The sequence below is a fragment of the Zootoca vivipara genome, chromosome 6 (genome assembly GCF_963506605.1).
Source record: "Zootoca vivipara chromosome 6, rZooViv1.1, whole genome shotgun sequence".
Taxonomy (NCBI): domain Eukaryota; kingdom Metazoa; phylum Chordata; class Lepidosauria; order Squamata; family Lacertidae; genus Zootoca; species Zootoca vivipara.
Window position 1 is genome coordinate 39226683 of NC_083281.1, and position 72089 is coordinate 39298771.

General features: G+C 43.9%; 3 protein-coding genes across 4 annotated transcripts; all 3 read right to left on the minus strand.

Annotated features, from left to right (window-relative positions):
* Positions 1-7506: 7506 nt before the first annotated feature.
* On the minus strand, positions 7507-8973 carry LOC118086763 (gap junction beta-4 protein-like). The gene is made up of 2 exons (XM_035118755.2): positions 8350-8973; positions 7507-7614 (listed from the first exon to the last, which is right to left on the minus strand). The coding sequence occupies exons 1-2, from the start codon at positions 8971-8973 to the stop codon at positions 7507-7509; spliced, it is 732 nt and encodes a 243-aa protein (XP_034974646.2).
* Positions 8974-21975: 13002 nt separating this feature from the next.
* Positions 21976-37418, minus strand: LOC118087623 (gap junction beta-5 protein). 2 transcript variants are annotated; one of them, XM_035120451.2, is made up of 3 exons: positions 37087-37418; positions 26827-26897; positions 21976-23590 (listed from the first exon to the last, which is right to left on the minus strand). In XM_035120451.2, exon 3 carries the CDS (start codon positions 23563-23565, stop codon positions 22729-22731), a length of 837 nt encoding a protein of 278 aa, XP_034976342.2. In that variant the 5' UTR covers positions 23566-23590; positions 26827-26897; positions 37087-37418; the 3' UTR covers positions 21976-22728. The 2 variants fall into 2 exon arrangements, with proteins under 2 accessions (XP_034976342.2, XP_034976343.2); XM_035120452.2 differs by lacking the exon at positions 26827-26897 and having other exon boundaries at positions 37087-37417.
* A 3891-nt stretch (positions 37419-41309) lies between these two features.
* Positions 41310-49640, minus strand: LOC118087569 (gap junction beta-5 protein). The gene is made up of 2 exons (XM_035120337.2): positions 49535-49640; positions 41310-42646 (listed from the first exon to the last, which is right to left on the minus strand). Exon 2 carries the CDS (start codon positions 42619-42621, stop codon positions 41770-41772), a length of 852 nt encoding a protein of 283 aa, XP_034976228.1. The 5' UTR covers positions 42622-42646; positions 49535-49640; the 3' UTR covers positions 41310-41769.
* Positions 49641-72089: the final 22449 nt, after the last annotated feature.

Consider the following 72089-nt stretch of genomic DNA (forward strand, 5'->3'; position numbering starts at 1 on the left):
AGGATAGCTGCATTGTTTTGGGAAGAGTGAATTAGGTAGATTTACATTAAGATGTCAAGCAAACCAAATTTCTCCCCCATCCCTTGGTCAGGCAGAAGAGAAGAGGCAGTGGGGGGGGGGCGGGGAGGTGGATGGAGGGTTGCATCTGAAGATGCTTAAGGTGTTGAATCTTTGTGATTTTTTTTGTATACAACAAGCTAATTTGCACCTGATTTGCAACCAGGTTCTGTCTAGTATACCAGACACGGTCTAGCTAAATTTTATGTTTCTGCAAATGTGTGACACAGCTCTTGTCAGTTTAGATGTAGGCTTGCCATACATCAGGAAAATTCCTGACATGTCCTGGTTTTGGGTGTAAAAATGGCATGGGGGGATTTTTGCTGAACTGGCAAAATGTCAGGGAAAACCTGGCTGTATGGTGGAAATAGCTCCAAAAGCTAAAAATCACTATTTGTGTGGGAAGTCTGAACAATTTAGGTTTGTTCCCAAAAAAAGCTTGACAATTTTGGGATCCTCCTAAAAAAAGCTCAAGAACTTTGCGGGTGTCAGGAAATGTATCAAAATGGACATGCAAATATATAGTTAGGGATGAGGGATAAATTCAGCTCAGTCGTCACTTATAGGCAAACATTATAATTTACATTTTCCAAAACAACGAGAACCGAAACGAGAACCAGAACCTTTTGTGAATTTTGCAATGCACTTTCCCAGCCAACTAAAGTGTCCATAAGATTTATTTAGTTATTTAGTTATATAGTTCACAACCTTGTTCATAAAGATATTTGTAAACCAATGTTTCATTTTTTTAAAAAAAAATCAAAGCAGTTTACACCTGCTTGATGGTAATGAAACTGGAAAGTGGTTTAAAAATGCATAGATTGTATTTGTGAAAATGACATACATAATATGCATTACATTCAGTAAAATGTGTATATTAGGAAAAATTGCATATGCACATCCAAATATGTGTAAATTGGGAGAAATTTGATTAAAATGCTGATGCATTTTCATGAGGACTTAAAAAAATTGCAAGCTGGTGTGGAAAAATGGAGAACTGAACATAAAATGGAAAAAAATGAGAAATCAAGAGAAATCCAATTACTGTACCAGTTTCACCCATCCCTGCACTTTAAGCATTTATATGGGGAGTATTTGTTTGAATTCTCAGATTAGTGTGGAAATGGAACAGAATGGAGTTATGGGAGATGCATGAAAGGGACAGATTTCCCCATCTCTGCTCCAGTCACTTTTGAGTCTCATCACCTCTTTGCTTGAGGTTTGTCTGCTGACTCAGAGCAAAGTGAGACAGGGAAAAGGACATCCAATTGTTTAACAGAAATGAGTTGTTACTCACTGACCCACCTTGCATGCAGGGAAAGTTCAGCATGCAATATTTGCTGTGGCAACTTTTTTTTGTCAAATGATGCAACAAAAGGAAAGTGTGAAAACTTCATTTAACTTCATGCAGCCCTTAGAACACCTGCACTCAAATTAACCGGTGATCTGAAAATCAGTTTATCTGCTGGGATTCCTCAGAACAGTTTCCTTTTCTTACATCCATTTATAAAACACTCTGGTTTACTATCTTCGTTGCTGTGCATTCACACAGATAGACGGTCTATTGTGGCTATTGGGCCAAGAGATAACGGTCCCCTTCAACCAGGCCTTTGGCTGATTAATATTCTACAGCCTTTGTGTTTGTGGGAGGGGGCTTATTGTTTTGTTCTTTTCATTTTAACTATGGTGGACCCTCCTTCATTGGAGGTTTTTAAATAGCAGTTGGATGGCCATCTGTTAGAGATTATTTAGCTGTGACCCCTTTTTTACTGTCTGGATGCTTTCCATTAGGTTATCTTCTTCTTCTTCTTCTTCTTCTTCTTCTTCTTCTTCTTCTTCTTCTTCTTCTTCTTCTTCTTCTTCTTCTTCTTCTTCTTCTTCTTCTTCTTCTTCTCCTCCTCCTCCTCCTCCTCCTCCTCCTCCTCCTCCTCCTCCTCCTCCTCCTCCTCCTCCTTCATTTTTTAAAATTTAGACAAAGTAATAATAATAAATAAATAAATAAGAATACCCCCCGCCGGAGACCATTCCATTGTAACTATCCAACCTCCCAAAATTTCAACACCTCTTGCGGTTTGATCCCTTTCCGTTTTAACATTACAAATTCTACAAATACCTTCCATATCGCCTCAAAATCATTTCCCCTGCATATTCCCCGTCTTACTTTAATGGCACATGTTAATTTATCATTAATAGCTATACCCCCCACCTCTTTATACCATTCTTCCATTTTATATTCACCTTGCCCCTTCCACTTCCTAGCTATAATAACTCGTGCAGCTGTCAATGAATTTGTGAGCAAGTCCTTCATAGCCTGTGAACCTTCCACCCCACCGTAATTGATAATAATGCTACCTCTGGACTTTTTAGCTGCACTGCCAGGGACTGGGCTAGATGACCCTAGCGGTCCTTTCCAACTCTACAGCTCTATGATTCTGACAACAGGGCCTCTGCTCTGTTCCGCAAGGGCTCTTGTTATGTTCTTTTGTTTCTAAACTGTATCCTGGTTGCATTGTTGGAGTTTCCTGATTTCAGGATCTACTGTGTGTAGTTTTTGTTTTTCTGCTGTCTTTAAAGATGATCCTCGAAATAATCCCTGAGTGCATCCCCCTTTACATGCATGCCATTCTGCCAGAGATTTTTTTTCCAGGTGTTTGCCAGCCACTTACTCATGATGAATGTATTAGACATGTACTCCACCCCATTGTAAAGTTGTAAGCTGGCACACGCACCGTGTCCCTCGGTCTGCTCTAGGCTGATGTACGTGCATTTCGATCCTTCCCCTCCCTTCTGAAGGCAAAATGCTGAACATATTTTTCCCATCGCAAGGAAATACATTTGGCAGGTTTTGTAATGTAATCATTTTGGGGGGCTGGGGGAAGAGAACGTCTCTAATAACCCTTCTTCCAATTTTCTGCATTGCAGTCTCTCAAAGGTGGGAATTGGCTGAAACTCTGCATTTAATCCTCAGAACAGGTTTGTCCAGGGCAGCTGGGAAAGAGCAAATGCAGCCAATTAGCTCTTTATGTAACCTGAGCACGTTTCAGTAATTCAGCCTGTCTTAACATGACTTAAATACACCAAAGCAATGAGCAGGCATTTCATTAAGAATACACTGGGCCATGGTGGTTTTCATAAGCCCAATCCATCTTGCTCTTGTCACGTCCAATCAGTTCATTAACTAAGAGATGAAATACATTCAGGGGGAGGACGGCCACCAACACTTTAAGGAGCTGCCATCCTGATCCATAAAGTATTGGATTTCTGTTTGGCCAGGGGTGGCCTGGTCAATTCTTTGGACAAGGTGGACGTGGGTCTAATACAGCAGGCTTGTACCATTCACTACCAACCATACTGGCCCAGCCTTTCAGGGGAGAAGGGAAAACAGGGTGGCCTCCCTCTCTTTCAGGCACAGGAAGGAGGACTGCAAATTCTAATGAGCGCCCACTCTGCAAAGATGGCACGCAACTGCATGATGTGAAAGAAGGGCAAATGCTGCCAGGCCCATTTCCACCTGGCCTAGGGGGCAGAGCCCAGACTCACCTTGAACATCCAGAAGAGGCTCTTGGGAGGCCAGAGGGACATTGCTGGAACAACTTTTGGGTTGAGGCAACTGGCTAAAATGTTTTAAAATGTTTTAAATGGTTCTAATTTTGGCGGGTTGGTGTTTGTTAAATGTTTAGTTGGGGTTGGTGGTTATTTTAATTTGGGTATAATTGTAAACTGTTTCTTCTTCTTCTTCTTCTTCTTCTTCTTCTTCTTCTTCTTCTTCTTCTTCTTCTTCTTCGTTTCTATTGTTTCATTGGCTTATTTGTTGTCTGTGTTTGTAAACTTATGTAGAGAAGTTTGCATTAGGCAGGAGAGGTTTGACCCATCACTGTCAACCCGAGTGATCTCTCACAACGGGATGATGAAACCTAAGAACTCAGCATTTAAGTCAGTCAAGAGAACCACCACCACCAGCAGCAGTGGTTCAGCTCAGCATTGTGGAGCAAGCAAGTTGCTTAGGATCTCTCTCTGGGACCAGCGACAGGAAAGTTTATTGAACTGTATTAAGGACTAAAGACAAGACTGGATTGCATTGCTTGCTGTTAAAGAACAATGTGCTAGTTTGTATTTTGTAATGTTTATTTGCAAACTATTTTAGGACTGTTCTGCCATTAAGCTTTGCAGCTCTTTCCCCCCTCTTTTTTTGTAGTGGGGAGTGTTCATTTCTTCTCTGCACAAGGTCCGGATCAGCGATTCTTCTTGCAGCAACTCTTAACAGAAAGAGGTGTAGCTTTCCCCTTCTTTACACCCCCTTCTGCCCCCCCCCACCAAATGGGGCAAAAGATAATTCAGAAGCACAATTTGCCTCTCCTTCTCTCTCATCACAGTTAGTGGAGTTGCTCCCAACTCTTCAGACCTTCTTTCCAAGGGATTTCCCCCTCCCCCAATTTTTTTTTGCTTGTAATCAACTTTCCACACTTCAACTCAGACGATGCCCTCCACTGCTGGAGGCAGAAATTGCTCCTGAGTACCAGTTGCTGGAAATCGCAGGAGGGGAGGTTGTCATGTTCTTGGGTTTTCCACAGGCATCTGGTTGGCCAGTGTGGGAACAGGATAAAGGACCAGCAGAGCCACTGGTTGCCTCTTATGCCAAGGAACCTGTAGTCGACCACCCAGTTCTGTCTAAACATGGGGATCTGCAAGGAAAGCATCCAGACCAGCAAGGAATATTCTCAAGTGAAATGGCCTAGAGCAGATAAGGTGATAGTCCCTGACCCCCAGCCCAGTTAGACCCACATACAAGCCTGCCTCCCGTCTGACTTGAGTCCTGTGGTTGCAAGCCAATATGTGTATATACTTATTAAATTTTCCAGAACAAATTTAAATTGAAGCACTAAACATCAACATCAATCCTTCGACTCCCCTCCGCCCTTCCATGGTTACCATTATCAATCCCCCCAACTGCTTCACTTATTTTCTCCATTTTTTAAATAGTCCATTTACCACAGCTTTTTGTACATTACAAGCATTACTCAAATCCTGCCAATGTTTTTAGTTGTTTACAGTGTTCTCTTAAATACATTATAAATTTTCCCCATTCCTTCTTGAAATTCTTCTCTTCCTGGTTTCTGATTTTCCTGGTCAATTTTGCCATTTCGGTGTAGTCCATCATCTTCATCAGCCATTTGTCTCTGATCGGGATTTTATCTTGTAGTATCTGTGCTGCTATTGTCGCATACATAAATAGTTGTTTCTGCTCCTTCGAATGGAAGCCAATATTTTATGCTTGCCTTTTTTACCAGTTCATCTGAGCTTGGAGCATTGTCTTTGGGTGGACAGGCGGAGTCCCCCCAACCCCAGGAGACCCCCGAGCAGAATAATGACTCAAGAGAACATGCTATAGGATTAAAATTGGCCACAACTTTATTATGTTTCAGATGTAGGGAGACCTTGGCTCAGGCATTGGGCGTTTAGCCTTCCCAGTCCCCAGCTGGGGATCTGGGAGACATCAGGGTTATCCAGAATGTGTGGGGATTGGGCTGGCTCTGGAGAACATATGTTCAAGCAGAGAGCCCACCCCCCGTTTTGCCGCCATTGGAGGGGAGAGCAATGACAGCCTCTCGGCGTATGGCCAATGCCTCCCCTTAAGACCCCTTTAACGGGGAACCCTGAGATCACTGCCGCAAGGGGGCATGGGTCACGCTTCACGCCCCCCACCATTTAGGAAGATAGACTGAAGGATTCCGCTCAAGGCCTGAAACCGCCAAAGTTGTGACGTTTTGCTGTGGGAAAGGCAAAACCTGCCAATGCAGGAAAATTCCTTTCTGGCCCTTCAACAGCGACCCTAACATAGCAGTGCCTGCGTACCTGTGGAGAAGAGGTTAACCTGCAAAAGAAGACTTAACTGAGGGAGGGCAGGGTGGGAGAAGCTCTGGAGCCAACTGATGCTTTGCAGGTAAGATTCACCTTTTGTTGTGTGGGCAGGGCGGTCCCTCCCATTACCTGGCCGATCCCCTGGCAACGCCTCCCCAGGTGGGATTGGGCGAGTGGCTGAGTAGGCGGAGACCTCCAGGTATCCGGCCTGGGGAGGATGAAGCCGGCCCGAACTACCAGGAACCACACTGAGATCCAGGGGGCTGCGCATGATCATGCAAAAGGCGCCCCCATTTGATGTGGGGAGCGATCATTATAAATTTAAATCTGGGGTTGGGGGGCCCTTTTCAGCCTAAAGGTCATATTCCCTTCTGAGCCACCTTCCAAGGGCCACGTGACAATGGTGGGCAGAGCCAGAAGCAAAAAGAGGTGGAGTGGTGAATGAAAAGTTTGCTTTTGTACATAAAGCCAGCTTCTACCTAGGGTTGCCATATTTCAAGCAGTGAAAATCTGGACAGAAAAGTTGTTGAGCGTTTTTTTGGCTTCACTACACACTCTTCCCCCCATATTTCAGTTCTCTTTTGATTACTTATCCCCATCTAAACCAGGGGTGTCATACTACACCCTTGTGCAAATTAATTGAAACAAAGCATGTTTTCTATCTTACTTGTAATCCTGTACTCAACAAAAAGTCAGTTGATCATTATGGTGTCGGAAGCCTGCAGTCAATAGAAGGAATGATACGCTCGCCACAATATATTGAGGTTCTACAAAAGAGAGTTATTTCAGAGCTGGAAAAGAGGTATCCTGACAGTACTGGGATATTGCAGCAGGACCCAGCCCCCTGTCACACATCAAAAGTGGTGAAGAAATTCATGACAGAGCAGCAAATACAGGTACTTGATTGGCCAGGGAATTCCCCGGACGTAAATCCCATTGAGAATTTGTGGGCTATATGCAAAAGTCGCCTCCGTGCTGTAGACTGTACGGCCATGGAGAAGCTCACTCATGCGTTGATTCAAGTATGGTACAGGGATCCAAAAAAATCAACAGTGACTGTTCGAAACTAGTAGACCCCAGGCCAAACCATGTTCAAATGCTGCTTAAAAATAGCGGAGGTCATATCTGTTACTAATGTACGCATATGTGAGTTTTGTACAATAAACTACATTGTTTGTTTCAATTAATTTGCACAAGGGTGTATGTGCTGTACACTCTCTTAGTTGTCTGATGGCAGCAATTTGTTTCCTCAACAGTCCAGTTACTTTATACATTTTTCTCTCTTCTTCAAGACGCTGATGGGTAGCCCTTAAAAATATTTGGGCAATGATCATGTTTCGAAATATATTCCCAATACTTCCTTTGGGGCACATGCAGAGGCACATGCAAGAACTAATGTTTGTATTCATGATGACCACGTGGAGTGAAATTTTACCGCACTCTCACCGCACAAGCCAAGCTCTCCAAGGAAAAAAAGATGGTTTTGAAAATATGTGCAGACATCTGTCAATCATTAGCAACCACTTACACACTTTGAGGAATGATTTCAAAAGAATTGAAAACATCAAAATGTATCTTGCCTGGTGTCGACTACAAAGAAGCCCAGTCCCACAGGAGAACTAGGAAAGAAAGAAGCAGTTGATGGCAGCACACCAAGCATTGCATCTTAGAGACAGATTTCACTATCTGCTTACTCTGCTATAATTGATACATTTGAGGCTAATATGAAGAGGAGAGGTGAAGTGCACTAAAAAGCATAAGCCTGATTTTCTTTTCTACATGATATCTGACGAGAAAAATTCACAAGGCTCCCAAAAGCTAGTTGACTCCCTGTTGACATGAACAGGAATCTCTGTGGAGAACTAAGGCAGTTCCACTGTTCTATGTGTGCAAAGTTTAATGAAACAAGAAAAATGAAATTCAGTCACATTGAGCTTCATAAAAGATAGAGTACAATGTATATTTCCAAATGTAGATATCACACGATGCATTTTTCCAACTTTGATTATTGCCAACTGCTTGGCAAATTGCTCTTTTTCTCAGCTGAGAAGAATAAAAAAACCTCTCCCACAACAACATATGTGTCAGTACAGACATGATTCACTTTCCCTGCTGTGTACGGACATACTTTGTGGAGTCAGCGCCTGTAAAATTTTCCAGAATTTTTGCAGTTAGAAAATCTAGAAAGAAGCAGTCTTAGTTTTGTGCCATTTTGAAAAATAAGACTTTATTTTGAAGTACGAGGGGGGGACCCCTGCACACCACAATATTTTCAGTGCTTAGAGCCTCTAAATGACTTAATCCAGCCCTGAGAATTCCCAATTGGTCTCACTGACTTGTTAATGGGAGTGGTTTTCCTGTGTTATTGAAATGAAAGGTGAGCTTCTGTCTCAGGTTTGCTGATGCTGCAGGCTTCTTGCAACTCTTGCTTACAAGGTAGGCCATCTCACAGAGGTTGAGAATGACACATAGTATGGCAGTGGCTACCATGAAATAAGTGAAGAGCTTCTTCTCTGTAGGCCGAGCAATGAAGCAGTCAACCACGTTGGGACAGGGAACCACAGCACACTTCACCACCCTTGGAAGATCAAAGTTGGGATATAGGCAGTGGAAGATGTAGAGGAAGGTGAGATCCACAGTTGCCTTGGCAAGGAGGCTGAGTAGGTAGGTCCACCACAGGCCTCCACACTTCTTCCTGGGGTTGGGGTACTGTGGATGGAAGTGTTCTCTTGCCCTTTCCAGGCACTTCTGCTCCTTGGTTTTCCAATAGGCCACATGCATGAGGACGAAAAGAGAAGGGCATGTCACCAGGATAAGCTGGAAGGCCCAGAAACGTATGTGAGAGATGGGAAAGGACTGGTTATAGCAGACATTGGTGCAGCCAGGCTGACGTGTGTTGCACATGAAGTCTTGCTGGTCATCGGACCAGACATGCTCAGCTGCCACTGTGTAGACAAGGAAACGGAAGATGAAGACCACCGTGAGCCACACACGCCCCAGACCTGTGGAATACTTGTTCACACCACTCACAAGTTCTTGGAATGAGTCCCAGTTCATTTTCTCAACTTGAGGCTAGGGCAACAAGAGCTGGAAAAGGAAATAAATGAAACAGGAATGAGTGGGGTGGCCTTGATTGACGTCGCACCATGTATGTGTTGGAAGTGCAACAGCAGAGATCACTCTGTTTGTAACTTAAGGGTTAATTCTGTAACCAGTAAGCCAACTAACCAAGATGGGGTACTGCTTGCAACACTGTCTCCAGAAGGTGGTGCTTGTGGGGGGGGGGGGAATGCTACTCTTCTCCCTCCAATGTGAGGTGCCAAAGGGGTCAGTTTTATTCCCATGCTGTTTAACAGCAACATGCTGAGTGGGGTCATGTGGGGATTTGGAGTTAATTGTCATCAATATGCAGATGGCATGCAACCCCATTTCTTCTTTACACTAGCAGGTGTGGCAGTAGATGTGATAGACAGGTGACTGGCCTTGGGGATGGACTAGATGGCTACTTTGGGGGACACTCTTATAATAGTAGAGACCAATGGTTCTGACTTGTATCGAGGCAGCTTCTACATATAATAGTGGACGGCTCAATCCCTGGCATCTCCAGGTGCGGGTGGGAAAAAGGCTTGCCTGGAACTCTGGAGAGCTACTGCCAGTCAGTGCAGAAAATATTGAGCTGGATAAACCAATGGTTCTGACCTATATCGAGGCAGCTTCTTGGGTTCATGTGCTCATGCCAGGGTGATGGGGCACCTGGGTGCTGCTGCTGCCCCTTGGCCTTCATCTAGGCTAGGTGTGGTAACTGGATAGTCCTTATCTTCCACACACCAGCCAATCACCTGATAGCAACACAGAATCAGGCAACCTGTTTTTGCCTATGGCGTTTGAAACCAACCTGTGTTGCCAAAGGCATTGTGCTTTGCCAGCTCCAGTGATCTTGCAAAGCCCCACGCACGTGCTTTGCAGGCCTTGTGCAGCTGTTCCTCAGGAACTGCAGGTGCAAGACCGCTTTGGGCTCAGCCACATCTTCATGTGTCCCCCTCTTGCCCCATATATCTTGCATCAGGCATAAGTCAGGTGGGTGTGCCTGGGTCAAAATAGTCTGGTGGGTCAAAATGGGGTCCATGGGTTGGAGGTTCACTGCTACTTTTCTAGGTCCAAATACCTGGTGGACCAGATTTGGCCTTTGCAAAACAACAGGCAGTGGTCACTAAAGCAAACAGTGTTTTTATCCATCTTTAAAAGGGTCAGTTCCTCCTAAGCGAGCTGCTGCTTGTCCCAGTTTGTTTAGCTCTTTTAGTCCCTCCAGGTCTTTGCACAACCTGCAAATCCATGTGTTTAACAAATTGGGTGTATCTTCCTGGGAAAATAAGAACATGACTCACCTGGAGTGTTGCCTCCAGGCGCAGTAGAAAGATGCACCCAGGCAATTTGATCTAGCATGACAGTCACAGTTTGGGTGCGAAAAAGAATCTCGTAAGGAAAACAGAAGGAAACACCTTCCTTTCCCCTTTGTACATAGACAGGTGGATAGTAGGGTTGGTTATACTGACCCACCAGCTGCATTACCCTGAGGGGGCGGAACAAGGCAACTGGAACAAAGTGGGGTCGGAAGTTACTATTTTGCCCTAATCGCCTCTGCTGTGGAAAACTGAGAGCAACTGGACCTCTGATCTGCTGGGATCAATCTGGGATCAATCTGATCTTTGGTATCAATATAATGATCTTTATATGGAACAGGGAACTACAAAACAAGAAGGAAGAACTTCCGGGGCTGAGAAGAGTTTGGTTGTTAGATTATTATTATTTAGTGTGTTTCTATCCTGTTTTTCTCCGAAGCTGGGATTCGAGATGGCTTACAACATTATAAAATGCAAAGTGATAAAAACTACCAGTTAAAAACAAGAATTAAAATACATCAAAAGATGTTTAGAACCAACAATTAAAATAGAGCTTGCCCAAAGGGAACCCATCTAGTCCTGCATTCTGTTCTCACAGTGGCCACCTAGATGCCCCAATGGAAAGCCCACAAGCGCTGGTCCTTATGTAGCCAAAGGAAGCTCATTTCACACCTAAGGGAGGAGGTGGGAGGAGGCCCAGGGAACCCCTAAAGTTAAAAAGGGGAGAAAAACACACTCTTGATGGGGAGGTGGGACTAAAACAGCAAAATTAGGACTGGGCATGCTGATTGACAGTTGTGTGGTGTGTGTGTGTGGGGGGGCAGTATGGAGAACTGAGTGGGAGGAGAATGATATGGAGCTGCTGCAATCTAGAGCAGGGAGCACTCCCCACTGCAACAGGATATACTTATTTATTGCAAAAAAAATCCCCGTTTTAAAATGCACGTCCCCGCTGATCTGCAAAATTAATCGTTCCATAGGCATTCTTAGGTTACCCTGCAGCAAAATTCAAAAAGTGCTTAGCACAGAGAAGAAAGATCCCTAGAAGAAACCCGACTCTTACCTGAAGGCAGAGCATTTTGCTGACTCTGGATCACTTTCCCTATGAACGTGGCTGTCCCCAAGTCTCCTCTGACTTTGATGACGGGGCGGCAGGGCGTCTTGACACTGGGTGTGCCTCTGCCTCCTGCCAGTGGCTCAATGACCCATTGAAATGCTCATGGTTCACAAACCAGAGAAACTAAATTAAACGGACAAGTTATTTCTTTTGGGGGGATGGCCCAGGTGAGGAAATTCTGGTCCCCTTCTTTGATTGCTGGCTTCGGAGAAAGAAAGGTGGTGGCCCTGAACCAGAGACTTACTTTCAGTGCACATGGGGACGGTGCATGATGCAGTCGTCTTGCTGCATCAAAGCCCACCTAGGTCTTGCCTGTACCTGCAGGAGAGACTACCTGGGGACCTCACCTATGAGTTCCATCACAGAGCAAAGGTGGGATTGAAATGCAATGCATTCATAAAATATCCCGTGGGACTTGTTATTTGCATTTTATCAAACATTTTCTTTTGTTCTGTCTTTATAAACCTCCCCCCGCTTTGACTCCCTTGTGCTCTAGCTTATGCCACCTTGTTGTGTGATCAGCATTCAGAAACCACAGGTGTACTGCAGCATGGATGGGGAACCTCAGACTTGTGGGTCAAATGCAACTCTCCAAGCCCCACCCCTCTGTGGCCTTGCTTCAGGTGTTTTTTGCCTGGCTGGAATATGTCCTCGATGCCTCTTTCATGTCTGGATGGAGGACAGAGATTGGTATGTGAGCCTGTACGTAGAAACTAGCCTACTGTACAACGGTAACATTTCTTTACATTTAGGACACCATTGCATATGTATATTATTCTATATTATTAAAAAAAATCTTTGAATAATTCCATTTCTCGGTTTCTGCCCACTTTTGTCTCTGGCCCCACCCACCTTTGGGATGTGGCCCTTGGAAAGTGACCAAGATGGGTATCTGGTCCCCAGACTGGAAAAGGCTCTCCACCCTTTTATTACAAAGTACAGCATCAGGAGATCAGATGTGACATGGGGGGCATGCAGGGAGAAACCAGCATTTCACTCCCAACCAGCATTTATAGAAATCACGCAATAACGAAAGGACAAATCAATGTGAAGCAAAATAAAAAATAAGGAAAGAAAGGAAAGAATGCAATGACTTAAAATTAAACTGATTTTTATTTTGAATTCTCACTCATATTTGGATATGGATACCTGTGTCTAAAAATCCAAAATTTTGAACACCAGCAATTTTTTTTTAAGATTAGAGTTCTATTTTCCAGTTTGGAATATATACTTGCTTTTCCTCTGTTTTCCATCTCTCACACTGATGATGCATTTTCCAGATTCCAAAGCCATTTGTTCCATTTGTGTTTAAATTGTCAAGGACTGATATTATTCAAAGAAGGGCTTGGGCTCAATAATCTTTTGAAGCGCTCACAGACCTTTCACAGATTTGATAATAGATAATTTTAATAACTCTTGCTTATAGCACAGAATATTATAACTTGTGTTTATAAAATATAATTAGCCGCGTAGATTGAAATTTGGCATGTTCAGTCTTCCTTTCTTTTGCTCCTCACACGTAATGCTTATTTGATTCTTGGATTTCTGCTGCTCCGTATGAATCTCGAAGCAAGTTGCTGCCACTTAATAATTTGCTGAGCTGGTAATTTTAATTGCATCTGTTGGATTAAAAACATAAGTGGCTTGCCCAGTGCAGGAAGGCGGGGGATTGAAATGCCAGTGTCTCAGCAGTCTGAGGGGAAGATTCATAGCTTCTTTCTGACCAGAGACCTGAGCATGGTACATATACACCACTTGCTGACTCACCCTTCTCCAGGTAAGAAGCAGTAAACCTGCTTCAGGGAAACTCATGTTTGACTCTACTGGGTGAACCACTTCTAATTTATGTTTGCAAACTTATTTTACCTGACGTCATTTTTTTTAAAAAAACATTCACAGTTGGGTTTAAGATTTCTTTTTTGATCTGATGGTTTTTCTCAAAGTGCCCCTTTTCTAGAGAGAAGCACATTATTTTCTCTTACGTTTACTCCTGTGGACTTGAAGGTACAGTCAAACCTCGGTTTGCGACCGTCTCCGTTTGCGACCGCTTCAGTTTCCAACCACTGTGGACCCGGAAGTGTTTACATCCGGGTTCCGCAGCGCTTGGATGTGCAGAAGTGATCAGTCCAGTATACCTGAAGGAGCGTCTCCACCCCCATTGTTCTTCCCAGACACTGAGGTCCAGCGCCTAGGGCCTTCTGGCGGTTCCCTCACTGCGAGAAACAAAGCTACAGGGAACCAGGCAGAGGGCCTTCTCGGTAGTGGCACCCGCCCTGTGGAACACCCTCCCATCAGAGGTCAGATAAACAACTACCTGACATTTAGAAAATACCTAAAGGCAGCCTTGTTTAGGGAAGTTTTTAATCTATGATATTTGGTGTATTTTAATGTTTGTTGGAAGCTGCCCAGAGTGGCAGGGGAAGCCCAGCCAGATGGGCGGGGTATAAATAATAAATTATAATAATAATAATAATAATAATAATAATAATAATAATAATAATAATAATAATTATCATCTGCGCAGTGTGTGCGTGCGCAGAAATGCTCTATTGGCGCTTTGCACACACGCAGAAGCGTGCCTTCAGCGAGCGACCGATTTGGGGAGCGACCGGCTCCACGGAATGGATTGTGGTCGCAAACCGAGGTACCACTGTACATTGAAGGCACATCTTCCTAGCAATAGCACCATATCTGGAATCCTTCCTCCAAGGAACTCAAGGCAGCATACACAGCCTCCCCCTACATTTCATCAGTTCAACAACCCAGTGAGGTTGGTTAGGCTTTGTGTGTGTGTGTGTGTGTGTGTGTGTGTGCGTGTGTGTGTGTGCGTGTGTGTATGCATGCGAGAGAGAGAGAGAGAGAGCGCACAAGAGAAGGTTCCAAGGCTCCTCAATAAGCTTAACAGTCATGGAATAAGATGACAGGTACATTTATGGACCAGTAACTGATTGTCATGCCTAATCCAGACTCAAGCCAGGATTACTCCTCTTTACCTAAATACCCTCAAATCCCAATTCCAGTGCTACCCCAGACACCTCCAGCATCTCAGAAGGAGCCATGCCAGGCCCATATGCAGCAGAAGATGTGAAGGACACGTGGACCAGGGTTCCTGCCGCACTTGGGCAGCCGACTCACCTGCGGAATAATGGGGTGTGGGTGGGTCAAATTACCTCCTAGTCCCTGGGAACGCAGGCACTAGAAGGTGACGGTGCAGTTGGACAGCCATTCTTGGAGGGGAAACATACCTCATGGCACAGAAGAGCCAGGGTTTTTTGGTAGGGGTCACATGGTGGGAAGCAGGATAACAAAGGGTTTGGTAGCCGTTCATCCCAAGTGAGGGGTGTGTGACCTAACTAAGCTTGGCAGGGCAGCTTACTTTATGGTCATAATCCCTTAATGCGTTAATTAAACCTGTTGGTTATATGAGGCTGGGTATATCCCTCCAGATACTGTGTACAGTTCAGGTTGCTGTATCTCAACCAAGATACTGTAGAGCTGGAGAAGGTTCAGGAAATGATCAAGAGGTTGGAGCAACTCCCCCTTGAGGAATGGTGAAACTTCTTACTCTAGAAAAAGAAGGTAAGTGGGGACATGATAGGGGCATATAAAATTCTGCAGTGTGGAGAAAGTGGATAGTCATCTCTCGTAATAATGGCTCCTGGAGTGAACAAAAGTTGAACGATGGAATTTGCTCCCACAAGGGCTAGGATGACTTTAAAAGCTTAGACAAGTCAATGGAGGAGGGAAAGGCTATCAAAGTCTATTAGACCTGATGGTTAAGTTCTCCTGCCACTATTGGAGGCAGCATGCCTCTGAATTCTACTTGGCTGGGATGCACAAGTGGGGAAGAGTACTACAGCACACAGTTCCTACTTGTGGGCTTCGCACAGGAATCAGGTTGAGCACTGTGAGAGCAGGATGTTGGACTTGGTGGGACTTTGGCCTGATCCAGCAGTACTCTTCTTATCAGGGGTGCAGGAAGGGAGGTGCGGTGGGGGTGGACCGCCCTGGGTGTCTTCACTGAGAGGGGTGGGTCGCTCCATGCACCCAAGCAGCTATCCAAAGAGTCTCCTTCTGTGGAAGTCTTTAAGTGGAGGCTTGACAGCCATCTTTCAAGAATGCTTTGATGATGTTTCCTGCTTGGCCGGGGGGTTGGACTGGATGGCCCTTGTGGTCTCTCCCAACTCTATGATTCTATCCCACGCCTGGGAGGGCACCCTCCGTGCCCTGTGCCCCTCAGGAGCACGCCTGCCCTGGGCAGCAGGCACATGCTCCACTGCTGCTTCTTATGTTCCTAGGGTTACACAATGAACTTCATGGCTCAGCTGAGATTTCCCTTTCCAGGGAGATCACAAGACTACAAAACTTTGGGCGGTATCCAACTAAATCATACTCTGTGTTAAACCCATTAAAATCAATAGACTTAAGTCCATTGATTTTAACAGGTCTTAATTCAGAGTATGACGGATGTACCTACTGAGGTAAGGGTGTTTTAGTGGGTCTGGAATTTATGTGGCTAGTAAGCGAGGGAAATCCTATTTTACGAGTTTTGATTTATCTGTTTTATTGTCAAATCACTTCAGGATGTTTCATGGGTAATAATCTACAAATGAAATAACAAAGCAAATTAGAGGAAGGGTCGTAGCTCAGTGATAGAACATCTGCTTTACATGCAGATTCAATCCACAGCACCTCCAGGTATGGGGGGAAGTGCCATGGAGAGCTCCTGCCAGTCAGTATAGACAATTCTGAGCTAGATAGACCAATTGTCCGACTCACTTTGTTGTTGTTGTCTAGTCGTTTGGTCGTGTCCGACTCTTCGTGACCCCATGGACCATAGCACGCCAGGCACTCCTGTCTTGCACTGCCTCCCGCAGTTTGGTCAAACTCATGTTCGTAGCTTCGAGAACACTGTCCAACCATCTCGTCCTCTGTCGTCCCCTTCTCCTAGTGCCCTCCATCTTTCCCAACATCAAGGTCTTTTCCAAGGATTCTTCTCTTCTCATGAGGTGGCCAAAGTATTGGAGCCTCAGCTTCACGATCTGTCCTTCCAGTGAGCACTCAGGGCTAATTTCCTTAAGAATGGATAGGTTTGATCTTCTTGCAGTCCATGGGACTCTCAAGAGTCTCCTCCAGCACCATAATTCAAAAGCATCAATTCTTCGGCGATCAGCCTTCTTTATGGTCCAGCTCTCACTTCCATACATCACTACTGGGAAAACCATAGCTTTAACTATACGGACCTTTGTCGGCAAGGTGATGTCTCTGCTTTTTAAGATGCTGTCTAGGTTTGTCATTGTTTTTCTCCCAAGAAGCAGGCGTCTTTTAATATCGTGAGTGCTGTTACCATCTGCAGTGATTAAGGAGCCCAAGAAAGTAAAATCTCTCACTGCCTCCATTTCTTCCCCTTCTATTTGCCAGGAGGTGATGGGACCAGTGGCCATGATCTTGGTTTTTTTGATGTTGAACTTCAGACCATATTTTGCGCTCTCCTCTTTCACCCTCATTAAAAGGTTCTTTAATTCTTCCTCACTTGCCATCAAGGTTGTGTCATCTGCATATCTAAGGTTGTTGATATTTCTTCCGGCAATCTTAATTCCAGCTTGGGATTCATCTAGTCCAGCCTTTCGCATGATGAATTCTGCATATAAGTTAAATAAGCAGGGAGACAATATACAACCTTGTCGTACTCACTAGAATATACCGTTTTCAAAATATACTATTTGTTAATTGCTTTTCGTTTGGGATTGTTCATGATGGAAAGTGGTACAGACTGTAAATGCTTTGAATAAAGACAGGGAAACTTCCTGCCTAGCAAGTGGGTCAAGGCTCACAGTGTAATCCTTGTGATTATGATGCAACTCTGTGTAGTGCACTTTGGCACACAGAAGATCCCAGGTTCAGTTCCCAGCATCTCCATGCACGGCTAGAAATGAATGACTCCTTTCTGAGGGCATGGAGAACCACTGCCATTCACTTTGCCATACACAGTGTGGTGTAGTGGTTAAGAGCTATAGACTCATAATCTGGTGAACCGGGTTCGTGTCCCCGCTCCTCCACATGCAGCTGCTGGGTGACCTTGGGCTAGTCACACTTCTTTGAAGTCTCTCAGCCCCACTCACCTCACAGAGTGTTTGTTGTGGGGGAGGAAGGGAAAGGAGAATGGTAGCCGCTTTGAGACTCCTTCAGGTAGTGATAAAGCGGGATATCAAATCCAAACTACTCTTCTTCTTCTTCTTCTTCTTCTTCTTCTTCTTCTTCTTCTTCTTCTTCTTCTTCTTCTTCTTCTTCTTCTTCTTCTTCTTCAACAGTTCTGGGCTACATGGCCCAGCAGACCATTATCAGACAACTTCCTGTAACATAGGAAGCTGCCTTATACCAAGTCAGACCCTTGGTCTATTTAGCACAGGGTTGTACATAGCAGAAGGCTCTCCAGGGTTTCAGACTTGGGGACATTCCCAACTCTACCTGGAGACACCAAGGATTGAACTTGGGGTGTATTTCATGCTATGCATGTGCAGAACCACTGAGCTATGGCCCCTTTAATAGGATACATAGGGAGCTGCCTTATACTGAGTCAAACCCACTGGTCCATCTAGCTCAGTACTGTCTATGCTGACTGGCAGCAGCTTTCCAGGGTTTCCGTCCCGGAGTCCTTTGCAGCATGCCAAGGAGAGAACCTGGAACTTTCTGCATGCAAGGCAGATGCTCTGCCACTGAGCTATGGCCCTTCTGCTATTAACCTATTGTGATGCGGTGCCTTGTGGAAATATAGGATGGCATTTGAAAACAAACAAACAAACAAACAAACAAACAAACAAACAAGGCAGGCTTGGTACAGTAGATAGGCACCCATTTCCACTTTGGGAAAGCTTCTTTCACAGGTAGCAACTGAGAAAGGGAGAACTGAGGTCAGTTTCTCAAGATGCCAAATATGCCACAGGCTCACAAAAAGCAGGTGACAGGGGATCTGTGCCACCTACTTAATGGCAATTGCCCCATCAATAGCAGTTAATTAGCCACAGGGGAGTGGTGGATTTTGCCACTGCTTGCAGAGTTCCAATCAAATTTGGAAGAAGGACTAAGTTGTGGCTCAACAAGAAGAACAAGACTCAAATGAGAAATGGCCAGGTGGAACTTAAGCATAAATGTTGTGCAAGAACTGGGCTGATCCTTATAATGCCCTGTCGCAAACTTGGTTCTTCTCCTGAACCAAGAGGGAAGCAAGGGATGTCTCCAATGCTGGTTCTATTCAGAGTAGATATTTAAATGAATGAACATGATTCAGCTAGGTCCATTCATTTCAATGAGATTGATATCTCAGTTGGTAGAGAATGTGACTCTTAATCTCAATGTTGTGGGTTTGAACCCTCCATTGTGTGAAACAGTCCTGTATTGCAGGAGGTTGGACTAGGTGATCCTCATGGTCCCTTCCAACTCTACAAAACTGAATAGGTAAAGGTAAAGGTAAAGGGACCCCTGACCATTAGGTCCAGTCGTGACCGACTCTGGGGTTGCGCGCTCATCTCGCATTATTGGCCGAGGGAGCCGCCGTATAGCTTCCAGGTCATGTGGCCAGCATGACAAAGCCGCTTCTGGCAAACCAGAGCAGCACATGGAAACGCCGTTTACCTTCCCGCTGTAGCGGTTCCTATTTATCTACTTGCATTTTGACGTGCTTTTGAACTGCTAGGTTGGCAGGAGCTGGGACCAAGCAACGGGAGCTCACCCCTGTCACAGGGATTCGAACCGCTGACCTTCTGATCAGCAAGCCCTAGGCTCAGTGGTTTAACCCACAGTGCCATCTGGGTCCCTGAATAAGATAGACCAAACATCTTACTTAGTCTGAGGCCGCTTTCTATGCTCCTACATTTGAAATATGCATATTATGCTGGAACTGCTGGAAATATCGGTTCATGGTGATTTCAGCCATTCATTATTTTATTGCAGATAACCAGAAGCACCACAACAAATTGGGGTGTTAGAGGAGCGAGTACTACCTCTGGTGGGGGACAAATTGTGCTCCTTCTGGGATAGATCATCCACCATTTGTCCCCACCCTGCACTCAGCTCTCACCTGTGGCTCCTAGTAGCTGTCAGCATGCGACAGTGGCCACACCCTGGGAAATGGCTTCGACTGGCTAGCTAAACCAGGTGAGGGTAAGCAATGGGTCTCAAACCCTCAGTGAGTTAGGGACTTCCCCTGCATGCAAAGACGGGCTCTGGAGGATTGAGAGGCTGAGACCAATAGTGGGTCCAACAGTTAAGAAGGCATTCTGCATGTGCTGCAGAGGGGAAGTGCGGAGCAGATGGGGCTCATCAACCTGGGAAGGGAGTCCATATTGGAAAAGGAAAACACTGATCCTAAACCTCCACTGCCTTCTGGGATATTTCCAGAAGAAGAAAAGGCTAAGGAGTAAACCCTACACAAATCAGGAGTGGAGTACCTAAGATGGTTGGATGGAGCCTTGTACACTTCCTTCTGGCAATTCCAGCAGCCAAGCTGGTGTCAAACATATGGCTTTCCTTTCTTTTGGACCATATCAGTGAGGCTGAGAGTGGGTCTTGTTGTCTGGGCAGCCCTGGACCTTCATACACATTGCCCAAGCTTGCATCCTTTGGTTTGACTTCACATCCAGAGGTGCACTCCTTTGTCTCTCGAGACAGATGGATACCAACAACCACAACAGATTCAGAGATTCTCTATATGTTAACTCAGCAAGATTTTTTTATTCAATTGAAAGTGTAGACAATAGACGTACCTTTCCCTCACCATCTGTTTGTTTTGTAACACAAAAAAACCTTAATTAAAATCTTTTTATAAAAAAAAAAAGCCAGGGGAGGTAAATCACAAACCCAGGAAGGAAGATTTACAGTGCAATGTTATCTGTGTCTACTCAGAAATAATCTGTATTGGATTCAATGATGCTTACTCCCAGGTAAGCGAGGTTAGGGTTGCAGCATTAGTTGGGAGTTTTGAGTACAGCTGGGGTCAGGGCAGTCTTAAGCCTATCCAGCGCCATGGTTCAGTGATCCCTCTGGCGCCCTGCCCCCCCTTCCCAGCCGGAAAGCCAGAGCAATGCCCTGCTCTGGGGACGTGTGTGTGTGTGCGCGCATGCACTTCATTTGAGCGACTGCGCCTCGTGCGACACTGCACGAGATGCCAGACCTGTTGCCTCACTTTCCTGCACTTTTGCAGAGTGGCGGGTGAATGCAGGGCTGGCTCTGGTCAGGGCCACCTTAAGCCTCCTCCAGCGCCCCACCCCCTCCCTTTCCCAGCTTTGCTGCCGGCAGCTTTGCAGGGCTGGAGGAGGTGGGCAGTGGCTGGAGGGCAGCTCCTCCAGCGGGGAAGAGTTGGAGGCTCCGGGCATGGTGCTGCTTCAGTGCAGCGGATGAGGGCGCCGCGCCCACCCTCTGCCTCTTGCCTGGCGCCCGTGCCTCGGTGGCCATGGCAGGCGGAGGCTCCAGGCGCGGAACTGCTTTGGCGCGGCGGGCGAGGGCAGTGAGCCGATGCCAGGAGGCACCACGTCCAGCCTCCGCTTCTTCCCAGGCGCCCTCCAGAACTAGGCGTGAACTTGGCGCCCTGGTTCCCCACGCCACTTGCCTCTATGGGCAAGACGCCCCTGGCTGGGGTTCATTAAACTGAAAATAATGCTAAGAGTTAATGACATGAAATAATTGGAATGTTGTAGTGGAATATGTGAAAACAGAGTTGGAAATAACTGGGGCAGGGATTGATTCAGTTCTCTCTCACACACCCACACCCACCTACATATATGATATTTTTAAAAAATATTCTACATTTTATGTTCAGCAGTTAGATTTAGTAGGCAACATTCAGTGATGTCTGCCTCCTTGAGTAATGGAAAGCTCCTTGTGCAAGGGGACTGCTGTGGAGAGTCTGCCCAACAATTTGGAATTGGGGTCACACGGTGACCTATAGTGGGGATGAGAGGAAGGAGAAACCCCGCTTTCTGCACAGAGCTGTCTGCTTGTGCTACATTGGCTCTCACCCAAAGTTTTGTATACATTCATATGTATGTATACATTTATTGTGTAAAGCTAAAGCTAAAGGACCCCTGGACAGTTAGGTCCAGTCAAAAGCGACTATGGGGTTGTGGCACTCATCTCACTTTCAGGCCGAGGGAGTCGGTGTTTGTCCACAGACAGCTTTCTGGGTCATGTGGCGAGCATGACTAAACCGCTTCTGGTGCACTGGAACACCGTTTACCTTCCTGCCACAGCAGTACCTATTTATCTATTTGCACTGGTGTGCTTTCGAACTGCTAGGTTGGCAGGAGCTGGGACAGAGCAACGGAAGGTCACCCTGTCACAGGGATTCTAACCGCTGACCTTCTGATTGGCAAGGCCAAGAGGTTCAGTGGTTTAGACCACAGTGCCACCCGCATCCCATTTATTGTGTATGTTATACAGTATATGACTCAAATATACAGTATATGACTCAAATTGGTATGTTGCCTGTCCCCCCCCTCTCTCTCTCATATTAATAATAAAATAATAATAGAAAATGTGTATATTTTTCAGAATAAGAACTGCAATGCTGCAACAGGACTAGACCAACACCATTTCTTCTCCATTGGTGATCTTTATTTCAATATTGCTTTTCACTCCTGAGATCTTAGTACCAAGTATGCCAGCCACCTTTCGCTGCTGGTGGGGAGGTCTTAAAAAAATTGACTAGATGAGTTATGGGACAGTATACAATGTAAGTGGTTTAGATGGAATGAGCTGAGGGAACCAGTGAATTTTGAAATGACTATTTAATACACTATTCTTGGGTCAAATATGGACACCAGAAAATCCAACAGCCTGACCTGGATTGGAGCCTGATATAGGCCATTCCTTTCTCCATCTCCATCTTGCACAAAGGGATGCAAGAAAGCACTATTTTCTGTTCCATCACATCTTTTCCAGATGCAGCTCTGTTCCCCTCCTGCTGCACTTTGGCTTCTGACAGAAAACGGCATTATTCATCTCACTGTGGCACAATCATGTCATTCTTCCCTATTCATTTTAATTAAAAGGAAACATAATACTTTTTTTGGGGGGGGAGAAAACACCATCAGTTACACATCATTGCATATCATTTGCTGCAGTGATTTCCTTTCCAGACATGGGATGAATAAGTGCACACCAGCAATGTCTACTGTTTTCTTTGGAATACCCTGTCATGCCTTCTGGCATACCATGCAAATGTCCTGCCTGGCAGCAGGCACTGTTCATTCTGAGGTTTCCATTACCAAATTTCCCAGGATTTAATTTTGACCGGGTAGTTTATGTGCTTAGAGTTCTCTGGGAAAATGGAGCAGCCTTGAGGATGGAGGTAGATGGTTTGTAATCTGCACCATGGAACACCTGCATACCCACTTCATTTGAGTCATGCTTGCTGTTGGGCAGAGAGCAAGTGTCCTCTCTCCTCATCCATTCACTGCCCTGCCTCCTGTGGCTTTCATTTCTGGGCTGAAGGCACTCCATACATCGTTTCCCAACAAGGTAGAAGGCTTCAACAAGGCCGAGGAGGATGCAAACACAGGTAGTGATGATCATGAAAAGGGTGAAGATGTTCTTCTCTGTGGGCCTGGCTATGAAGCAGTCTACAACATTGGGACAAGGTTCGAGGGAGCATTTCACCACACTGGGTAGTGTGTAGTTTGGGTACACGTGGTAGAAGATGAAGAGGAATATAATGTCCACAGCAGACTTGAAGATGAGGCTGAAGAAATAGGTCCACCACAAGCCTCCACGCTTCTTGCCAGGAGGATAGCGCAGTGCATAATCTGCTCCAACCTTCTTCCTATATTTCTCCAGTTTGGCTTCTCGGTAGGCAACATGCATGATTACCAGCAGGGAAGGACAGGTAACCAGAATGAGCTGTAGGGCCCAGAGGCGGATGTGGGAGATTGGGAAGAAATGGTCATAGCAGACGTTTGGGCAGCCTGGTTGCTCAGTATTGCAGTCAAAGTCCTTCTGGTCATCTCCCCAAACCTTCTCAGCTGCCACTATGTAGACTAGAAGCCGGAAGATGAAGACCACTGAGAGCCAAATACGTCCAAAGGCTGTGGAATATTTGTTTGCCCCGCTCAGGAGCCCTTGAAAGACTCCCCAGTTCATGGCCTTTGGTTTCTACTTCCAATTGCTGAAAAGACATGAGAAGATGGAGTTAGGAATGCTATAAATGTCTATGTATGTCTAGCAAAGCAACCTCTAAATCAGGTCTGTGGAACCCGTGTTGCTGAACTACAATTCCCATAATTCCTGGCCATTGGCCATGGTTGCTGGGGCTGATGGGAGTTGTAGCAACATCTGAAGGGTCAAAGGTTCCCCACACCTTTTTGAATTTGTCAACAACACCTTGCTGCTAGTCCTGACTCACGTCATAGAGCTGGAAAGACCCGAAAAGAACTGAAGCTTACCTTCACTTTCAGTCTTGCATAGCTGCCAAGTCTTCCGCTGAAAAATGCGAGATCAGCAGTGGCGCGGCACTGGAAGTCGCTTCTACACATGTCCAGACATGCGTAGAAGCGACTTCCGGTGTCGCGCTACCCATATCTGGGCACTGGAAATCGGGCGGCGCCAGGACCCAAAATGGAGCCTCCCTGGCAGGTAGGAAATCCGGGGGATTTACGGGATTTTACCCAATCCGGGCTGCCAGCGGGAAACGGTTTAAAATACGGGGGTTTGCCGTGAAAAACGGGAGACTTGGCAGCTATGCAGTGTTGCCCTCCAACCATTTCATGTACGAGCTCCATTGTCTTTCCATATCCATTCTGCCATGCCTACCCAATTTGATCTCCCCTCCTGAAGGTTCATATCAGGTCACAGTAAAAGTCATAATTCCAAATATATATATACAGTAATTACGATAATCTCTTAAGTGGCGTACAGACCTTACAGCAACAGAATGAAGAGGAACATAAGTTAAAATTATAAATTCAGACTTCAGTTAAATGCCTGCTATGATAAAAAGCAGGATTATTGTCCCTCTTCTCTCTACCACCAGTTACCCTTCCTTGAAAAGTGTGTGTCCATGAGCTTCACCTAGTTTTTTCCCAAGCTTTCTCAGAATAACAAACAAATAAGACTGCATTGTGAATATTTTCCAGAAAAGTTCAGAAGAAATTAATGGCTTGTAAGGCAAACTTGGCCCACCACTAATCACAGCATGTAGAACTTTCTGGGTTCATCTGTGCCCCTCTCCTCACCACAAAGCACAATTGATTTAAGATCCAGGGCTAGAAAACACCTACCGGTATAGTGATTTATGGACCTAATAGTTTTCAAAATCCATTCATTCCATTACTCCCACACCATGTGCCTCTCACCCAGAGGATTGCATGTTTCAACCAATCTTGCCGCATGTTCTTACAGGCCAGGAAATAACCCATATACAACCCACCCTGCCCTCATCTCCCTAAGAAGGAAGAAGTGCTACTGGAAGGAAAGAGTCTCCAGGTTTTCTCAATGTGTAACAGGTGTATGTGTGTGATGAAGGTGCCTAAAATTGATCATTGATGAGAATAATGGTGTTGCAAATTCTCAAGAGTGTCTCAATTTCATTCTGCTGTGAAACATTGGGTACTTGGCATAGCTGCCAAGTTTTCCCTTTTCTCGCGAGGAAGCCTATTCAGCATAAGGGAAATTCCCTTAAAAAAGGGAGAACTTGGCAGCTATGGTACTTGGCATCTCATAGGGTGGGTACTTACACAGTGCCAAAAGAGAGGGCACCGATTTGCATAGATGGTTTGCAATATATGGTGATTCACATAGTTTGATGCAAATATAAGAAGAAGAACAATTAAGCAGAAGTACAATATATTTTGCCATATATTATGGTGCTGAAGGAGACTCTTGAGAGTCCCATGGACTGCAATAAGATCAAATCTATCCATTCTTAAGGAAATCAGCCTTGAGTTCTCACTGGAAGGACAGATCCTGAAGCTGAGGCTCCAATACTTTGGCCACCTCATGAGAAGGAAGACTCCCTGGAAAAGACCCTGATGTTGGGAAAGATTGAGGGCACAAGGAGAAGGGGACGACGGAGGACAAGATGGTTGGACAGTGTTCTCAAAGCTACCAACCTGAATTTGACCAAACTGCGGGAGGCAATGGAAGACAGGAGTGCCTGGCGTGCTCTGGTCTATGGGGTCACGAAGAGTCGGACACAACTAAATGACTAAACGACTAAACAACAAGAACAAAAAAGGAAGGCTGTGACTAAGTGACCTATATGTTTGCTCAATTGACTGTCTGCCTCCTCACTATTGATGGGCAACTTCAAGACCTTTGTTTTTCCTTCTTAGGGTTTCGTTACTTGGACTTGGACTAGGTAGCCCTTCAAACTGGGGATGTCCTCTTTAATGTTAGGACACATGGCAACATTATCATCTCAGGAACATGGGGCTGACAATTTCTGGATCCTTAATAGAAGTGTTCTGGTACTGGGCAGTTATCTGGAAGAGAGGATGGGGGCAGAGTCCATTGATTTTTGGTGATTCTGAGGTGGAACCCAACAGATTTTGGCAAAACGTCCAGGGAACAGTTGCATCTGAGTCTTCTCTCTAAAATGCTAAGTCAACATGAATGCATGTGCCTATATGCAGTGGAGGAGTACCAACGTATGAGGTCTCACATCAACTGATATAAACAAAAAATAAGTTTGCCACCAGGCAGAGTTGGGGAATTATTTCACATTTCAATGTTGGACAAAATTAGGGACTCCCCACCTGCTGGAGTATCTCTCTTGCTTCAGGCTTCCCCTTTATTTTCTGAGAAACAAAGCCAAGCTGAACAATGAGAGCTTGAGAGGGCAGGACTGGAGAAGTGCAGGGAATCTTTCACTTTGACAGAAAGCTCTAGCTTTTAGTCACAGTGAATTATTTTCCTGGTGAACTCCAATCACAATAATTGGATGTGTGTTAAGTGAACATGAATTTTAGCTGTTAAAGTAGGCTAAAGATGTTGTGCAGGTAGACTACTAGGGTGGCCTGGTGCTTACTGAGTCATTTCTCTCTCTCTCTAACAATTAAAATAATAGAACTCTCTTTTATTCATGGAGGGTATTTGCAGAAAAAGTAACAGTGAGAAAATGTTGACTTTTCCATTTTTTAAAAAATAATGAAGGTAAAATCATCCAGCGCAATAACTCTGAGCTGGGATAGCTTAGTGTTGGTACAGAATGAGACTCTTAATCTCAGAGTCATGGGTTTGAACCCCATGGAGGGTGCAGGATTCCTGTCTGAGTTTTGGTGGGTATCCAATGCAGGGGCACCTCCCACATGTCCCTCAAACTGAGTGCCCCTCCCCCCAAAACTAGGGCTGTGTGTGATTTCTGTTCCTTCCTCCAAAGCCTGTCCTTGCAGGAGAACCACTCACCTATCTCTCTGAAATTTGGAAAGCTTCATCCCTTCAGAAGGGGAGACCATGTCTGCAATCTGCATCCAATTCTGGCAGAAAATAAACAATTTAGAGACTTTTAAATATATAAATTAGAAAATAAAGCTCCCCTGCACAAAAACTCCTGGCTGTATCTGCATGACAATTGGCAGGCTTAATCCACTCTGGAGGGGCTCATTTGCTTGTAAATTTCACCCATGTATGTGAAAATATTTGCTTGCTTGTTTGTTTTTAAGTTTCCCCATTTTTTTTGTTTCCAGATTCTCTGTAAAAGTCAATGGGGGCAAAACAAAGTTTCAGATTTAACATACTGTAAAGGATTTGGAGCCAAATAACAAACCGTATTGGAAGAGCACAGAATAGATCTGAAAAAGATTGGGCTGCTTACGAATGCTACAGGTTTAGATACGAGGTGAATGTTGTGGTCACTGCACAACTCTACTCACCACCTCAGTAAATGAGAAGATAAAATTAAAACTGATGTTTCCCTCTCCTTTAAGTATCCCTTATAGAAAAGCACAGGGCGAGAGACCAGGAAGCGGAAACAAAATATGTCTTGACAAAATGATTCATCTTTGATCCATAAAACCAGCCGAGGTTTACTAATTCATCGCAGACCTAGCACAAAGACCACAGCATAAGAATTTCCATGCTAGAGCAAAAGGAATTTCCATTTCCAGAACTTGTTTACAACCACAGCCAAGCTTAGGCCTCCGGATGCTCAAAAGCAGGGTGTGATGGTGGTATTCTGCCCACATGTTAGGAGTGACAAATCTGTTGATTTTGGCTTCTCTCAGTTCGCCCCATTTTTGAATCAGTTGCTAATATTGTTATGAGTTTGGAGTGCCAGACTCCTCTAATCCCCAGATCCAGCAAGTGTTAAAATCTGGGCTAGTCTCTTCATGAGGTGATATCCTGGATGATGAGCCGTTAAGGGGGATTAAGTGGCTCTGTGTGGGAGATGGCAGATGGGTGGGATCCCTCGCTCAGTTTACAGAGAGTGAGAAGGACAAAAGCCAGGGATGAGGCTTCATGTGTGCAGGGATTTGACCTTAATCAGCAAGCTGGAAAGCCAGAGAGGCAGATCTATGCTTGATTTCTGTTTGAATCCAAGGCTGCAGCTATGAGAGAAACAAAACCTTTTTGGTTGATGCTGTGAGCCTCTGCGTTGTAGGTTCAGGTTGCATATGTGTAAATAAACCATATATCATAAAGGCACCAGACTCTCTGCTACGCTCATTCCCAGAAGGAAACACAGTCTCTGGGTAAGTGTCTGGAACTCCTGGAATCTCACACCGCTTGGAGATTGGGGTGATGTGTAACAATCTATATATCCACATAAACATTTGTAGTTTGGGGCTCACTTCTCTTAATATACTGATTTTTATATGTGATTTTCCCCAGTGCACACCTTATTACAAACAAGTTTCTCTAATATAATGCATTTTTGTACATTTTTGCATGCGTGGGTGGGTGCAAGAGCTACATCACAAAATTCAGAAAGAATATCTATGTTTTCCTTCACATATTGGTTCAGGAAGTGCAAAATGGGTAGGTCCTGAATGACCTTCTCCTGCATCTCTACTAGGGCTGGGCGAGTTATCGATATATCGCCGGGAGGACTTTGGCGGAGAGAGAAGGGGCGGGGGGCAGTCATTGCTTGGAATTGCTGTTGTGTGATCTCTGTGTGATCACTTTGTTCACTCTCATTTTGGGGCACCAGGCAAAAAAACATTCCTCCATTCTCAGGCCCATAGCTGTCAACTTTTGGATTTGAAAATAAGGGATCAGCAACAGCCTCACCTGTCCCGGACAGTCTATGGTATATACTGTATAACAATCCAGGATAGCAGTGGGAAACGGCGCTGGAATAAGGGAATTTCCAGCCAAAAAAAAGGGAAGGCTGACAGCTGTGGCTTGGAATAAGGGAGTTTCCTGCAAAAAGGGAGGGTTGGCAGCTGTGCTCAGGCCTTTGGCTAATTAAACATGGCCTTTTAAACTACGTGTGTGTGGTGGGCGGGTGTGTTATTGTTTTTGTTTGTTATTACAGTATGCATTTTTGTGTTTTTCTATTCTAAACCACCCTGTGATCTTTGGATGAAGGGTGGCATATAAATTTTATAAAATAATCATAATTATAATAATTATACAGCATTTATAAGGCACCTACGTTTGTGATGAATTTAAATGTAATCGCTAATAACATAATGAATATTCCAGTGCGGTAGCACCTACTCCCTGCAACTCCCTGCCTCTTAATATTAGGCAGGCATCTTCAGCTGTAGTGGTTTCAATGCATGATAAACACTTTTCTTGTTTGAGCAAGCCTACCCTGACATGTAATTTTATTAGGTACAGTACATTTCTTTTTTTTAAAAAAAACCTGATTTTATCTATGTTTTAATAAAATCTTATTTTACTTGCTTTGTAAAGTGTGCTTTTATCAGTATTTTCCCATGAATATTTGATTTTGTTTTATGTAAACCATTCTGGGGTTTCTGTTGATTAATTAGTTGATAAATCTTGTTAAATAACGTAATATAAGAAGACTCCTACTGGATCACACCCAAATGGCCAAATGGCCAATTTATTTATGAAACATCTAAGTTGCGCACTCTGCTTTGCTTTGTGAAAGCCGTTTTTATTGAAGATCCCGCCCTCTCTCGCCTCCCTATTTGCTTTACACACTTTCCTAAAGCTTAAGAGACTTGATTGCCATTTTCATCCCTCTCCAGTCCTATCAGGCTTTTCTTTGTGTGTTTGCCTTCCTATCCAACTCTACAACTTCTTCTGTGCTAGTACATGATGCTATGTAAGGCACCCCTTATCCAAGAACACAAGATTGCTTGCATGAAGGTAGGAAAAAAGGTTCACATGTTAATGCACATCTGAAATAATATGCAAACTGGAATACAGTTCTCCCCTTCAAAATTTGCACTTCTCCATATTTTGATTCAGAACTCCAAACAAACAATGCATTAAAGATGTGCACAAAAGAAGACTAAAAAGTGCAGTAATGAAAACAACATACAAAAATAGAGGAAATTTAAAGAAAATCGCTTGCAGAAATGCACATACTAGGCAAAATTGTATGCATCTCTCCTTTTGCCCCTTCACAAATACTTTAGATGCTAAAACTGACTGTTAACTGGTTAGATCAGGTGTGGGGAATCTCTAGCCCTCCTGATGTTGATGGACTACAACTCCCATGGCCCCTGGTCATGCTTGCTGGGGCTGATGGGAACTGGAGTCCAACATCAACTGGATGACCATTTTTGCACACTCAGTCCTGAAGGATGTGCCTTGAGAGATTGTGCTGAGGAGATAAGACGTGCAGTTTCATGGCCAAGCTCCTATCCCAATCTATTTCCTTCTTTTGCAAATAGTTTCATCAGACAAAGGTGAGTAGTTGCCAGGTCCAGCCTAACAAGCACAATTAATGGAACGAGGTGGCAGTGGGAATGAGTCACACACTCTGTCTGCATCATCTGGGTCAGCACCCCCTCCTACTCTTACCACAGTAGGTGAATCAGCTGAAGCAACAGGCTCTTCAGCTCACTGTCCCTCTCTGGGCCAAGAAACAAATATAAGTGACGAACCAAAACAACCAAGAGTGCTCTAGTTGGATGGATGGACCAAGCTTCCCATTTCTATTTCTCATTTTCCCAAGTTCTCCACATTTCCTCATCAGTTTGCAATTGATATAAGTAAAAAACAAACAAACAAAACTGATCCTTTTGCCTTATGGGGTACCAAAGAGCCCATATAGAGTCCTTTTGTAGGTTCTCTATCGGTAGGAGAAAATAGCAGACCAACCAGAGAATATTGAGAAGCAAAGCAGCTAGTAAGCCTGATCTTTATTAACTGTTGCAACAGGGTGCTCCCCCGCACACAGGAGGGAGGAGGAGGACCCAGAACAAAGGTGTGCCCACCCTTATTTAGCCATTTTAAATTGCCCGCCCTGGAGTCCAAGACCACCCCCAGAAACATCATACTTACATCACAGAAGGGGTGTAGCCCAAGACCACCCCCCAGATACATCATACCTACATCACAGAAAAGGCGGTCTACAACAGAAATCTGAGTGCATTGTTTATCTCCTGTCTGGCAAGTTACCTGATTGCATTATCTGGGTTTTGGCCACTCTTTTGTTATTATAACTACTTAATTCCTGAATCTAGGTCACAGGTCACACGTTCACACCCTGTTCATATCTTGAATGTGCCCTTAAGACAGGATTTGTGAGGACAGGATTTGTGAGGAAAGGGACAATGGGGAGGTTCCTCACTTTGACCTTGCAGAGAAATATTTGAGGTCAATTTATTCAGGACCTTTTCTGTGGGGTTTCAGACATGTGGTTTATATATACAGTTATGAACATTTTTTTTAATACATGACCTTAAAATTTTTATAACACAATATATTATTATTTTTAAATAAAAAATTCCTCATGAAAACCCACCAACATAAAAACATTTTTGCACTCTGCAAAATCTGGGAGAAGTGTGATTTTCAAAGGAGCCTGCATTCCAGTTTGCATATTGTTTCAGAAAGTGCAAACGAGTTTGCCTTTAAATGATAACTGAATCAAATTTCTCCCCAAATGTTCACATTTGGGAAAAGACAGAGCCCTGAGCAATAGCCACCATCTATTGGCCTCTGCCTTCCTGAACTGCCAGCACAGGACAATTGAGCAACCTTGGCTCTCCAGATGTTTTGGAACTACAACTCCCATGATCCCTAGCTCACAGGGCCAGTGGTCAGGGATCATGGGAGTTGTAGTTCCAAAACATCTGGAGAGCCAAGGTTGCCTATGCCTGCCTTAGGGGAATGAGAAGAAGCACTAACAGCTTATTCTAAACAACTTGTCTTTTCTGTTCTATTGTAACTTTAAAAACAAAACAAAAAAGGATGCTTATTGTTGTAATAAACTTATATAAGCTGACTCAATCAGTCAGTCATCTGCAATGAGCATTCTTTGCAAGAATCAACAAACTGAAACAAAGCAGCAGGATACCAAGATCACATCCTGGAATGGGGTGAATTCAAGCATCATAAGTCCTGGGCACAGTGTTCCAAGCAAACTGAGTGCTCCCATTTCGCAACAACATCCAGTTAAGCAGTGCCTAGTTATAGAAGGAAGAGGAGGGACTGGTTGGCTAATTCAGAGTCACTCCCAACTCGAGATACAAACATTGTGTTAAGTGTACTTGAGTGTAGTGGTGAACTGGTAGATCATAGAATCAAAGAATTGTAGAGTTGGAAGGGACCTTGTGACTGCACAAAGCTCCTGTGGTCCTTCAGCAAACGGGGTTGTAGTGAGAGATAGAGGAGAGATTTATTCAGTCCCCCTTCTTCAGCAGATAAGAATTGACTTGAGACTCCTGAAGCTGCGTGTGGGTCACAACACACTTGGCTACAATTTTGAAGTGTAACTTCAGGTGCTTAAAATGACCCATTAATTTCTCGTTTTTACATTGGAAAAAGTATACAAAATCATAGCTGCCAAGTCTCCCGCTGAAAAATGCGGGATCAGCAGCGGCGTGGCACTGGAAGTCGCTTCTACGCATGTCTGGACATGCGCAGAAGCAACTTCCGGTGCCGCTCTGCCCGATTTCTGGTGCCCAGACATGGGCGAAGCAGCACCGGAAGTCGCTTCTACGCATGTCCGGGCATGCGTAGAAGCGACTTCTGGTGCCGCGCTACCCATGCCTGGGCACCGGAAATCGGGCGGTGCCAGGACCCAAAATGGAGCCTCCCTGGCAGGTAGGAAAACCGGGGATTTACGGGATTTTTTCCAATCCGGGCTGCCAGAGGGAAACGGTTTAAAATACGGGGGTTTCCCACGAAAAACTGGAGACTTGGCAGCTATGTACAAAATGTGTGATTCATGGGAAATGCCATGAAAAGCATTTGGAAATGGATGCTTGATGGGTAAAGGGCATCTTACATTAAAAGTGAGAACAAAATGCATACAGTTTGAACGTGGACTTTTCAGGCAGCCTTCAAAAAAGAAATCCACACAAAATGTCACATGACAGGCTTATAATGGAACACCAGCAAAACTGAAGGGGCAGAAAATTATTTGACCGGAGAACTGCATTGCAAAATAATGTGCAATTTTTGGAAGAATGCTTGTGTTTTCCACATCAATCTGCAACTTTTTCAATAAAGTGCATGAAACTTCACTTTACTTTTGTATATTCAGGGAGATGGGCCAGTATGGTGTAGTGGTTAGAGTGTCATACTTGGGAGACCAGAGTTCAAATCCCCATCCAGCTATGGAGCTCACTGGGTGACTTTGGGTCAGCTATTGTATCTCTTAACCTAACCAACCACACAGGGTTGTTGTAAATATTAAATGGGGAGGGGAAAACCATTTATGTCATCTTGAGCTTCTTGGCGTAAAGTTGGGATGTAAATAAGGAATCTGTACACATTTTACAGTAAAAGACACATTTTAACCTAAAATATGAACTTTTGTATGCATTTTGCTACTTTTCTTAAGCCAAGAACTGTGTCCCAAAACTTTGAGAAGTGTGAAAACCTAAGGATGGCTGGCTTCTGATCCATATATTAACCTGGACAGTGTAAATTAGGTTGTTTTGCTTAAAATGCATATAGTGAAATATTTGAGCACCCCAAATTCTAGTCACCTTTTTGTACAATATGTAGGTGGAATGCAATTAAGCCAAGGAGGAAGTTTCCTACATGGCTGATTCAGCTTTTCAATCCAGGAGGCCATTCCCTGAAGGATGGGAAGTGACATATCCTGGGAGGTAAAAGAGGTGACATGAGATTTTAAGTACTGTACCCATCTCATGTCTGGACAGTTCCAGCACCCGTCTTCTTGCTGTTTCCTCAAGATGACCTGTGGACAAAATGGTGCTGTCCTGTGTTTGGGGAAGAGCAGGTGTGCTTTGTGGAAAACACCACATAGGCCGTCACCCTGTGTCTATTGCATTATTTGAGGGGAAATAGATATGAGGTTGATGGAAATAGTGGAATCTGGGCGCTCCAGACCCCACCATGCGGCACACAGCAGTAGAAAGAACAGAGGTGTCCTAGCCATAGAGACTAGTGGTGCGGGAAACCTAGCCATAGAGACTAGTGGTGCGGGAAACCACAAGACCCCCCCAGCCCTGTCCAGCTTGTCTGGAGGGAAAGGTGGGCGTGTGGGGGGGGGCGCCAGACAGATCCTTGCACCACGGCGCCAGATAGGCTTAAGACGGCCCTGAGAAAGAACATTCAGATGGAGCTGGTACTTGCAAGAAACATTGGAGAATGGAAAGGTGTATTGCCATGGCAGAACCTACATGCTGGCAGTTATTTAGATCTTTTTGTTACAGTAGAAGAGATAGTGTGGTACAGTGGTTAGAACCTTGGAGACCTGGGTTCAAAACCCCACTTGCCCATGGTCGTTACAGATCGGCAGCCAGTGTAGATCTTTGAGAAGAGGTGTAGCATGTTTGTAAGATCTCACTACTCTCTGGAATCATATTGCAGCATTCTGCACTGACTGCAGAGTCTGGTCCAAGTGCAAGGGAAGCCCCACATACATTACAAAAAGTTAAAAAGACACCTTAGTGTATTTTACACCCAGGGATGGGGAACCTGTTAGCCCCCCAGATGTTGTTGGACTCCAAATTCCAGCAGCCTCAGCTAGCATGGCCAATGGCTAGGAAGAAGGAATTTTAGTTAACAGCATCTGGAGGCCAAAGAAGCCTGCCCTAGTGACTGCATGTGGGATACAGCTGTTTGTGCATATCACATTGACTTAATGTTCATGCACATGCATTTATATTCATGTGCAACAGAGATTCATTTACCTTTCCACTCCAATATTTAGCTCAGGGGAGGAAGCTGAATCATGAAAGAGGACAACCCAGTGCTTGGAACAAACGAGTTCAGCTGAACAAAGTTCACAGTTCAAAAATCTCCGGACTACACCTGAAGGTAATTCATCGGTGAACTAAAAGTCAATTAAATTCATTTTGGGGCAGAACTTTGAAAGATTTCTACTTCATCTTCACGTTCATGCTGTTCCCCCAGCAGCAGGAAATCTGAACTCTTCTTTTCATTTTAAAAACAGTAAGTAAATCAGATATTGATAAAGCTAGAAAGCAAAATATTGAGGCAATGTATTAGGGCTTATTAGGCAGATATACAGGTGCTGCTGTTGTTAAGGATGTTTAGTCATTTAATCACTGTTGCTAAACAATCAGAAGGAAGGAATGTAAGGCACTTCCTGTATCTTCCCTGCTGGAGAGATCCACTCTCTTCCAACAGGAGCAGCTTGGGCAGAAAAATACAGGTACAGGAACAAAGAGAATGATGCCATGTGCCTTTAACAGCTGTGTGGCTGGCACAAATTAAACAGGGCAAGCCTTTTCTTTTATGGAAATACAATAATAAAGAACACTTCACCTGTTTGTTTGTCTGTCTGTCAGACATCTTGTGGCCCCTGACTTACTGTTGGACCCTGTAATTCAGCACAGCACCTTGCAATATTCCGAATGTGGAGGATGAAGTTTTTAGGAACTAAAAAGTTCATTAGAATACAGCTGAACTGAATAGCTTGCTTTGTAAAAAAAAAAAAAACCTAGTTCCTTTTAAGTATGAACTTTCCAAGCACTGGCACAACTCTAGCAATTCTCACTTGCAAGATTTGAATAAGGCACCCCTTAAAACCAACAGTGAGTTCTCAGGCACAAGTAACAGAAAACTGGGACCGTCCCTTGTAAACAGGGAGAGCAGGAGCATGTAGGATGAAGCTGAAGGTGAGGAGAGAGTGAGAGGTAGGGTTTGGGGTGAGCCAGCTAGTGAGGCATGATGGGTCTGAGGCAGTTCAGACCTTCCTTCCTTCTTTCCTTTCCATTGTTGAATATTTCTGGCGTGATGTAACTCTCTTTGGCTTGCATGACATTTTCCCTATTAATCTTTACTCAAGAATACTTTTCTTATTATTGTGGAAAGGCATTTTTTTAACCAAAAGGCGGAAGCAGCCCACCTCACCATTCACAGTGCACACCTTTCATGAACCGTAAAATACTCACCTTGTGGATCTGGAGGTGGGAAAGGGTGGGGTGCGCAAAATTTGCCATTTTCCCTACTTCCCAACTCAAGTTGCAGAGGAGACTACAAGTCCCATGCTTCCATGCCATTTGAACGGTTACGAGCGACCCTAGGGTTTTGAATGTTGTGCTTTTGTTTTCTGACCAGAATTCCACTGGGATCTGCTAGGCACTGATGAACAAGATCTACACTTCCCCACAAGGTCCCCACAGCATCCACAAGCACGGCAAACATGGAAGACATTCCACCACACCCACCCAGCTTACAGAGGAGAATATTACTCATGCATGTTTCTTTGCAAAAATCCAGATGAATCTCTTTGCCGTTTGCATGCTGATACCTTTACAGCCAGTGTAAATTAAAGCATGAGGGGGCTAGAGTTTGCAAAATCCAGTTCCCCTCCCATGAGATAAGTGGTGCTTCTTGGGCTCTCCAAAGAGGGAAAGGTTTTCAGGGTAGCCTCAGTGGCAGCCTGGTCCCACATTGCAAATCTGAGTTCCAGCCCTGAAGCCCTGAAGAGTCATTCCATAGGAACATAGGAAACCACTTCATACTGAGTCTGCCCATTGGTCCAACCTGCATTGTCTATACCAGGGATGTCCAACCAGTAGATCATGATCTACCAGTAGATCCCCTGCTGATCCTGGTAGATCGCAGGATCCTTATGTACAAAAAGTTCCGGGGGGGGGGGGAGCTTAAAAGCTCTGTGCAATCTTCCCCCAAAAAGCTCAACAACTCTGGGCACTTCCCTCCTAAAAAAAAAAGCTCAACAACTCTGGGCAATCCACCCACCCTACGCATACTCCTCCTTCCTCCAATGACAATGGGTAGATCACTGCCAGTTTTTTTTATACTGGGAGTAGATCACAGTCTTTTGGGAGTTGGACATGCCTGGTCTATACTGTACATTGACTGGCAGCAGGTCTCAAGGATTTCAGAGGGGTGTGTGTGTTGGGGGGGGGTCTCTTTTCCAGCTGTAACTTGAGTTGCTGAGGGTGAAACATGAGACATTCTGCAAGCAAAACATACGCTTTAAGCATTGACTACAGACTTTCCCTGTTATGCTTTTCCTGCCCCCCCCCCCAGCAGCTCAAACTTTCCCCAACAGACTAGTTTACATTTCACCCTACAGTGGTGATGAGAAGAAACCACAAACACGCTTACCTGGTAAGAGTCCTGGCTTCCTCACAGACCTTTTCCCAGTCTGCTGCTTCCTTCCGAAGCATTTAAAAAATATTTTCGCTAGTTAAGAGCCATCAAAACTCAGAGGCTCCTCCCGGCACTCTGGGAGTGAGGACAAGGCAGAGGAGGCGGAATCTCCAAAAGAAACATTCTATGGGTGGAGCTTTCTAGCACACTCTTGGTTGCTAGCTGTCAAGGCTGGGGAATGCAGAGAGCTATACCAGGTAAACAACAAGGGCCCCCATCAGACCAGCAGTGCAGAATCTATCTGGGTAATCTGAGCAGCCAGTCCCACGATTGCAGGAGGTAGGGATTTGAGGGTTAGTCCATTCAGTCCCCTAAAAGAGACCCAAAATTCTGCTACTTTTGCAAACATTTCCCTAACTTGTACAATTCCCCCCTCCCCACAAAATGCACATTTTATCATGCATTTTCCTCCAAACACATTTTTTGGGGTAAGCATTGCAAAATTCAGAAAAGCACACTATCCCATTTAAGTGACTTCAAAATGGGTATATTTCGAAGAACAGCAAACTAGGTCTGTTTACTTTAAAATATGGACCAAATGGAATACTCCACTCCTGGGGTGCAAGTTCAGTGTTCAAATATTGTGATGAAGTTCCTGGACAAACCTGGGACTGGTTCTTGTTTAATACAATTGGGAGCTGCCACAAAATGTTGCAATGCATTCTTCTCACCTAACAGGACAACTCCTGTTCCATCCATGCTTACCTCCAGCATACTATACAGTAAATTGTGAAGGGGTTCAAGAAGACCATTTTACTCCCCGCCCTGTTTCCCAGTTTTCTTTTCTAACTAGCACTCCACATGCCCTGGGTTCTAGAGACCACAGAGCATGCTCAATCCTCATTGGGTTTATTTGAAGAGGGTGTCGTTGTTTTGTATCTCTGCGAACCTTGGAGTTCCCCTGAGATGCTGATATCTCTCTATTGCTTCTCTGTGGCCTGTTTTGGTTCAGGTTGGCACAGGTGCCTTATTTTCAGCATTAGGAGGACAATTAACATTGACCCCGCCACCCCAGCAGCCTATAGCAAATAGTTACAAGAAGAACAGCAACAGCAACCAAGCAAACATGCAATTCAAGCTGCTGGATTGTTTGATATATAAAGCTGTAAATGGCATGGGGTCAGGGTTTCCAAGGGATCACCTGTTCACATATAAAATAGCTCCTGCATTAAGATCTTTGGCTGAGGCCAAGCTCCGGGTTCTCCCATGTTAAGAATGGCAGGTGGAGTCAGGGCTTTTTCTACAATGACACCAAGGCTGTGGAGCCCTCTCCCTTCCCCAGCCTCATTTGTTAGGCAGCTGTGTTGCTGTCTTTTAAATGAAAAAAAATCTCATTTAGAGAACAAGCGGTACATACATTTTGTAAAATAAACAGGTACACTAGAGCTTTATAGGTTAAGACCCGCACTTCATACCACGCTTATGGTAAGAAAATGGTAGCTTAGTCAATAACTTCGCAACTGTATTCCAGTGTACCTCTACACAACTGCTTCCCAAATCAATTTTGAGATTCTTTGGGAGGAGCCACCAGCATCCTTTTCTCCCACACTGCACATCCTCACTTCAACAACACTATTGGGGAATGTTCTAGGGTGTAGCCACCTCTGGGGATGCACAAACATCCTCCAAAGTGGGAGGGGCTCCCCATGCATTCCAAAGGGATGAGTGCCAAAGCTCCCTACCCTTCCCCACTGGGGCCCTTGTCAGCAGTGGTAGCCACTGCTGTTTCAGAAGTAGTTTTGTCATTCACCCAGTGCTAAAATGCTTGCCCAGGACCCGGCAGTGAGGATGGTGAATGGTGTTGCTACCATCACCACCAGCAGCAGTACCCCACTCACCTGGTGCAACTGCATTAGGGGAGGGGTCAGCAAAAGAGGTTTAAAGACTCTCTCAAGGCAAATTTTTAAAAACGTGGTATAAACACTGGCAATTGAGAAACACTGGCCTGCGAGCGCTGCAATTGGAGAACAGCCTTTACCAAAGATGTCATAGACTTTGAAGACACTCAAACTCAGGGCAAAAGGGAGAAATGAGCTAAGAGGTAGGCACATTTCGCAAACCCTCACCATGATCAACTCCCATATGGAAACCTATGTCCCCACTGTGGAAGGACGTGTGGATCCAGAATTGGCCTGCACAGTCACACTGCTAAGACTGTGTTCATGGAAGACAATCTTACTCAGCTATGAGTGATCGCCAAAGAAGGAGAGTGTGAGCCCTTCTGTGGTACCATGTCAAGGGCCCCTGATGCCCAACATGGATCCTAATGACATCTAACCCGGATGCTGTAAAATTATGTATCTGCAATGTCTATTCCTCCCCCCGTCATTTACAAATGCAAATGAAGGACACACAGGTATTACCTGACACACTTGCTAGGGATAACTACCTGCAAAACATTAATTACAACTTTTATACTACCAAGCTTGCCTAATACTAGGTCTTCAAGTGGCCTAGGAACTCACACATAGGAATAAGAGGCTGGCTGAGGCCAGAGACCCATCTGCACCTGCATCCTGTTCTCAGAAGCCTATGGGAAGCCCACATGCAGAACCTGAGCACAGCAGCTCTCTGCCCACCTGTGATTCCATGCTGCTGATATTCAGAGGCATGCTGCCTCCAGCACTGGAGGTAGGAAATAGCCACCAGGGCTAATAGCCATCAATTGTGTTATCCACCATTAATGTCTAATCTTTTAGTCATCCAAGTTGGTGGCCTCTTCTAAGAGTGGATTCAATAGTTTAGCTATGAGCTGTATAACGAAATGCTTTCATTAATACTCATCAATTTATGAAATGGGAAATTTCATGCCCCACACTGCTACTGGGAGACCCACACATACTACCTTGAGTTCTGCTGAGGTATAAATGCAATGCATTAAAAAATAAAATGCCCAACGGGAATTTTTAAAATTATTATTCACATTTTATTGAACATCTCAATATAACACATACACCTTTTTCCCCACCTCTTTGTTCTGCTTTCATTTTAACTGAGAAGGCACTTGTCTGTCTACATTCAAAGGTCATAGCTGTATTGTGCGGTACAGAATCGGGAGATAAGATGTGACATGGAAGATAGGCAGGAAAAGAAAAAGCTATTACCCCTTTCACCTCCCCAACCAGCATTTACAACAATAGTGCAATAACGAAATGACAAATCATGAATGGCTCAGATGGTGGGGTAGTTCCATGCAGCCACCGTTCCAACAGTGGGGTTGCTCTGCTTACTTGGATGAGGCACGGTGGCAGCAAGGTTGGGACAGCTCAGGTGCATTGATGGTGCCAATCTGGCGCTTCTGCCCACACAACCCCAGTCTCACTGCCACCCTGGTCCGTCTCTATACAGTGCAGGTAAGTGGCATCAATGCCACTGTTGGTAGATTCGTCCTTGGGCAACACCCTATCCTACCAGCCATTCCTGGACACAGATGGGCACATCCAAATATGAATGAGAATCTCACAATGCCACTCAGATCAGGTGGCATTGAACTCAGTCGTTCTCAGAGTAGACCATTGAAATTAATAAACACGATGTTACTTAGGTCCATTGATTTCAGTAGGTCTATTCTGCGCAAAACTTTGTTGAATACCACCTATTTATTTCAAATCAATGCTCGGTGAAACAAAGGGAAACAAGAAAAAAAAAACCCTAATCCAATTTTATTCTGAGTCTGTGGTAATTCTCACTAACATTCGGACATGGGCACCTGTTCTTCAAATATCAGCATTTTCATTTTATAGGATTGAATTCTGTATTCATCCTGTAGTCACCTTTCCCCTTATCGTTCTCTCTCTCTCTCTCCCCCTCCCTCCCTCCCCTTGCTTTGGGGGACATGATTTGTGTTCAGTTTTATCTCACCTTTCCTCTAAGGTGTTCAGGGAAGCAAGTCCTGCATTTTATCTCCTCAACAATGCAGCGAGGTAGTTTAGACTGAGAGAGAGTGACAGGAAGAATCAAGGTTACATAGTAAACTTCATAGCTGAGAAGGGATTTCACTTTCCAGGGAGTTCACCAGGCTATGAAACTTCGTCATTCCAGGAAACTGGTCAAATGCACTTATTCTGTCAGGCATTTGGGGATAGTTTTGACTGACAGCTTTACACCCGGTACATCTTGTTACTTTGGCATGATGGCTGTAAGAAACTCATCCGTGTCTTTGAACTGACTTGATTCTCCTCTCTCTCTCTCTCTCTCTCTCTCTCTCTCTCTCTCTCTCTCTGTGTGTGTGTGTGTGTGTGTGTGTGTGTATCTCAGCAGTCAAGACCAAGTGTGCCAGCCACCTTCAATTGTGGTGGTGGGTAGGTTTTTGAAAACTGGACTGGACAGAAATAGTGCAATCTGCAACGTGTAAGTAGTACACATCCAGAATATGCAAACAGTAAGTGGTTTAGATCAAATTAGTTGCAAGAACCAGGGAATTTGGATATGACCATTTAATATAGACTTCTTTGATCAAATACGTATATCAGAAAACTGAAGTCTGAATTAGGTGAGTGTCGGACATAGGCCATCCCTCTTTCCCTCTCATACATCACATCCATGCCCCGCCTAAAAGAAAGTGCTGATATGAAAAGTAGGTAATATTAGTTCTGTCTAAGGTTTCCATTACCCAGTTTCCCAGGATTTAAGGGTTGCTTATGATGGTGCTGCTTTAGTGGTCAGAGCTGTCTGAGGTGGGCAGGCTGTGAAGTTGAAGGGAGAAGGCTTATAATCGGTACTGTTGAATGCCTCCAGACCTATTTCATTTGGGTTATGTTTACTGGGGGGCAGGGAGGAAGGGTCTTTCTTCATAATGAGTATTTCACTGTCCTGCCTTCTGTGGCCTTCACTTCTGGCTTGGAGGTGCTCCTTACATCGTTTCCCAATGAGGTAGAAGGCTTCAAGGAGGCTGAGGAGGATGCAAACGCAGGCTGTGCTGATCATGAAAAAGGTGAAGATGTTCTTCTCTGTGGGCTTAGCTATGTAGCAGTCTACAATGTTGGGACAAGGATCAAGGTGGCATTTCACCACACTGGGGAGTGTGTAGTTTGGGAACACGTGGTAGAAGATGAAGAGGAATATAATGTCCACAGCAGACTTGAAGATGAGGCTCAAGAAATAGGTCCACCACAAGCCTCCACGCTTCTTGCCAGGAGGATAGCGCAGTGCATAGTCTGCTCCAACCTTCTTCTTATGTTTCTCCAGTTTGGCTTCCAGGTAGGCAACATGCATGATTACCAGCAGGGAAGGACAGGTAACCAGAATGAGCTGTAGGGCCCAGAGACGGATGTGGGAGATTGGGAAGTAATGGTCGTAACAGACATTTGGGCAGCCTGGCTGCTTAGTGTTGCAGTCAAAATCCTTCTGGTCATCTCCCCAAACCTTCTCAGCTGCCACTATGTAGACTAGAAGCCGGAAGATGAAGACCACTGAGAGCCAAATACGTCCAAAGGCTGTGGAATATTTATTCACTCCGGTCAGGAGCCCTTGAAAGCTTCCCCAGTTCATGGCCTCTGGTTTCTACTTCCAAATCCTGAAAAGAAATAAGAAGATGGAATTAGAAATATTGTAACACCCTGATGTTGCCTGTATGAGTATAAAGAAACACTGTATAGATAGGTTGTCAACAACACCTCACCGCTAGACCTGATTCGCTGCATGGAACCGAAATAACCTAAGCCCCTGACTTCCCCCTTCAGGATTACCGGTACTCTCAAACCATTTCATCTGCAGGCTATATTGTCTTTCTAGGCCCATTCTAGAAACTGAATTGGGAGGCAGAGTAAGTGCCACCCTTAAGACCCCCACCATAAAATAAAGTTGATGATCATGTTTAGGACCACTATTTCTAGTTAAGGATGATGTCTGCTTATATCCTCTATAAGAACAGCCCACTGGATCAGTGAATCAATGACCCATCTTGTCCAGCATCCTGTTGTTGCAGTGGCCAATCAGATGCCTGTGTGAAACTGAAACCAGCAATCGAAATATGAGCACAAGAGAACTCTCCCATCCTGTAGTTTCCAGCAGCTGGTATTCAGAAGCATTACAGCATCCAGCTGTGGAAGTAGAGCATAGCCATCATGGTTCGTAGCCCTTTCCTCCATGAATCTGTCTAATCCTCTTTTAAAGCCATCTAAGTTGTTGGACATCACTGCCTTCTGGGGGAGTGAGTGCCATAGTTTAACTATGCACTGTGTGAAGAGGGACTTTCTTTTATCTGTCCTAAATCTTCCAACATCCAGCTTTGCTGGATGTCCATGAGTTCTGGTGTTATGAGAGAGGAATAAAAACTTTTGTCTATGCACTTTCTCCATGCTATTCATGGTTTTTCTAAACTTCTATCATGCCGCTTCTTACTTGCTTTTTTCTCTAAATGAAAAAGTTCAAGACCAGTGCCAGATCTACATATAAGCTAAACAAGCTATAGCTTAGGGCCCCACTCTCTTGGGCCCCCCAAAAGAATTTAAAGGGAAAAAATGCAATTGCTTTGATAAAATACATATTTTGTTATGTGCAAATGGCTTTAGATACCTATTAGGTCCATAAATTACCACATAGCATATACAGTGGAACCTTGGTTTATGAACACCTCGGTTTATGAATTTTTGGTTTACGAACGCCGCAGACCCGTCTGGAACGGATTAATTCACTTTCCATTACTTTCAATGGGAAAGTTCGCTTCAGTTTATGAACAGACTTCCGGAACCAATTACACCCATGCTTTGGGCTAAGTACGCTTCAGGTTGAGTACTCCGTGGACCCGTCTGGAACAGTTTATGAACGCTTCAGTTTATGAACAGACTTCCGGAACCAATTATGTTCATAAACCGAGGTACCACTGTATTCAACAACGGCATTTCCCTGCACTGCTCTGGCTTCATCAGAAGCAGCTTAGTCATGCTGGCCACATGGCCTGCAAAAATTGTCTGCGGAAGCAGACAAACGCCGGCTCCCTTGGCCTGTAAAGCGAGATGAGTGCCGCAACCCCAGAGTCATTCGCGACTGGACTTAACTGTCAGGGGTACCTTTTATATATTCAACACAAAAAACAGCCGCCATTTGTTGTTGACATATAAAGCCTCATTACCTTCAGTAGCTTAGGGTCTCATCAGACCTAAATCCAGCCCTGATCAAGACACTGCAACATTTCTTCACAGGGAAGTCCCTCCCTCCCCTTGATCATTTTGGTGGCACTTTTCTGAACCTTTTCCAACTCTTCAATGACTTCATCAAAAAAGCACCAAGATTGTCCCACCCCTGCCGAAGAATCTTGGATGAAGTTTCTGAGGAAATGAATGGATGATAGAGGAAACTGAGGGGATTTGGCCCATCTACTTACAACACTTAGGATATAATTTGCTCTAGTCCTTTAAAACTGCAAACTGCCTTGGGTGCCTTGGCAGAAAGCTCGTATATAAATGCAATGGATATGTTAATAAAATGAACTTTCTGGGTTCAGCTGTGCCACTCCCCTCACCACAGATTGCAAATCATTAAAGATCCAAGGCTAGAAAACATGCATAGCAATTTAAACACCCAATACTTCCCCCCACCCCCACACTATGTGCCTCTCCCCCATATGGATGTCATATGTTTTGCCTAAGCTAGCAACATGTCTGTACAGGCCAGAAAAAACCCACAATCTATCCACCCTGCACTCATCTCCCAGAGGGGGAAGAACTGCTGCAGTAAATGAAGTGTGTGTGTGTGTGTGTGTGTGTGTGTGTGTGTGTGCAAGGAAGATGCCTGGTGGTGAACTCTGGTATGAGACTGGGGTGCTGCGAGTTCTCAAGACTGTCTCCATTTGCTTTTGAAATGATGGAGACCTGCCATCTCCTATGATGGCAACTTACGCAATGCCCCAGAAGAGGAAACACAACATCAAATGGGAAAGCACCAGTTTACACAGTTTTTGTTGTTTAGTCGTTTAATCGTGTCCGACTCTTTGTGACCCCATGGACCAGAGCACGCCAGGCACTCCTGTCTTCCACTGCCTCCCGCAGTTTGGTCAGACTCATGTTGGTGGTGGCTTCGAGAACACTGCCTAACCATCTCGTCCTCTGTCGTTCCCTTCTCCTTTTGCCCTCCATCTTTCCCAACATCAGGGTCTTTTCCAGGGAGTCTTCTCTTCTCATGAGGTGGCCAAAGTACTGGAGCCTCAGCTTCAGGATCTGTCCTTCCAGTGAGCACTCAGGGCTGATTTCCTTCAGAGTGGATAGGTTTGATCTTATTGCAGTCCATGGGACTCTCAAGAGTTTGGATAGATAGGTTTGATCTTCTTGCAGTCCATGGGACTCTCAAGAGTCTGCTCCAACACCATAATTCACACAGTTAGCATATGCAAATAATTAATCGGGAATACAATACATTGCACCATAGTGTGGAAGACTTGGGACTAGGAAACGTATTTGGCTGCTGAACAAATATTGTAGATGGGCAAATTCAAGGCCCTTATCCCCCCTTCTTTGGGTTTCTTCATCTGTAAACCAGACACTAGAGACAGCTTGGCAGAGAGAGGATTTGGAGAGAAGAAATGGCCACACTAGTAACACATGAACGTAGGGTTGAACATAGGGATTGAGGAGAATTTTGGTTCTATTTGCATTTAAAGGTAAACCTAATTAAACCACACTTTCTGAAATGATATGAGAAGCTAAACACAACCATCTTCCCAAATTCGCATTTCTCCATATTTTTGGAAGCAGTTCTTCAGCCAAGCCATGTGTACACAACATGCATATACTGGGGTAAAGTGTACATAAAATACATATATGAATGAGTGTAACATATAAAATGCACTAAAATAGCAATTCCCCCTAAAATGCACTATAGTATGCAATTCCCCCTAAAATGTGCATTTTAGGGGGAATTGCATATAAAAACATGTATATTAGGAGAAAGCCATACTAAGATCCTGAAAATTTTTCATGAGGACTTTCTAAAATAAAATTAACTGATGAGGAAATGTGAAGAACTGAACTTAAGTTTGGAAAAATGAGAAACCACAATTGACAGATGTTCCCACTCCTAGCTGACCATTCTTGGGTCTGCAGGCAGAATCTTTTTCCACAGAGGTGGAACCAAGAGGTAATCTGAAGCTGGACCCAGGGGGTGGACTCTATTGATTTTTAGTAAATTTGAGGTGGAACCTAACAGTTTTTGCCAAAAATTGCTGGAAGTATCCCGGGGAAGTGTTCTGTCTGAGTCTTTTCCATGAAGTGCTAGTTTTGCATGTATGTGTTAAAATAGTAGAGGAGTGCCCATCATACGAGGTCTCACCTACAGTCCAAAGTGATGCAGTTCAGGACTGGAAGCTGGTGCCACTGGGCAAAGTCCATTTCAAAACAGGGGCCCCATTGACAACCCTCAAACTCTGTGCTTCATCTCCTAGCTGCTGTCACTGCCTGATCACTTGCTCTCTACAAACACCTGAGCAACAACAGACAATAGGAGAAGATGGAGCTGCATCCATGGTGGATCTGGGTGGTGGTGTGGACAGTCAGAGGAGCAGGGCAGGCAAATAGACAGCAGAACCCAAAAATGAAGGAGAAGCCCCCCCTCTTCACTTCTACTTCATTTTTGGGTTCTGACCATATTGTCCCAAGGCCCCCCAAACCTGGATACTGTCTGCATCTTTTCCCTTCCTTGTGCCTGATTCTTACAAAGGAACCCATAGGTTTTTAATGTACACATGCCTAGGCATTGGGGAAGAGGAGACACACCGGCAGCCTTAATTAATTGCTTCCTATGGCTAGTGCTGAATTTCTGGAGAGAAAGATCTTCCCCGAAGAGTTTTGTCGAACAGCTGCTGCTCTTTGAAGTCCTCAAGGAGCTGCACGTGAACTGATAGTCTGTACTGAAGAAAGTAAGGCATTTAGAGGAACCTAGAGGGAATGGGTCCAGGTGCCTTTGGAATGGATTCAAGGTGGACGAGTGGGGAGGGAGGCTGATTAAAGTTGATAAGAGCATTAACATGCTCCCTTATCTCAAACATCTCTTCTAGAAAGCCAAATGGAGACTGAGAAGCTGGAACAAAAAATGTCTTTGCAAGAACACTGACATGAAGATGATTCATCTTTAATCTGTATGATTGGCCAAGGTTTACTAATTCATCACAGACCTAGCACTAAAAGCACAGCACAAGAGTTGCCATGCTAGATCAGACAAACTTTCCGTTTTTATAATTTTGTTTCTAACCACAGCCAAGATTAGGCCCCTGGATGCTTAGGGTGTGATGCTGTTAATCTGCCCTTATGCTAGGATGGGCAAATATGTTTATTTTGGTTTCTCCTGGTTCCTCATTTTTATAGTTGTAGTATGGCTAATTTCTGCAGCAGTGTGTGTGTGTGTGTGTGTGTGTGTGTGTGTGTGTGATAAAAATCTCTGTATAATTTCATTCACATTTCTCTAAATGTCCTCATTTTGCATGCAATTTTCTCTAATGTCCACATTTTTGCAAACCATTTCCCCAAATATAATGCATGTTTGTAAGCTATTTTCACTAACATATGGAACTTTGTGTGTACTTGTGCATGCTGTTTTTGGCTGTTGAACTATACTGTAAAATTCAGAGAAATGTGAATTTCAAGAGACAGCTGCATTTCCTTTTGCTTATTGGTTCAGGAAGTGCAGATTAGGTAGGTTCATGTTAACATGGGAGCTGAATTAATTTCTCCCCCATCTCCATCTGATTATGTTGGGATAGAGTTTCCGTGTAACTATCATGCATCTCTTCCGTGTATCTGCTTCATGTTTTTAACAAGCCTTGTAAAGAAATTTTATAGTAGTAGCAGTGAATTCCCTTCCTTCCTTTCTTTCATTGTCAGTTTGCCCCCTCCCCCTCCCCCCACTGCAACTTCTGTTGGCTTGCTTTTTTGTTTTGTTTCATTTTCTTTTAAAATACTTGTAGCATCTGTAGAAAACATTGAAAAACAAATGGCTGAAAAACATCCCCTTTGGCACTTCATCCCATACCCTTTCCAAGTAACAAAAACTTATTGGAAAGGGGTGTCTGAGACAGGAAAGGCTGGGGAGCATGGACTTTCTAAATTTCCCTGATCCCATGGTCCAGTTCAATGGACACAGGAGCATGCAAATCCCATGCTCGAAATGATGCTCCTCAGCATGCCCAAGAACCTCAGTTTTGTCTTTCTTGATGCTAGAAGCTCTTTCTCCTCCCCCCCCCCACCAGTGATTATCCTTTTCTCTCTTACCAGTGAGGTGTTATTTGTTTGAGAATAGGATGGAACTTGCAGCTAAGATTAGCTAGTGGGGTGGGGGAAGCTCATTACATTATATTTACACACAAATTTGAAGGGCTTTGGACTCTTCCTGAAATCTTGGAGAATTTTCTGCATGCAACAGGTGCTGTGCCACTGAGCTACAGCACTTCCCCAGATTGCTGTGCCTGGGTAAGCCATGATTAATTTTGTCGCATTAATTTCAATAGAACCTAAGTCCAACTAACCTATTCTGGATCCAGCCCATAGGCTCTGCACAAACTTTGTTTTTTAAAATATACCTTCCATACGGAAGCATAGATAGTGATCAGTTGATCTTCAAACTATTGAGATCAACATTTCTGCTGTCAATGAATTCTGTCTCTGTAACATTTTATTTTCCTTGATTAGTCCTTTTTTTTTAAAAAAAAGCTGTAAAACCAACTTTTGACATTTCCTGTAATGTTAAAATGATACATTAGCAAAGCACTGGCTCCTCCTCCCAGCTCTCAAAGATCATTTGAAAAAAAATACCGGGGACCATAAGATTCTGAGTGTGGTCACTTTGTCATTTGACGGGGATCTGCTGCACATGAATTAAAAAGATGAATTAACACTTCCCCACAAGGTGAGCACAACATTCGCAAGACCCAGAGGTCTTCATAGACACTACAGATGAGAAAAACAACAACATTCTCTCACCCCGCCTACTATATATAAGAAACTATTAAGCTTGCATATTTTGTTACGAAATTCCAGATGCAACCTGAGACTCTGTTTTTACAGGAGGTGCTTAATTTCAAGCACAAGGGGTGCCTAGGCTTGAGTTTGCCTCGGAGTCGCATCTTTGCAAACTCCTGTATTCCTCTTCCGAGATACGGGGGCTTCTGTGGTTCTTTGGTGAGGGGAAGGCTTTCAGGGTAGCGTTAGTGGCTGCCTTTTCAAAAGTTACAAATCTGATCTCGAACACCGAAGCCCTGATTTACCTTGGCTAATAGTAAGCCTGACTTTTGTGGCAGAAGTCCCATAGGAACACAGGGAGCTGCTCTATATCATGTCCGGAGGCATAGGTCCATCTACATCTTCCTACCAGGTTGTGGTCCTCCCCATACAATTAACACCTTTAAAACTTTTTGCAAGATGCATTCTTGCTGCAGTTCAGCCCACAATGGTGAGGGAAAACAAATGAACACACTTACCTGGTCAGAGTTCCAGCTTCCTTGCAGGACTTTTCCTGATCCGCTCTCGCCTTCTGGAGCATTGAGACAGCCTTTTTCCCAATTAAAGGGAACCAAAGCTTCGAGGCTCCTCCCAGCACTCTGGGAGTGAGGAGGAGGAGGAGGACGAGGCAGAGGAGGAGGAATCTCCAAAAGGCACATTCCAGGGTGGAGCTTTCCAGCACACCTTCGGTTGCTGCTACCTGTCAAGGCTGCTGGAAGCAGAGAGCTGTATTCATGCAAATGACAAGAGTCTCCATCATACAAGCAGCACAGAACCAATGTGATCTGGGCAGCCAGTCCTATGGCTGGAAGAGAGAGGGATGAACAGAGCAGATCATCATCATCATTATTTTTGCTGTGTCTCAGTTTTGTATGTACTTAGTGTTCATTCTGCCCCAGAAAACCTGCATTTAAATTGTATGTGGCTTTGTACACACTTTTCCCCAAATCTACATTTTACATACATTTTTTTTGTCTAAAAGACACATTTTATATGCAGCAAGGGGCATATTTTTGTACACACTGCAAAATTCAGAGAAGTGTAGAATATGGCAGCTGCAACTCAAGTCCACATATCTGGGGCAAGACCAAATGAGATCCTTCTCCACTCTCTGGGGCTCAAGCCCAGTGTTTAACAGGCATAATGACACAACAGACTTGGGATTTGCTATTATATTATACAGTGTTACCTCGGGTAAAGAACTTAATTCGTTCCATAGGTCCGTTCTTAACCTGAAATGGTTCTTAACCTGAGGCATGCTTTCGCTAATGGGGCCTCCCGCTGCTGCTGCGCTGCTGGCGTGCAATTTCGGTTCTTATTCTGGGGCAAAGTTCTTAACCTGGAGCAACCACTTCCTGGTTAGTGGAGTTTGTAACCTGAAGCGTCTGTAACCTGAGCTACATGTGAGAGCTGCTATAATGTTGCAGGGTGTTCTGCTCACCCCTTAACAGGAACACTCCTGTTCTATGCTCCATCCATCCAAGGTCACCTCAGGATACTATAAAATGTGAAGGAGTTCAAGAAGACCATTCAACTCCCTGCCCTGTTTTTCAGTTCTCTTTTCCAAGTAAGGGCTTATCCAAACTTTTGCTAGAGCCATACTTTGATTGTGTTGTGTACTGATTAATTCCCCCAGGTCTGAGAGAGCTTTTGCTGTTGTTCCATAGCTGTGCCTTGCAAAACTCTGATCCTTCTCACTGAATCAGATCTGCTCAGATGTGTGGAAAACCTAGACATTTTGCTGAAACTGAGGTTCAGTTCAATGGGTGAGATTGGATTTTCACAAGGCATAATCACAGAACCACAAGAAAAGCTCTCAGACCTGGGGGTATTAATCAGTACACAATATAATCAGAATATGAATCAAACGAAAGTGTGGATGAACCCTACCTAACACTCCACATTCCATGAGTTCTAGAGGTATTGAGCATGCTCAATCCTCAATGAGTTTATTTGAAGTGAGAGGGTGTTGCAGACCATGCCAATATCTCCCTCTTTTGCTCAGTGTCCCATTTTGGTTCCAGCAATGTTGGCATAGTTGCCTTCCTTTCAGTATTAGAAGGAATGGTATTTATATCCTGCCTTCCCATCAATTTTGCCTCCCGCCACCAGCCAGCCACTCCCATACAAAATCCCCCCTGCATTAAGATCCTCAGCTGAGACCATGCTCCAGCTGTTGATGGTGGATGGAGCCAGGGCCTTTTCTATGCTAGCACCCTAACCGTGGAACACCCCTCCCTCCCCAAGCCCACCTGCTGCTTTAAACACAAATTGGAAATGTTTGCATTTGTCCTTCAGGTACTGTGGGTCTGAGCCAATCAGAACTTTACAGGTCAAGGCAATGGCTTGCGTGTGGAAACAAAATGGTAGCCAGGGCAGACCTGCAGCCACAGGCCTGACAGGTCCCAGTTACTCATCTGGCAACCAGTTAATCCTCTGGCAACTGCATCGCTGGCAACTGCATCGTGAGTTACCTCAGCACGACTGCTTCCCACACCAATCAGATTAAGGATCTTTGTGAGATACACCGGGAAGAGATGCTGGCATGCCTGTTGCCACACTTCACCCCAGGGCTGTTCTGCAGTGGAATTCTTGCAAGTAGCTACCTCTAGAGATGAATAAATATCCTGGTGTTCTCACCAAAGTGGGATGGGGGCTTTCCACTTTCTCCAAATTTCTGTGTGAAAATTCCTCAAAGGCATCAATGGTGGGGGTTGCTAATTTTTTCTCAGCCTGAAAAAGTGCATTGCAAGTTGACCAACCCTCTGAGAGCTGTTTCTAAGTCTTGTTTTTTAGATTTGCATCAAGCAGTCTGCAGTTTTCCTTGCCAAAAAGGAGTGCTAAACATTACTGCAAAGGGGAAGTGTTTCTCGACAATGCCAAAAATATTCACTAATAAAATAATAATAATGGTGTAGTTTAACTTAGCCTATGAATATTACCGGCTGTCAGACCGCGTTCAAGAACGGTAAGAAGTTAATTAAAAGCTAAAGTGAGCAGAAAGTACCCCTTGAATAATTAAGGGTCCTTGACTCACTACCAGCAGAAAGTACCCCTTGAATAATTCAGGGCTCTTGACTCACCTTCTCTGCAGCGGGATTTTTTTTTAGATTCCAGTGGTGTAACAAGAAGATTTAGTAAGGTCCAAAAGCCCACTCTTCATACATTCAAGGCTAAACAGTGGGAGAAAGCCATCTATTTCCAAAGCCCTTTATTGCTACTTTATCACTCATATTAACCACAGCAATGCCTTAACAGACACAGAATTCTTGGCTTCAATTTCTTTAAACACCCTTGCCACAAATGCCTCGAACTGAGGCTATGCAATTTACTATAACTATAGAAATACTTCCATCTTTTAAAAACCATGTTCAATGTGACTTCTCTGGACAATCTGTTATCCTGCTGGAACTGTAATTTCAGTATCTCACCAAACAGCTAAACCGCATGTGGTAGGAATATGGGGAGGGGGCACTGCTCACCACCCCTTTCCCCTTATAGCTTCTTTGTATCTCAGATTGTATAATAATACAGGCAGTGCTCTTTTCCCCTAGAAAAAAGGTGGTGGTACTCATCATGAAGTTGTTACAGTAAGTGCCCCCCCCCAGTTTTAGGAGATCCATCTAAAAAGTCATGGCACCACAAGGAAAAAGCAACGGGAAGGAGGAGAGGAGAGGAGAGCAAGCTCTAACTCTTAAAGCTGCAGTTCCCAAATCAATAATATAAATGCAAAATAAGTTAAAAACTAATAAATCTAATATGGTGTAGGTGTTTCTTTGGAGTCCTCAAAAAACAAAGCAAAAAAACCCTCCTGCAAGCAAACATATTTTTATAAACATATTTTCAGAGCTTGGGTCTGTAATGTTTACATTCAATCTGATTTAAGTGCCACTGCAAGTAATACAACAGCCACTTTGCATATGATGATTAAATGTAAATCTAAATTAGAGTGCTACCTGAAACTTATTGCTTAGCCTACTGTAGAGAAAGTATGATGATGATGATGATGATTAATTTTAGTTACGAATTGCTTCCTATGAAGCATCTTAAAATAATTTTACAAGACAATGAAACCATATACTGTATAAAACAATTTCATAAATAATAACAGTTAAATAATTGCATATATGAACTAATTAAAACATTTTAAAACAATATTATAAAAATTGTCAGTTACTTTATCTTGCCTGGGGCAACCCAAAATAACTTATAATGTTACGTATATAGAAATAGTTAAAATAAACACATATAAACAAATGCTGTCATTACATATATCTGTTTTGGGCTTTGGAAAAGATTTCTCTGTGTGAAAATTACATAGATAATAGTAATAAATAACTCAATTTGTGGACTGTAGTCCATTAAACCATATGCCATAACAAATTTATCAGTCTTTAAGGGACCACAAGACTCTTTAAGACACTGGTCTGCAGGAAAACTACATTGATCTTCTTTCTATATTTGTCCCTAATTTTTAAAAGCAATTGCAGAATTACCAAAAGCTAGCTAGCAAAGCTCTCACTTAATGACTGATCAACCCATGGGAACTCACCTATGGAGAGAGAAAGATTGTCCTAATTTAGGGGTCACCAACATGCCACCTGCAATTATCAGCATGCCCACCAGTCCTTCCTATGGTGCCCAAAATTCATAATACTCTCCTTATTTAGTTCCTGTTTGTATCGACTCAGCCTGTCCTACAGTGACCAGACATATGTCAAGAATGCTTTGATGGTGTTTCCTGCTTGGCAGGGGGTTGGACTGGATGGCCCTTGTGGTCTCTTCCAACTCTATGATTCTATGATTCTATGACCACACCCCCATAAGCATGCTTAAACAAAGAGGGACAGAGGAGAGTGACTGCCCTTATGGGGCTGTCACTGTGCCAAAAGCCAGCTGTATCACAGGGTGTGCTCATCCCTCCATGCATGATGATGATAAAGGGAAGTGATTATGACCTTTCTTGTTTTGGGCCCAAACATCCTCCTCAGACCCAGCAGATGACCACTGCTGGTCATCCTGATCAAATGATGGCTGGTGCCACCTCTCCTAGCTCTGCTGGCATATGGAGGAGATGCTGAGGGAGCAAAGAGTTTAGAACCCTCCCTCCCAGTGCAACTGGTACTAATGATGACCTGTGCCTTTTGCACCTTCAGTCCTGTCCCCACCCATTTGAGCCCATCCAAAGGCAGCTTTAACCAGTCCAACAAGCAGAGATGACACAGCCCAACGAACTGACATTCTGGAACCACGTTCAGATTAGCAGCCCATATCACGGGTTAAGGCCTTCCACAGGATATTCCACAAGCGACTCTCCTAACAGCAGGGTCCTAGTGGCTGAGACACATGCCATCCTGGCCAAATTTTAAAGCCCATCTGTAAATGAACCACACCACACCTCTATGGAATCCCTAAGGAAATTTATTCCACCCATCTCTAGGTATGACCACTTTCCTACAAGCGGATTTATTGTGTCTCCATTTCACCTTGAGCAAACCCATTACTGAACACACCTAGAATAACCATGGGACTTGCACTCTTAGGCCTAGCATTGTTAACCCAAACCTTTCTGATGAACATGGCAATTGTTCTCTGAACTGAAGTGTGTCTGCTGTGGAAGTGGGACAGGTTGTCATAGGCTCCCAAATCTTTCTCTGAGCTGCGGTGCTGGATCTAAGACAACAAAGTCATATGACGTATAGTTTGGGCATCGTGCAGCAACCATGTTCCATACTATTGCCTCTGCATCAGAAACAGAAGGACAGTTCTCAGCAAGTGCTTGGTGGTCTTGTAAGGGATGCAGGTGGCACTGTGGTCTAAACCACTGAGCCTCTTGGTGGTCTTGTGGAGCAGCCTCTACAGCTTGCAAGGGTCCCCCACTAGGGGAGTGCCTCCAGGGTGCCATTAGAGAGCCTCTGCAAGATGCTGCAAGGTGTCCTTTGCTGCTTTCAAAAGGGGAGGACAAAAGACATTCCTCAGCTACCGGTAGCAACTAACAGCATTCAGGTGCCCATTTCTTTGTTAATTGCTGCTCCATTGGTCCCAGGAGGCATGTGGTGCAAATATTGATATTGAAATGGCCTCTCAAAAGCCCTGAGATCTCGGAGTTGGCAGTTTGATTTAAGGAAGCCCTCCCCTCTGCCATATCCTCATCTTCCACATGCACAAGCATCACAGCGAGGTGTTTGATGGGTTGCTTTTCAACCTCACAATGTTCCTGGTGCTTGATAAGGTCCTGCTAACATTTGAATGATGCCGTTCTGATCTGCATTGCTTCTTATGAAAAAGAAACAAAAAGTGCTTTTGTTGTCCTATAGATTAGTGGTGCTTGCTTTTCCCATGTTCTCTCATGGATGGCCAAAGTCCTCTGGGGAAAATTTTCCCTTCTTCACCCCTATGCTGATCATAAGTTAGCCACCTGCCCCCACGAGTGGGTTGATTACCCCATCCCGGTATGTTAAGAAGGGAGAGCTTGGATCGCTTTGAGATGCTAAGCTGATTATCATATAATGATACTAGACACAGAAGTCCTGCTGCAGCTCAACTGCTGTGTCTACTGACCATTAGCTGGTCCATCAAACTGGTATGCAAGACTCATGCGGTAGAAGACAGAGTTGTAGTGGATCAGGGATGTCTGATCTTCCTGCAATGTGTGGTGCCTGAGCAGAACTGAGAAGCTCAGGAACTCCCTTGTGGTAAGACTCCAATGATTCAGTGGATAAATTTTGGGGCCTTATCACCTGCAAATATAAATGAAGACCCTGGAAAATCTTGCCAGGTCTTATCAGTCCTCCACTAGGACTCAGTTGTTGGTTCTGCCATAAGTCTAACCAAATGGCTACAGCATGGCTAGAGGTTTTTATGTACAATTTCACTTGTTATTTCTTAAATAAATAACACCAGGGTTTTACAAGAAACATTTCTGGGAAGCTAGAAAGAAAGAAAAAAAGAAAGAAAGAAAGAAAGAAAGAAAGACCACCAAAAGTAGCATGAAATCCATCAAAAGGTCAAAAGTTGCAAAAACATGCAGCCAAAGAAAAAAGGAACCAAGAATCGGAGACCAGGGGCATATTTTCTTGGCAGTTACGCATATTGATCAAGCAGTATGTACAATTTTGCTGATGTGTGGTCATTTTCTGAGGTGCCTTGGAGATTATGTATATTACCCAGAAAACTTACAAGACCCTGTCAGGGTAGCACACTCCTTAAAGCCTGTTGGAGATTATGCACATTGCTTAGAAAATGTAAAAAATGCACTTGAAATGTTCTCATTCCCCAATGCACCTTGAAGATTATGCATAATCCCTGGAGAATGTACAACACCCCCCTTGTTGTACACCCTGCAAGGCTAGTGGGAGATTATGCACATTGACTGGGGAAAGTAACCCACAACTCCTCCTTTATGGACAGACTAGATTATGCATACGTTCTCCATGAGGTATAGCAAACGCTCACTTTTTTTCTTTTTCTAAAAAAATGTTTAGGGGTACAGTACTCTGATTTTCCTACTCATTGAAATACTGTCCTTCGATGAGGCCAAACTTAGATTCACAAAATGTTTAGGGGTATGCGTACCCCTGTGTCCCCCCAGAAAAAAAGCACTGGTTATACACATAAGGGCATTATCCCAACAGTCATATGAGTCAGAAATAGACATATCTGCCAATCTCCATTCATAGTTAATGACTTTGGGGAAATTTATGGTTTGCTACCCTTGCATCCTGCTTTTCTCCAGGAAGCCAGCGCTGCTTTGTTTCAGCACTAAAATTGTTGCAAGATCTTTCAATGGGCTATTTCCCCCCCCCCTCCTCAAAAAGAAGATGTCCCTTTCTTCCAATGCCATGGCACAGCCATCTCTTAGTACCTGTCCATTTCTTGCCTCTGTGGACATACATATTTACACCGCAGACTTCAACTGGCTTAGCAGTTGTTCCTTCTTTCCAGGATATGCTGGGAACTGCAATTATTCCAGGGCTTAAATGTGTGCTCTCTAGCAGAGAACACTCAGCACCCTCACCAAAGTAGACTCCCTAGGGATGCATGTCTATGTGTATGCTACCTTAGCAGAAAAACCCAGTCACTTTTTCTGGTGCAGATGTACCCATTGTATTTTTACCTTTCATAATAATAACACCTTTATTGTCATTGTACAACCTGTGTACAATGAAACGGAACATATAGAACTCTCAAAAGGAGCACATGATTGGAGAAGATAGTATTCCATTTCTGGCCACAGGGTGCCACCATAGCACCATCAAATACCTGCTATGTTCTCTTTCATAAGTAAATTTGAAAAAAAAACCCATATTTTAAAAGGATGCCATACTTCCTTCCCGTCATTCTGACTCGTCAATAGGTGTGGCTCTTTTAGGTGTGGCTCGTAATCTTTCTGATAAATAGGTACTGCTCCTGCGGGAAGGTAAACTGCGTTTCTGTGTGCTGCTCTGGTTCGCCAGAAACGGCTTAGTCATGCTGGCCACATGACCTGGAAGCTGTACACCAGTTCCCTCGGCCAATAATGTGAGATGAGCGCTGCAACCCCAGAGTCAGTCACGACTGGACCTAAAGGTCAGGGGTCCCTTTATCTTTACCTTTAAACCAGGGCCATCCAAAGGTTGCTATGCAACACTCCCATCATCCTTGCCTTTTCTTGCTGGGGCTGCCAGAGAACCACGACATCTGGAGGGTCACAGTTTAGGCACTCCAGTCCCTTCCCCAGCCTGCTGACCTCCAGATGCTATTGGACTGCAAATCCCACAAGCACCAGCTCAATTGCCATGAGCTCAGCAACACCAGGGGGGCGAAAGGTTGGAGAAGACTGTCCTGGTCCCGACTGCAACTAAGCCTGTAGCCTTGGCTAAGCAAGCACCACTGAAGCAACCTTATGCTGATTCCCTGTCCACACCTGCCTCCCTTCTACTTCCTCTGCTGTTTCTGGTGATGGGAGGGGGAATTTGGTTAGGTCTGAATTCTGGTGATCGCTGTGTAATTCGCATTTCACAGAACCATACATGGACTGAAATGCGGAACTGACTATAGCTACCCACTCGTTTCCCAATGCATGTCAGTATGAACTCAAGAACATAAGAAGAGCCCAGATGGATCAGACCAAATACTCATCTGGTCCATCACCCTGTCTTCACAGTGACCCCCAGATGCTTATAGGAAACATGCAAGGAGGACCCAAGTACAACAGCACACTTCCTACTTGGGATTTGCAGCAACTGGCATCTAGAGGCATACTGCCTCCAACAGGGGAGGAAGAACATAGCCATTGTGGTTACCATAGCTGCCAAGTTTTCCCTTTTCTCGCGAGGAAGCCTATTCAGCATAAGGGAAAATCCCTTTAAAAAAGGGATAACTTGGCAGCTATGGTGGTTACCGTAGTAGCCATTGATAGCCTATCTTCCCTGAATTTGTCTAATCTTTCAAAGTCATCCATGTTGATGCCTATCACAAGGAATTGAAGAAATTTTTGTTTACTCTGTGTCTCATTTTTCCAATCTTAAATTTCAGTTCTCTACATTTCTGCAACAATTCGCAGGGTTGTTTATTTTTTTAATTCTCATGAAAACTCACCAGCATTTTAGTCTGGATTTCTCCTGTTGTACACTTTATATGTGCATTTTTTGCCCATAATACACATTTTTGCAAAGCATTTTCCCCTCATTTCATGTTATTTTCATGAATACATGCATTTTTACATGCACTTTACCCTAGTGTCTGCATTTTTGTGCACATTACTTGGCTGGAGAACTGCTTTGAAAAAATTGGAGAAATGCGAATTTGGAAGGATCTTTGTGTTTTGCTTCACATATTGTTTTGAAAGGTTTTGCAGCATTTAATAATCTGGACCTTTAATTACATGATTATTAAAGGCCCAAATAAATGAGAGACAGAAAAGAGGAAAAAGAAAACAGAAGAAAAGAAAAGACATGATATTGAAGATTATGAAAGAATCAAGGAGGATAAAAATTATTAATAGATCAAAAAATTATAGTGTGTAGATGAAAATAGAAAATCTATCGCATAGTATAGTGAAGGCTGAGAAGTTGTGGGAGAGACAGTATTGGGAGGGGGAGGGGGAGGGAGAGGTAAATAAAGACTCAGACAATGAACATATAATATGCATTGAAGTTTTATTTACCCATCAATGTTACATATTGTTTTGTTTTACTTTTATAATGTACATTCTGAAAATCAATAAACAGCATGACTGTTGCCATGTTCTGCATGGAAAAATTCAGTAAAAAAAATGTCTCTGAAGACTTCAGGTAATGGTGGCTCTTGTTTAATATTATCATTGTGGAAGTACGATGAAAATTACACGGAAAAGAGGAAGATATCTCTTGGAATATAAGTCATCTGAGAAATTTCAGTTCAGCTTGAAATTTCTCAGAGTGGCCACTCACAACTCCTTGCAGTTGATGTCCTAGGCCAATGCATTTTACCACTAAAGCCCAAGCTCTCATGCAATTAGTTGGAATGGCAGTATTATCTTAACATTGCAGCTAAGAGCGACCGACTTAGCAGCCACACTCTGGCCTGTCAGCACTTGTGACTTCCTTAAGTATGAAGGCAAGCACAGGAGCGTAGCAGGGGGGGGGCGATGGGGGTGGTCCACCCTGGGTGCCACCCTGGGGGGGGGGTGACATTCGGCGCGCCCCTCCCTGGCCCACCCCTCACCTCCAGAGCCAGTGTGGTGTAGTGGTTAAGAGCGGTAGACTCGTAATCTGGGGAACTGGGTTCGCGTCTCCGCTCCTTCACATGCAGCTGCTGGGTGACCGTGGGCTCGTCACACTTCTCTGAAGTCTCTCAGCCTCACTCACCTCACAGTTTCTTTGTTGTGGGGGAGGAAGGGAAAGGAGAATGTTAGCCGCTTTGAGACTCCTTCGGGTAGTGATAAAGTGGGATACCAAATCCAAACTCCTCCTCCTCCTCCTCCTCCTCCTCCTCCTCCTCCTCCTCCTCCTCCTCCTCTTCTCCTCCGCCCACACAGGCACAGTCCATACGGGCTGCCACTGGCACGTGGCAGCCTTGCGGGGTGCTGCTCTCATGCAGCACCCCATTAAGGGCTGCTGCTCCTGTTATGGGCTGCCATGCGCCAGCGGCCATGGGTGCGCAGCCATACGGGATGTCGCACAGGCACCACACCCGGTGCCAGCTGGGTTAGGAATGCCACTGGGCAAGCAGGGAGCAAGGCTGGGGGAAAGCATTGTCTGTTTCTACAAATGCAACATAGTACCTGCATTCTTATGTTTTGATTAGGGAATGACACTTTTCTTTTCTTGGCTCTACTCCTCTCCTCTGTCTTTTAACACCTGACTGGTATACTGAAATCTAGAAGATGAATTTTTCCTGTAAAGGTTGTCAGGTCCACTTATGGGGGGGGGACAACCAATTTTACCTCTTAGGCTACAGTGGGAGATATGGGGAAATAGTGAAAGTTACAATAAAAAACCCACCCTAACCTTCATCCCATTTCCACTAAAACTTTTTTAGCCCTTTCCCTCCCTGCTGTCTCCATGGAACTCTCTTTTTCCTCTCCTCTCTCAATATCCTGCTTACCTCACTCCCTTGGACTGAATTACAAGTAGAGCTAAAACAAATAGGTCCCCCTCAACTTCACTGCAAATACATTCTCTTCATACTGCAATATCAAATATGTCAAAATTGTGCATTGTGTTGTAATATTAATGTTGTGTTTTAATTGTAGTAACTTGCCATGAGAACTTAGGGCGAAATTGTAATAATGATAATAGCAAAATGCTAAATGGTTATGTGCTGTGCTGATGAATTAATGTGTTTTGTTTCTACACTGGAGACATGGGGTGGGACTCTGGCAATGATGATGGTTTGCTATTGGGTAGGAGTTCAAAAGAGCCTATTGGCTGCTTTGAGATGGTGAGGAGAAACAAGTTGGTGGATTCAATTTTCACTCACTGTAACTGGAAAGGATTTAAGTAACATAAACTGGAGAGTGGGCACCCTTATTGACCAGCCTCTTCTGCCAAAATATTCAGTATTCATATTTGAAATGCAATGTGATTTGATTCTAATATTCAATTTGCTTTATGGTATTTGGTTGTAATATCTGATGTCTGCTGCCATTATTTGATAGTTGATATTTGACAATCTGTGATATGGGACGGTATGCAATGGCATTTAGCATCAGAGAACTATTGCTCGTATTCTGTACCATGAGTTAACATCGTATACCTTTTGATGTTCGGCTCTTGACGTTTGCCATCTTGCATTATAACTGATAGGTGACCCTTACTTTATTTTCAATAGTCAGTTGAATATGCACAAATATAAGCTATTCTACAAATTGATCTGTATTTTAAACTCATTATTGCACAGCCAATATGCAATATCAGACATTAGTGAACACCAATTGCTATGGAAACCACTGGTTTAATAAACTCAGAAAAGCCTAACCCTACTGCAAATTTTTGTTTGTATGGCTGGCTGCTGCCCTCTAATGTAGAATATTTAGATTTTATCAGATTTTAGTCCCCTCTGCAAAGTTCAGAATTCTTAAGCTCGTTACTAATAGAAACACACACACACACACACACACACACACACACACACATACACACACCATTCCCAGCTTATAAATCATGCAATCTCAATGCCGGCAAAACTAGATCAGAAGTAATGTAAGTTAGAGACTGGTGGGGGGATGAATTATTTGTTTTATTTATTTTTTGCACCTTTTATTTTTTTGCACCTTTTGAATTAAAACGTAATTTGTACAATACATACACACAGACAAAGGAAGAAGAAAGAACACTTAGATATGGCATGTGGATAATTACAATAAATTTAAAGCATTGTAAGGCTATGCGTTTCAATGGAATTTGTCATTGCAAAACATACAGAATATTGACCATCTCCCCATAAATATGTTAGGGCAGGTTGATCTGTGCTCTCCTGTAATCAGTAAATTCAATCACTGTCATGATTGGTGATATTTTCTCAAGCCAAGCCATTCGGAATAGAGAAGAAGAGCCCACTCATCCTTACTGAAAAGTCATTTGGCATTTGTAGAAATCCTTTATTCTGGATGCACTGATTTGCAGTTTGCAGGGAGTGCCCCCCTCCCCTCAAAAAACAACAACACAGGAGAGAATTCAAAAGTGGCACACCCTGGCCCATACTTCTAGGTGGTCCATTTCAATATTCAAGCAGCTTATTCACAAATAATATTTTTTTCAATGTTTCCATTATTATTTTTGTCCCCCAATTGAATTTGAAGCTCTCATTAAGAAATCTTTAACTTTGATTTAAGAGCTTGGGAATGCTCATGTGAACTTTGACTTCATTAAGTTAAATTAGTTTGGGGACTTTTTATATATTTTTTTGGTAACAAAATTAACATTTGAGCAATGAAGCCGACACAGTGTTTAATTAGCTCATTAAGCAATCAAGCTAATCAAATGAGCATTTTTGACTTCATTAACTCGTTGGGTCAAAGGCTCCATGTGACACTGCCAAACCAATGACAAGCGACGTAATAAAGGAACCAGCTAAAAATGAATACGCAGTAATGAGTTAAGTGATATCAGATCATCTGGGATCAATTTAATGGGCTGAGCTGCATGGTTTATTCACAAATTGTGCCATCCACATCCCTCTGAATAATAAAGAAAGAAACCTACCATGGATTTTAATGAGCTTGGATTGTACCCAAAGTTTATAAACTAATATGGCTAGAAGATATCCAGTGGACCATCTCATCCAATATTCTCTTGAGAGGGGATATGCTATACCTTAAAGCTTTCCTGGCAGATGCTTGCCCAATCTGTTTTTTAAAACCTCAAAGGAACTTAATTTCACACTCACCCTTGGGAGCTTGTTCAGCCGGCGATGTGCTCTTAAAGCTAAAATGCACACCCGGACACAGAGAGTTCTTCCTCATCTGGGTTTCTGTGTGCATCAGATTGTTGGTAGAAGGGGCATGCCCCTTCAGGCGAAACACACACAAACAACTTCTCTTGGAAATTAACGCATGGTTCTAACCCAGACTTGTGTTGCTTTTCTGTTTGCCCCTCATCTACAGTGTGAAGTGGAGCAGTCCATTCTAGCTTCTCATTCTGATGCATGTGGAAATCATGCTTTGGACTGTAGCACTTCAGATGGGGGTGGGGGTCATCAGTTTGCATCTTCCCCCATATTACACATAACAAGATGCCTAATTTATAGAAAGCAAGCCTGTCAGGCTCTTAGCAGTCTCCCTGAAATACTAGTTTTCTATGTGTAGGTTTTTTTTTAATGATTCAGATATGATTTGCACTTGCAATCTGAAGTGGTACTGTCTCAGGAAGCAGACAGTACCATATATGATGATGATGATGATGATGCTAATAATAATAATAATAATAATAATAATAATAATAATAATAATAATAATTTATTTAAACCCCACCCATCTGGCTGGGTTTTCCCAACCACTCTGGGCGGCTCCCAACCGAATATTAAAAACATAACACAGCATTAAACATTAAAAAATTCCCTAAACAGGGCTGCCTTCAGATATCTTTTAAAAGTAAGATAGTTGTTTATTGCCTTGACATCTGATGGGAGGGCATTCCACAGGGCAGGCACCACTACTGTAAAATGCACCACTATAAAATGACCAAACAAAGGAAAAAAATAACTTGCCTTTAATAACTGTGTAGTAAAGGGCATTTTGATAAGAAAGTTTTGAGCCAGGATTTCCAGTTGTTTTCAGTGGGTTTGAGCTGAAAAATATATACAGTCTGGAACAGATGGGGGTGAATATGTCAATTTAAGTTTCACAATTTCCTCATTTCAGTTACCCACGTTTCCATATTAGTTTGTTACTAATTTTTTTAAGTCCTCGTGAACATTCAACAAAATGTGGTGCAATTTTCTCTCAACATACACATTTTTGAACGCATTTTTGCCTAATGCATACATTTTTTTGGGGGGGGAATTATCCTTAATATAATGTTCTTTTGTATGTTATATATACTAATATGCACATTTTTATGCACATGCATTTTTGTACATATTTGCCGGCTGGAGAATTTGCAAATTTGGAGATGGATGTTTCGGTTTGCATATTGTTTTGGAAATCGGATTAGGTAGGCTCGCCTTTCAGCGTGAACTGAATAGAATTTCTCCCACATCCCTATAATCAGGGCCGGCCCAGGATGCTTTCCCACTTCAGGCAAAACAGAAAGTGCTGCCCCACACCTCCTCCACCCCATCTACCCCTTCAGCTACCTCCTCCACTCCCGGCCATCTCCTCTGCCACTGCCCCCTGCCACTTCCTCGCCAGGAGGCTGCAGTGGCCATAGAAGAGGCAGGTGGAGAGGAGGAGGGTGGTCTTGGAGGAAATGGTCATGGTGGCAGCAAAGGGGGTGGGCAGGTGCAGAGGAGGCCAGATCTGCAGCCTGAGGTCCCTGCCTCACCTTGCCTCAGGGTTGGCCGTACCCTGCCTAGAAGCTGGTGTTATTCTCATTAAGTGGCAAGCCGTATTCGGAATCATTGCATGAAATGTAAGTGTTGCTGGAAGAGTATCATAATCAACAGCCATAAAAGCAAGGCAGGGAGACGCATAGCTGAATGATACAGCTAAGCCATGATAGCAATAATGACTAATTAAACAGCCCGATCGCTCTAATAATAAGGTGCAGCGCTTGGGGAAGAAAGAAAGAAAAAACGAGCCAGACGCTCTTCGAAGCGATTCTGTTTGTTCATTTGCAATTCCAAAGGGTTTTAAGTTGGGATGGGGCAGTGGAGGAGGAGGAGAAGCACTCCTAAACAGCTGCAATTTAAATTGCTACTGTTTGAAGAATGGCTCAAGGGATGAACAATCAGGTGAGTTTCCTTCCCTCCCCCTCAAATTATTATTTGTTAACATTACCCACAGCAACTGCGGGGAAAGAGTATTGCATATTGATCTTGGTTTTGATTTTTTTGCATGTGGGGGGAAAAAGCCCTGGGCGGGTGCTCCTTTACAACACTCCACATGACGAGGCCCAGAACATGTAGAAAATGCACTGAAAGATGTCAGAGATTGCCTCTTGGGGCAAGACCTGCTCCTTGCTTTGTCTGGCCTATTACCCCCTGGCCTGGGAGGTCAGAAGCCCTGACTGACTGCTCAGAAACCCACGTATGCTATTTAGGATGCCTAGAGACCCGCAGGATGGGATATTCTTTAGGGGTTGTTTCCTGGGGTTGAGATTTAGCTGCGGAGATGCATTACGTTTCACTGTTAATCTGGATTATGTTCATTGTTAGACTTTATTATGAATGATCAGTGAATTGAATCTTAGAATCATAGAACTGCAGAGTTGGAAGGAACCCAAAGGGTCATCTAACCCAAGCCCCTGCAAATTATAATATAATAAATATAATATAATAATATAATATAATAATCTCTCTCTCTCTCTCTCTCTCTCTCTCTCTCTCTCACACACACACACACACACACACACACACACACACAGTTGTTTAATTTTATTGTATATTTGTCAACAAGAGATGTTTTTGTTAGTTAATTGCTTGCGATTATTTAATTACTTTTGTAAGGGTAAAACCTTTTTTATATTGTGAGGCTGCCTTCAGCATGGTTTGCTATGGAAAGGTAGTATATAATTGTAGGTATTGATATCCCAAAGGACCAGAAAAGACTTTTTATGTATGCAACAACAGCCACGCGGATGCTACCGGTACTAGCCGAGAGATGGAAAGAAGACAAAGTCTCGACCGGAGAGGAATGGCAAACCAAGCTGATGGACCATGCCAAAATAGAAAAACTGACCAGAAAGCTCAGGAACCAAGAAGACAAAACCTTTAAGGAAGAGTGGGGAAAATTTATAATTTATGTAGTCAGATGAAAACATTAGCAGGATTTTAATAACACTTGCAATGTAACAAGTACTATGGACAATATGGACAGATTTAAAATATGGACTATGAAATAATATGCAGTTGAAAACGTTGACAATGAGACCCAAGGAGGGGATTGGGGGGGGGAGTCTAGAGATTCAGAGAAATCTCTAAATATGATATCTGTTTGGTATTGTTATAACTCCACATTTGTAAAAGCCAATAAAAATAATTTTCAAAAAAAGAGAGAGAGGAAAGATAGCATATAAATAAAGAAGGAGCAGGATGTAGCCTGGAATGTTTAATGAGTGTCGCGCTGCTGGGTCAGGCCTGAGGTGAAGTAATTTAACAGTGATGCTATGAGGGAAAAGAGGGCCTAAAGTTGTACTGTACAGTCATACCTCATGATATGTTCGCTTCATAATACGTCTTTTCAGGTTACGGACGCGCTGAACCCGGAAGTCCCGGAATGGGTTGCTTCCGGGTTTGGCGCGTCTGTAACCTGTGCGCATGCGCAGAAGCGCTAAATTGTGCTTTGTGCATGCGCAGAAGCACTGCATTGTGTCACGCGCATGCACAGATGTGGCGCTTCATGATACGTCTTTTCATGTTGCCAACGGGCCTCTGGAATGGATCCCGTTCGCAACAAGAGGTACCACTGTATATCTCAATCACTGTGTTGAGATAATTTGTATCGCTGTTCAAAGTTGACTAAGGACCTTGAGCACATAAAAGGAGCCCTGCTGAATCAGGTAAAAAAAGATCCTTCCAGTGCAGCATCCTGATCTTTCAGATGCCTGTGGAAAATCTGAGAGTAGGACCTGAACGCAACAACTCTTCCTCCCCTCTTGTGGCTTTGTGAGGGTTCTATGGATATGTTACATTCGTCACCCAGATACTTTGTTTACTGTGTGGTATATAAAGCCCTTAAATAAATAAATAAGCTTACAGCTCCTCTCTCCTCTCCATCATGAGACTTCTGAGCAAAAGCAGGTTGCTTTTTGAGGATCTGAGGCAAGGATTTCAATTTGATTAATCCCGCTGCTCCAGGGTGTGTGGTGGGAGGAGTGCAGTCTTTTCGATAGTCCCCCAAAGGCTTCCCCTTACTGGCTTCCCAGAAGTAGTGTGGCAGAGTTCATCATCTTTTTTAAGGAAATTAAACTGAGGAGCTGGGTGAATTTGCTATTAATACTCAAAATAATCTGTGGATTGTTATCTATTCCTTTTTTAAAATTTGTAATTGGCTTTTCAAATTCTACTGTTCTAGTTGTGCTTTTGGCTTTGTAATTTTTGGGATAAGAAAAGAGAGAAAAGAGAGAAAGGAATAAAGAAATTTCATGCTGGATTTTCTGCCTCAGAAATGGTTCTGTAAGAGACAAGTAGGAGAGGCTCCCAGAGCTGGCCCATGACATTTGCTGTCTGAGGTGAAAGTCAAGATGGCACCAATTCCCAATTCCACACACAGTTGTTAACTGGATCGCAGTTGAATCTTATGTCAACACTAGTGGTGGGACCAGCGTCCTCCACTACGCCTGAGGTCCACAGGCTACCATAGGAGGCATGGGGTGTTTGTGGGGCACACACAAATCTGTTCTCTGATAGTAGGAAATGGTGTGTATGTGTTATGAGGAACAGCCAGGAGGCGGTTGCCACTGCACGACCGCCTTCTGCAGCATCTCCTGCCTGAGGCAGTCACCTCACTTTGCCTTATGGTAGGTCCACTGCTGGAGGCACCTACTCAGTAAGCAACAGGACACAAAAGCCGAACAAATAAAAGAAGGGGCCGAGAATATCTTTCAGAGGACTAGCTGGCACCTCCTCATGTGCTCTGTGTTGATGGCTTTAGTTCAAATGGGATTTGGGCAAATGGTCCCTCTTCATGTAAAACATCTGAGAAATTCTGAGGGATCCCATGAGATTTTTATCAGAGGAGGGTGGGATTCCATGTAACCCCATGATGGCACCAGATAGTGTGTGAAATTTGAAATGGATGGTTTTTTTTGTCCTCAGGCAAATAATCTAAGACAGGCATGTCCAAAGTCCGTTTCAGGGGCTTAAACCAGCCCGCCAGTCAGTCTAATCTGACGCCCCGTGGCAGTTTATTTCCTGGGGTAAAATCCTAAAAAGCTCAACAATTATAATCCTAAAAAAAGCTCAACAACTTCAATCCCAAGAAAAGGTCAACAACTTTGGTTGGCCCATTGGTTGGCCCTCACACACGTTCACTTCATCAAATCTTGCCCTCTTTGAAAAAAATTCGGACACCCCTGATCTAAGGGCAGGGTGGCAAACCACTGGCCTGCAGGCCTGATCTGGTTCTCTGAACCTTTCCCAATCACCACCAGTCCCCAACCCATTTAATCAGTAATACTTGTGGTGCTGAAGGAAAGCACCATTACCAAACAAAGGCAACTTCCCTATTTGCCATGCACTGAGGAAACAGGAAGGATCACTGCAATCTGCTCTGAATGCTCAGCTATCGCTAGCAGCGCTCAGGAACAGATCAGAGTGCTCCTTCCTGTTTCCTGAGTGCTCTGCTCTGCTCTGCTCTGCTCTGCTCTGGTGTTTCCCACATGCTGATGGTGGCTAAGCACTAAACAAAGAAAAAAAGAGAGAGAATAATTAACCATGGCCGGCAATAATGAGAGCCCAGTCTAGCTATGCCCTCTTCACCACTACTAATGCATTCCAAAGGACATTTATATGGCTAGGAACATTTCTCAAAAGGGATTTCAACACATCCCTAATCAGCAATATCTCTCTATATATCTGTATATCTCTTTATATATGCAGGAGCATGGTGCCTATATTCACCAAGCTTCCTGCGTGAGATAATATAACTGTGATCTTTCATTCCCCATTTCCCCCATGCCCACCTCTCAAGGCCTGTGTATTGGCATTGCTTGACAGCTGGGCCCGTGGAAGCGAGTGGAGCTGTCAGTGGTGATGGACATTTTTTATCAGTGCATGACTCCAGGTGGAATACACCCCACTCCCGCCCTTGGCGGATGCATCTGACAGCCAGGTGTGCGGTGTCTTCAGTGAGCCAAGATAGTGTGTGTGTGTTTATGTGTGCAATGGACAAAGTCTGCAGAGAGCTTCTAGGCACAGATGCTTTCTCTGTCACTCGCACATGCATACATTGGAGCTAAACAACCAGCGCTTTATTCACACATAACACATTTAAGTGTGTTGAATGTGCATGGATATCCTTTCCTGCCACATGCAAATGCAATCACTCTACTTCCACACATATTGGAAGATTTCTGGATTCTGTGCATCATGAATTGTCCCATGAGCTGGGCTTTGCTTTATTAAACCTCACCACAAGTCCCCCCAAAGCTATGCTGGAAGGCACGTTAGATGTGGGGGCTTTTTTTGCAAGGCGATTGGGAGATGCAAAATTTAACATCCTTCTTTAAAAAATGGCCTCCAGACCTTTGCACTAATTCTGCGAAGACCTGAAAAACAGTTGACACACCTGGGTGAAAAACAGCTGACACATGTTCAGGTGAACATCTGAACATAGCTGCAATGAACTTGACATTAGTTCTAAAGGTTTGCAGTAACATAGGGCTTTATAGGGTATTAGATATTGCGTGATGCTTTGCCTTTACATATTAGCTTTTCTTCATTAGGAAAAGGGCTGCAGCTCAGCGGTAGAACAGCTGCTTTGCATGCAGAAGGCCCTATGTTCAATCCCTGGTATCTCCAGGTAGGGTTGGGAGTCTAAATTCCTGGAGATCTGCTGCCGGTCAGTGTAGACAATACTAAGCTAGATGGATCAATGGTCTGCTTTGGAATAAAGCCATCTTATCTTCTGTATAGTTTGGAAAGTGGTCTGTCTGCCTGTCTGTCCAAGGAAAAATGTGGGTGCATGGAGAGTAAGTTGCACACGAGCACAATTTGTGATATCACACAACATCATTGCTGATCATGGGGTGTGTCTGTTAATGGATCAGCCTTAGTCTCTCTATCCCCACCTTTGTGGAACTTGAGCCAACATGAGGTATCCTTAACACGGATCATAAAATGACAAGTCTTTAATGAAATCATTGATAATAAATGCCTAAGAAATTGCTGCCCTTTCAAGCCACCAAAAATCAGCGGCCAGAGCTGACGGACTCTAATGGCAGGGCACGACCACATAGTGATGTCACATTGTTCATTAGTGCTCCAAATCAACGGCTACCATTTAGGAATGGAATTCTGAAAATCTCGATGTTGATGTTAGCCGCATGGACTCCCCCCCCTCTAATTCATGCTTTGTTCCTTAATCTCAGTGAGAAGTGAGACATTTTTATACCAGTTCTGTTTAATATTATATGTATATTATAAATGTATACATTCCAGGTTTTCTAAAGAAACCAGCACATAAACACAGATACATATAACAATGCATATACTGTAAATGTACAAAAATACACACAAAATTATACTGTAGAAATATAATACCACATAGCACTTGTCTCTTTTAAATGTATCATACGTAATGTACAGTATGTTCCTATGATCTTGTGAGCGAAGCCGTCGGGAGTCTTGTACTCCTAGCAGGGTCCCCCAAGGCAGTAAGGTCAAGGGGGAGGAGCTAGACAAAGAATGATCCAAGAAGTCCTCAAGGGCAGAACAGGTAGAAGATAACAAGTGGTATGTTACAACAGCTGTGAAGGCAGATGAAGGCTGCAACAGATAAGAATCTACCGCTCATCATAATACTGGACCACTTATAAACGGCATCTCCAACTCCTCAAAAGATTCCATCAATGGCGTTTCTGAAATTTTTCACATATCACTTGGGAAGGCAGGTGAACTAATGTCAGTATACTGGAAGAAGCAAAAATCACCAGTGTCAAAACAATGATTCTTCAACATCAACTTTGTTGGACTGGTCATGTTGTTCAGATGCCTGATGATCGCCTTCCAAAGCAACTACTCTATTCCGAACTTTAAAATGAAAAGTGTAATGCTGGTAGTCAACAAAAGAGGTTTAAAGGCTCTCTCAAGGCAATTTTTTTAAATAAAAAATTGAAGTATAAACACTGACAATTGGGAAACACTGGTTTGTGAAAGGGATAAAAGAGCTAAGAGGAAGGCATGTGTGGCAAACCTTCACCATGATCAACTCCTGCCCGGAAACCTATGTCCCCACTGTGGAAGGACGTGTGGATCCAGAACTGGCCTCCACAGTCATCTATGGACACACTGTGAAGACCATGTTCATGGAAGACAATCTTATTTGGCTATGAGTGATCGCCAAAGAAGAAGAATTTTACATATAATTACTTGGTTTCTTAAAAAATGAAATAAAACCCAACAATGTACAAGTGGCTCAGATATAGGTGGGCAGTTGGTACAAAAGGCAGTTGAATGCGAGTAAAGCTCAGTTGGGTCAGAGCGACCAAATCCCATGCGTAAATCTGTTTAAAACTAATACCTCCTCCATCCATAGTGCAACTGGTAGGGACAGCAGACTTGCCTCTTTTTTGGCACAATAACAATACTCTCTTCTTTTTATGTGTTATCTGACAGTTCACTTGGCTTATTCCCAAATTCAATGTAATTTTATTTCATATAATTCAGTAATGGTCATATCACATTTTTATATTACATTGTTTTAATTTCATTAAGTTTTAATACACTCTATTTAGCAACTTTTTGTTTTATGCCGTTGTGCCAATTCAGTTATTTTCTCTAATAATCTAGCCAATTCCCTCTTTCCTTGTTAATTTAAATAAAATGATAATTCTTAAAAAATAAAAAAAAATAAAAATGAGCCCGTTGTGACTTTTTAGATTATCTTTTTGCCGTTTTCGCCTTCATAATCACCTCATGAAAGAGGCTACTAATATTAACATTTTAAAGATTGCTGTGGTTGGGCTGAGGATAAAGAGTCAATGTCTTCTCAAAATACATTAAGGGAATTCATGCTGCTGCTCTGCTTTGTTTCAGAATGAGGACTTGAACTCAGGCCCCTTGTGTCTAAGTATAGAGGGATGGGGACAGATAGGTGGCTGACTTGTGGGAACAAGGTGGGGACAGAGGGTGTGTACAGTGCAAGAGGAGAGCTGGCGGACAGAAGAGGAGGCAATGATGGCAGAGACAGCAGCAGGTTGATCCAGCACCCAGGGGGTCCAGATCCATTGCCCAAAGCAAGGTGCTTCGCTC

Bases quoted from the DNA above. Each gene is read 5' to 3' on its own strand.
- LOC118086763 (XM_035118755.2), bottom strand. From the start codon at position 8,973: ATGAACTGGGACTCATTCCAAGAACTTGTGAGTGGTGTGAACAAGTAT. The intron at 7,615-8,349 runs GTAAGCAAGAGT...TATCAATTATAG, and splicing joins TCTGTGAGATGGCCTACCTT to CAGAGTAAGCAGATAGTGAA.
- LOC118087623 (XM_035120451.2), bottom strand. From the start codon at position 23,565: ATGAACTGGGGAGTCTTTCAAGGGCTCCTGAGCGGGGCAAACAAATAT.
- LOC118087569 (XM_035120337.2), bottom strand. From the start codon at position 42,621: ATGAACTGGGGAAGCTTTCAAGGGCTCCTGACCGGAGTGAATAAATAT.